This window comes from Clytia hemisphaerica, unplaced genomic scaffold, assembly GCF_902728285.1.
Source record: "Clytia hemisphaerica strain Z4C2 unplaced genomic scaffold, Clytia hemisphaerica genome assembly, whole genome shotgun sequence".
Classification (NCBI taxonomy): Eukaryota; Metazoa; Cnidaria; class Hydrozoa; order Leptothecata; family Clytiidae; genus Clytia; species Clytia hemisphaerica.
The window spans coordinates 1,963,577-2,034,806 of NW_027103551.1; the positions used below are offsets into that span (position 1 = coordinate 1,963,577).

A 71,230-nucleotide genomic window follows, 5' to 3' on the forward strand; every position below is an offset into this window, starting at 1 on the left:
TTCGATTGTTTGATTGGTTTGACAAGTTTGATTGATATTGAGTTTGGCCTATGATGTCACTGAATTCCCAAAAAACTTCAAAATGCAATCCAATATCTCAAGTTTGGAAAGGAGTTAAGAGGACTTTGACCTCGTTGAATCAGAAATTTTGTGGATAATACAATGAGGGGCTATTTATTTGTTAACTTTGAAGAGGCAAATTTTTCACTATCTGATGATGACGTCACCAAAATAGAAAAAATACATATATCTCCACTCGAGTCTTGGGTTGAGACAATTTGTGTTTGATTGTCAACTTTTCTCGCTCTCTTTGCTATGCAAACATAGTGAAGGAAGGAGAGGGTTCTAGAGTGCGCACAGAGCTTCTATTTCTATTTGGGTTGACCCGGGTGAAGGTTCATTGACTTGCCAAGTAAACCGCTGCAATTGGGAAATTAACTTTTATATTGATCCCTTTCTCTAAAAAAGGGTGTCGGAATTAGGACAAATTTGTTTCGATAACTCCACCAAGTTTATCAATCATACTAGCCTGAATATCCAGGCTCAAAATTTTAGAAAAAACAAAATTTACCTCAACATACAAAGTTCTAAAACTAGGTCACAGTGTAACACACTGAGGCGACCGCGGTCAAATCTTATGAAATTTATGTATTTGTATACCATTTACCGTTTAATATGAACAGTACATATAGAAAGGTTGGGTCTCCATGTAAGGCTACATTTAGGCGACCTATATTACATATGTTATATATTACAACTATATTATAGTTGTACTATAGAAAGTTTTGTTGTAACAGTCGGGTCGAAAGACTATGGAGTATATTGTACTTTTTCCTTTAAAACTGTTTTATCTCCGTAATACTTTGCAAATACAGAAATCTAAGGAAGATAATTACATTTTCCGAGCGAGTGTTATTCAGAGACTTCAAAGATAGAGGAACGTGATTCTTGATTTCGTCAGCTTTCCGTGACTTTAGAGAACGGATTACCGCGCGCAAATATGCGAGATTTTTAACCATACAAAACGTCTCTGAATACACCGCTCCGCGGTCGATTATAGAGCTTGGTATCCCTAGAGAATGAAAGTGCAAACCCATGTTTCCAAAACTTTCCTAGCCAACCCAGGGCAGCAAAACATAAACTAATAAAAAGTAGCCTTACAAGATCTAAACCATTTAAAACATCCAAAGATTACACCAGAGTCCATGAACAAGTTTGCATGCATTATCATGACCAACCATGTTTTCTTGGAAAATGAACTTGTCTCTGTTTTCTTCTTTTTCATGTTTTCATGTTACAGAAAGCTCGTATCTTCAATAGCAAGTGGAGGACTATCCTATTTTTGCTTCAGAATTGCTCCCTGTCGTGTAGACTGGTCCTTACGGCTTTAGCCAAGTGAGTGCAAGCAAGCGGACTGCATTCTCATACAGTATAGACTTAAACTTCATAGTTTCTAGAGGGGTCAAGACCTCCCCTTAGGTAAGAGGACCCCCCCCCCTTAAGTGCTAACCCCCCCTTAGGAAATTCATCTAAAATTTCACACCCCCCTTAGAAAATCAGTATAAATGAAACGATTGTACAAGAGTCACAATTCAAGGAAAATCCCCCCTTATCTAAGAAGACCCCCCCTTAGGTAAGAAGACCCCCCTTAACTGGCAACCCCCCTTAGGAAAGTCATACTTTTAACACCCCCCCCTTGCTTTTGGTTCATCAAAACCCAAGACCCCCCCTAAATGTAGGGGGGGTAGAAACTATAAACTTGTATATCAAGATTACGGGATTTCAAGTACGGGCTGATTTTACTTTCGTTTTGAGTGGTTTCATTTACGATTTTAAGCCAACATCTTAGCAATGGGGTGCTCGCCTATAGTTACAGGGGTTTGTGCAAAAAACTAAACATAGAAAATTTTCCAAATCCCCCATTTCAATTAAAGCAATGAAAAATGAAACTTTTCTATGTTTCACCAGGTTTCACTTTTTTGCACCTATTCTTCAAAATGAAAATATTTAAGATTCTAAGTTCTTCATTTTATTCATTGATTTTTTACGGCACTTTGTTGACAATCTAACTCTCGCATCAAATTCCCGCTTTCTTCAGTAAATTGAAGATGAGAAAAAACCTAAGCCACGCATCACGGATTGAAACAAATATGAGAGGTCACGAGTGCCAAAAAGAAGGGCCGTTTGAAATGCGGCAACCTCATTGGTGGAAATTTGATAAACAGCTGCAAAGGAGCGCTGGGAAGCAATCAGTAGAAGAGACCACTTTTGTTCTTGTTGCAGATTTTGATATAAACTTCTCTCAGGGATTAGAGTACCATGCCCAGTTGGCGACCAAAATTTTTTGATTCAAATTTTTCACTTACTTTTTACTTTTTTTAAAATCCTTTTCGACCAAGGGTTAGACAACTTTTAACATACTCTTCGTGTTTGTTTTGATTTTTTATTTGAAGCCTTCTTCTTAGAATAAAAAACTTAGGAAGCGAGCGGTACTAGTGCCCAGTTCCCGACCAACGTACCAGTCGCTCTATTTGCAGGTTAGGTCATATGAATTGATCAGGATGATAAAAAAACTCATAAGCTTTCCTGTATTAAGTTTCTTTGCACTCGTTCTTTTGTTTTAAAATAGCTCACTTACATTTCCCTTTGGCATGTTTTTTCAGAATTTTTCTTCAAGTTGCCATTTTTTTCTAAAGTTTGTTTTTGTTTTGTTTTGAAAGTGGCGGTCTATGGAGAGTCTTCATTTGATAAAAACGCGGGAATTTTTTATGTCTACCTGGAGATTCACTATACCGGTTTCCTTTGTTATTTCAATCCGGAGCTAGAAACTTCGCATTAGAGCTGCCCAGTTGAAGACCGCGGGCATGCCCCTTGAATGTTTTGATCGCAATGTAAAGTCTTCTTTTTTTTCTCTGCGTCTGGAATGTTTTGATCGCAATGTAGAGTCTTCTTTTTCTTACTTTCGATTTTGTTGGTTGCAGACTGGACGTCTAATTTTGAAACTGATAGCATCAACTTTTTTATCAATATTTCAGACAAAGGAATCTGTAATTGAGCTGATTTTTATAGAAATGCTTTCTAACATACTCATTGTTTTGGACAGGTATTTTTTGGAGTGGCAATTAAAGCATTTTTTCTTACAAAGCTTTTTTGTCTACAGGTAGCCATTTTTTATTTTTTTCGAAAAATCCGGTATTTTCATGTGCTTCCGTGCAAAGTTGAATCTTTCGGATTCTACTTGTTTGTTTCTAGAATCTTTTTTACACAGTACGGGAAATAGGTCAAGGCAGATACCTACCAAAAGAAATTTTCCAGAGGTTTGTTATTGTATGACTTTTCTGGGTTCAAAGACGTTCGGTCGCTAACTAGACCTGTCGCCAACTGGGCAGGGGACTCTACTTGTCAATGTACATGTGTTGTGTCAACTTGTCAGCTGTATTGTTGTATAAGGAAAAGATAAAAGAGGTAAGACTAGTCTAGTTTCTAAACCTGATATAGAAGTTTAAGTTCAGCATATAGAAGTTTAAGTTCAGTCAGGGCCTCCTTTCATTTTTTTTTATATTATGCAAACAGCAGTGTGTGCTAAATTATTTTGGTTTTGCTTTCGATTTCAAACAAACGTCGTAGCAACAGGGCGCGCGTACATAGCAACCGGGCTGGATAGAAAAATCTAAACATAGAATTCAAAAAAAATACCGATCATCGTATAGAGCACTAAAAAATACCCCCTTTTTATGTTTAGTTTGTTCTACCTCGAATTATAACTGAAAATATCTTCAAATAACCTGCTATTAGCCAGCGCGGTAATCTTTGCCCGCTTCAATTCCTAGATAATGAATAAGAGAGGTGTGCTTAGCTAAGCTGTGCTCGCGGGCGATAAATTTATGTTTACTTATCTTGTATATTTTAGTGGTATTTATCCAATGAAAAGGATGTTGACAAAATATGCATGGCGCTGACAAAATATGCACGGCATTGATTATGACATCATTAAATATGTCAATGTCAATTCAACGCCTGTTAAAGAAAATAATTTGTAAATAGTTCTTTTTATTGTGAAATTTAGAAATACGAACAAAAAAATAATCAAACTTAATATTTGTTTCCTATCTAGATTATATAAGCGTTAGAATACGGTAAAATTTCACGAAAAATATTTTGCGATGGCGGTACGCCCAATCGCGCCCAGGTCGGGCCTAATTGATAGTTTGGTTCGAATCCTCCGACCGACTCTAAATTTTTGAGAAAAAGTGTTTCACTTTGAGTCAGAAAAATTTTACCTCCTTTTCACATGATAACAACTATCTCTGCGGTTCTTTTTTAACTGACTGCTTTGATTTTTCTATAAACAACATCCACTTCGCACACAGAAAATGTCCCGGTGTAACCTGTACTTAAAAACAAATATTAGTAGTGAGGTTAAGTAAATCGGTAAAATCACGACGACGAACGAAAATTTAACAGGCTAGTGAGTTTCAACCAATCAAATTTCGTATTTCCACTAGCCTATTACATTTTTCGTCCGTCGTCGTGATTATCCCGGTATACTTAACCTCACTATTAAAGCATCTAAAAGCAGAGAGTCACAGCTGTATTACTTTAAGCACACGCCGCGAACGCCTTAATCTCCAACTAGAAGTTATCTTGCAATCGCGGCGCGTGCCTTTATGGATCAGGGCTTTAGGCTATTTCTTTACATTCGCGGTTGGATTCCAAGATTGCGCGATTGCTTGAGGAATTTCAAAAATTGAGGTTTTTGGTGGGGAAATGGAAAAAAGGTTCCAATTTTAGTTACCGACTGACCGACTGACCCATTTTTCAAAGCTTCTAGGACACGAACCAAACAATCAATTGGGCCTGGCCCCACGGGAAAGTTCCAATTTTTAATTATCGGGAAATCGGGGAAACCGGTTCACCACGTGGATAAAAAACATACGGAATGAAACCTGACAGAAGGTTTTCAACCAGATATATTCAGATAAAGCTATAAGAGGTTCATTACTTGTGGATTTTAAAACGTACATAACCAAAAACGAAAGTTGTTAGGAAGGAAAGAGTAAATGCAAGACGGAAGGTTTGGTTGTGTTGATCAGGTATGTTTTTATTCTATCCGAACTAATGTTATAAAAGACCAAGGAGGCCCTGACTGAAGTTTAGACTGTCATATGAGAATGCATAACGCTCTAGGGAGACCAGGCTGTAAACCAGAACATAAAATATCAAAAACTAGACTGTGAAATAGTTATAGACCCCTTTCATGTGATGTCATGTGCCAGACCCGATCAATCGAACTTGTCGAACCAATCGAACAATCGAACTAATAGAACTCCATCGAATGATTGAAGTTCCATTAAAAAAATTAATCGAACCAAATCGAACACTCACAATTTTTGAAGCAATAGCAGTTCGATTAGTTCGGTCAGTAAAAAGTTCGATTAGTTCAATGATATTATTTATTTATTTATTTATTTATTAAAGAATTTACAGTCCAGGCACACTAGGGCCTCTAAACCGGTCTATCTACATAATGATTACAAAAGTGATCTTGAATCGTAACGTAACGGGTGCTTTATCCATGCCTGAGTCAGTTCTTCTTTAAATGCTTTGAATTGAATTGAATTGAATATATTTTCGCTGCAACACAGCAGGATAACCCCTTACAAAAAAAAAATAGATTTCTCTAATACAATGGGGAACCTAGAAGAAACTGAAAAATTATTACAGAACTAAAGAACAAATGAATAAACGATTATCATAATATTAATAGTGACACAAAATAATGAATATAAGAAATATTTTTACTTTTATTTTATGAAAATTTCTTTGAGTAGTTTTATCTATAAAGTTCTTCCTGTTACACGACCCACCCCCTCCCACCCTGGGAAAACACACTAAGCTCATGCACACACAATTACGCACACACACACACACACACACACACAAAGATTATTCGTTTTCAGCTTTGTATTTGTCTAAATAGAATTTTGTAGCTAAAGATTTTAGTTCATCAGTATCAAGGTTGTGAAAATCAGTGTCAGGATGATTTATTAGTAACTCATTCCATTGTTTTGACGAAAGACGAGAGAAAGAGTTAAGTCCAAAATTTGTGGTTTTGACCGTTGAAAGTTTTAGTAGTTTAATAGCTTTGCCCCTGGTGCCAGTTTTGTGATCAATTTCATCAAAATTAAGTGTTGATAGGACATCAGATGGAAGATTACCCTGGAGGTATTTTTGAATAAATAAGATATTCATTACTTTCACCTGATCAAAGATTTTGAGTAATTTAAGTTCAGCAAACAGGGGAGTGGCAGAAGTTCTTGGTTCACTAAAGGTCATGAGTCTTAGTGCAGTGTTTTGAAGAGTAAGAATTCTATGTGTGACAGTATTGTCACACAGTCCCCAGAGTTGACTAGCATAGCGAACATGAGAAGCAAAAATTGCATGATAAATGTTTAGAAGGATGTGAATTGGAACATAGTGACGAAGTTTGGATATTGCCCCATTTGCCCTTCTCAATGTAGCAGCAACAAAAGAAGTATGAACCTTCCAGTTTAGATGATTGTCAAGGTGAACACCCAAATACTTCACACTCTTACTTGGTGATAGAATTTTCCCGCAAAGCTTAATTCTTGGAATACAGTCCATCTGTCTCCAAGGGGAACGAAAAATAACAAACTCAGTTTTGCTAGCATTCAAAGAAATTTTGTTGGCATTAAGCCAGCTGACTAAAACTCTGAGATCAGCATTAACCCTCCCACAAAGACTCCATACAGTTTTTGAAAAATTTAGTAAATGAGTATCATCAGCAAAATGATATGTTTCAGAGGTTCTTATACAGCGGTGAAGATCGTTTATATACAACAAGAATAGCAGAGGACCCAAGACTGAACCCTGAGGAACTCCATGATTAATAGGTTTTAAAAGGGAATTTGAGCCTGAAAGAGAAACATACTGAGAGCGGTTAGTGAGGTAAGATCGGAACCAGTCATTAACAATGCCTCTGACTCCGTAGTGATCGAGTTTTTCAAGTAAGATTTCGTGATCAACTGTGTCGAAAGCCTTTTGTAGATCGACAAATACACCACAGGCAAACCCACCATTGTCAAGATAGTTTCGGATACGTTCGACAATATTAATGAGTGTATGCTCAGTAGAGTGAGCCTTACGAAAACCAAATTGTCGAGAGTAGATTTGATTATGGTTTTCAAGAAAATCAGAAAGACGTGAGTACATCACTTTCTCAAAAATTTTTTCAATGTTAGATAAAAGTGAAATTGGCCTATAATTAGAGACTTCAAGGGGAGAACCTTTGTGTTTGAAGACAGGCACAACTTTGGATATTTTGAGAGTAGAGGGAAAAATACCACTGAGAAAGGAGTAGTTTATCAGCGCCGATATTGGCACAGAAATATCAAGTCTTAAAAGTTTAAGGATTTTTATAGGAATACTATGAGGACCACTTGCTTTATTTATTGAGAAAGAGCCAATCACCTTCGCAATTTCTTGATTAGTGGTTGGTGCTAAGAGGATGGAATGCAGATTTGGATCTTTCATGAAACTGCTGAAGTGATTGTAAGAAGGCGGCATTTTTTCACGAATAGAATCAGCTATAGTAGTGAAAAAATCATTGAAGGAATTGGCTACTTTCTCAGGATCTGATGTCAAAGAGTCACCTGTGATGATTGAAATAGGTGATTCTGAGTTAGCCCTTGTTGAGATTATATCGCGAACACCAGACCAGACTTTTCTAGAGTTTTTAGAATGGAAATCAAAATATCTGATGTAGTGGTTTTTTTTACTACGTCTAGTCAAAGTGACTATCATATTTCGATACCTACGATATAATTCATAGAGTCGATCTTTGGACTTCTTAGTTTTAGCCTTAGCGTGTTTTGTTTGGTAGTGGTCACGTTTTTTGATTGACTTCAAAATTCCTGGCGTTATCCATGGTTTTGTTTTTGATCTAACTTGACGTTTGGTAAGTTTGACTGTGGGTAGATGTCTCTCTACAAGTACTTTCATTCTGTCATTAAAAATATTGAAACTTTGATTGACTTAGCATTAACAACATTTTTTGGGAGCTGGTTCCACGCCGATATGCATCTATAATAAAATGATTTTGTTTGCACACCCCTTAATCCATCATCTGAGAAATTAGGGATCAATTCGTAATCATGTTTACGATGGGGACGAGTTCGGTGAGAAAACTTTTTGACGATGGTATTTTTGTCATAGAAGTGAAGGTGTTTGTATATTTGAACCATGTCGCCAAATTGTCTCCTAAATTCAAGAGATGGTAAGTCCAGTTTTCGCAGGCGCTGCTCGTATGTTAAATTTCGTAGACGACGTACCATTCTTGTTGCACGCCTTTGAACCCCTTCAAGTAGGTTGACGTGCTTACGCAATCTAGGTGACCATACAGATTGAGCATATTCATATTTATATTAAAATCCTCATATCTTCCCTTGCTTGCAAAAACTTTGTCCTGGCACGCGATTGCCAATTTGGACAGTTCCTGGACTTAACAGCTTGATGTTTATTGTACTCGGATATTTGTCTATCCCGAAAAAAGTTCGTAGCCCCTCTGTTGCAATTTCGCGCGCGGCCGAGTGGTGGAATACTACGCCCGCCCCAACAAACCACTTCTTCTGGCGCTAAAAGGATACAGGAAAAGTGTGTAATCCGTTATTGGAAGTAATTTCCCGATTTACATTCCGAATTTGGCTTTGAAAAGAAGCTAATATACAGTGGCGGAGCAGCACAAACTTGTCGAACAAAATTGGTTTATCGAATTGATCGAACTGAAACCCATTGATTGAAATTAATCGAACACTTACAATCTTAGAGTTCGATTAATTTATTTAATCGAACTTTAATCGTTCGATGGAGTTCGATTAGTTCGATTGTTCGATTGGTTCGACAAGTTCGATTGATCGGGTCTGGCATATGTTATATATATACATATTATATACAAATTTGGATGATAGAGGCAATACCGTGAGATTGGATAACTTGCATCAGTGGAGGCTAACATGCATAGCCCTCAAATGAAAGACCTGGCTGGTCATTAAAATACAACTGCGCAGCTCCGCTCGCAGCTCTACTCTACCATTTTTGTTTTGATTTAATTTTGTATTTTAATGACCAGCCAGGTCTTTCATTTGAGGGCTATGCATGTTAGCCTCAACTGATGCAAGTAGGACCCTGCCGACACACCGGACTTAACGAACACCGGACACGCGAAAGTCCGGTGTAAAATGAGAATTTTTTACCACCGGACAATCTCTACACCGGACTTAAGGAAGTCGGATGTCCGGTGTCGGGGAAGGATATTTTTTCCACCGGACAATCAAAACACCGGACATGACCAGTCCGGTGCGTCCGGTGTTTCTTAAATTTTTGTTTCATAAATGTCCGGCGTCCAAAATTCCCTGTATGCAACACCAGACTGACACCGGACTTATTGCGTCTGGTGTAACGAAAGGATACTTTTTGCCACCGGACAAATAAATACCGTGAGAGGTCCTAAAGCCGACAGCCAAACATTCCCTCTCCAAGTTGAACGATAAACTATTGCTAGAACTCTCGAAACAAAACATCTAACAAGATAGCTGTAATGTCAAGATGTCAATTAATGTAATTAAAAAGTGCGAGTTTTAAAAAGAATTACCTTTTATTCTGGATCAGTTGCTCATGTTTAAAAGGATAACAGTTTTGTAATAAAAGTGACTTGTGCAGGAAAAATACGAAACAACTTGGACTGGTTTCCATCAAGAAACAAACGACTAAATTATAAAAATGGCGCAAAGTTGAAAAAAGGGCGGATGCGGTAGCACTAATTTGAATAACAAACATCGAATCAAATGAGGCGGCAACTATCAACGCCCTCTTTACCACCTATAAGTCCGGATGTTTATTTACGGAAGGCCCGCAATCGGACAGCTCTTCATTTAAGTGTATCTTTACTAGAATAGGAGCAAGGTGTCATGTAATACATAATAATTGTAATATACGTCGTCTATTTGTATTCTTATCATGTAATATATAATATAATGTAATATACGTCGTCTATATGTATCCTTACACAAAGTCTTCGCCCCGCAATCAAGCCAAGTGCCAGTGTAAAGTAATAGAAACCAGGCTTGATTACGTAACGTTTCAAAATGAGCACGCTCGTACACAGACCTCTTTTATATTTTCGTGTGCTTTGGAAAATCAAAACATCTCGTTACTTTTTATGATGCTGTTACTACTGTTGTCATTTATGACGTTTGGCATATTGCAATAAAAATGTTTTGTTATAAGAAGCAATTATTGTTATTTGGTTCAATTGGTTCAATGTATCAAATCTCTCAGTTTAGTTGACACGTTGGTATCTTTGTTGCGTCACAGCGAAAGGTTTGTTTTTATTTTAGTTTGTATCTTTGAAAGACCCCATTGTAAATTGGTTGTTACTCACCATTCACAATAGTTGGATATCAACCAACAGGATCACTTCTTTATTTAATTATTCAACTAGAAGAACAATGTTAACAGATTCCGGCCGGACGAATCTTGTATTGATCGACATATTTGTGATCCAGTGTTGTACATCGTGTTGTAACATAACGTAACGAAACATAAGTGTGTGTGTCTTGAATCTGAGACCAAATCAATCTCAAAAGTGTTTCTGCATCAATAACACAATGTCAACAGAAGTTTAATGTTCAATACCAACAATATTTACACTATGTACATTTGGCGGGTCTTCTTATTGACTTGGAAGGCCAGCTTCACCAGCCAAAACCTTCATCAATAAGGAAGCAGATGCTGTAGATTTTGTTAAGCAATCTGCCAGTTGTTTTGAGGCAGGAACCCATTCAATCGTAATGAGTTTGCCTTGAATCATTTCTCGTAAACAGCAAAGGTCAATCATAAGACCTTTATCTTCAACAACTGTAGATGTGTGAGCAGTGTCTCTCAATGATTTACTGTCTGTTATACAAACAGTCGGAAATGTTGATTGTTCTGAATCATAAATCTCACAGAGTAGGGCTTTAATTAATGATGCGTGTTCTACTGCTTCCTGTAGCGCAAGAGTCTCGGCAGCAAGTGGACTTTTCACAACACGTTTTACTTTCTTTGAAGTCCAGACAATAGGCGCAGAGTTTCCATTTTCACCTTTAATCAGGATAATGAAACCTCCTTGAGACTTAAATCCTGGAAGATTGGCGTGTGATGCGTCACTATAAGCATACAACGTTGACTTTTTAACATCACCAATATTAGGTAAGTGGATTTGAGCAGTTGAATTTTGAAGCTTGCGAAGATACTTGTTCGCTAACCGTATGTCATCTGTTGTACCATCTTTAACACGATTACTTAAATCCCACGACGCAAAAGCTAAATCAGGGCGTGTTTGTTTTGACACCCATTGTATCTGTCCAATTAAAGCTTTCAGTTGTAACTTTTCCTCTTGAGTAAGATTACGTTTTGATGTATCTTTCAATTCAATAGGTTGAAGTGTCTTAATGTAGTCATTTTGATGCATTGCTACAAACTCTCCTGTCTGGTTGATGTCCAATCCTAGGTACTGGAAAGTTGAAAACGATTCTTTGCTTAAATCAAATGATTTCTGTACATGTGATACAATTTTCTCATGGAACAGGCGTGTTCCAGCATAGAAGAAATCGTCGACATGACAACATAAAACACCTTGAAGCTTTCCTTTGTTTCTCCAAAAGAATAACGCTTGGTCATATTTGCTTCTTGTGGCACCAGCTTTAACTAGTTCCTCAGCAGCTTTAAGATACCACGAGCGAGGGGCATCATTTAAACCGTAAACAGTACGTTTCAATTTCCAAAGTTTTGAGGTATTCGCTTCTCTTGGCGGTTGAATGAATACTTCGCGATTAATTGGACAACCTTGCAGAAAAGCAGCTTTAATGTCCATAGAGTGTATTTTCCACGAATTGCTCACGGCAATTGTTGATACGAGACGAAGGTTTTCCTTACAGATAGTTGGGGAATCAGTACGAACTTCAGTATTGATTTCCTCAAAACCACGAGCGACTAACCTTGCTTTCACGGTGTTGGTGTCCTTGTCAGATTTCTCGGTAATAACCCATCTAGTCGATACTGTCTCTTGACCTTCATTGTCAACCTCTTCATAGACATTGTACTCGGTCCATTTCTCTAGTTCTTTTTGTTTAGCTGCTAATACTTGAGGGTTGTTACTGGAACTGTAAAGGACTTCTTCTTCAACTGGCTGCCATTGAATATTTTCAAAATCAACGCACTTAATAACACCCGACACTAAATTTTTAACATTAAACCAATGTTTATTCTTGCCATTAGCTTTTCCAGCACGATTAACAGCGATAAACTTTTCTTCCTTATTGGTATCTGGGTCAATGAACAAAATTTGTTGTCCAATACGAGGAAGCTGAATTCGTTGAGAGTTACTTTTATTTCTACGATCAGTCTTTTTCTTATCTCCCACCGGATGCGTCGTTTCAACTGTTTTGATCTCTGGTATCTCTTTGTCAGGTTTAGTAAGCTTAGGTTCTTCGATCGGGTTTTCAACTGGAATCATAACTGTTTCATTACTAACAATATCGATGTCTAATAGCTCTGGAATGGGTACTTGTGGTTGTTCATCTTCATCTGGTACGATAAGTATCTCCTTTGGTAATGATCCCGACTTTTCCTTATTTGCTTTCGTCAAATGGCATGGACTTACTCGTAGAACACTTCCTCCGTGACGCACAACAACAACTTTTCCGTCAATTCCGATAATGGTACCTGGACCATGCCAGTCCTTGTCTGAATTTCGTTTGTAATAGACTGTATCTCCATTATTAAACTCTTTGCTCGTTGTTGTTCGTGTTTGACGTGATAACGCTGTTTTGATTCTTTTACTGGATTCAGCTTGGATAAATGCCCTTCTAGCAGAGTGAAGAGCATTCAAATGTTCAGCAACAAATTCACTTGACGTTTTCGTTCGAAGGGCTGGTAACTGAGATGTTAACGTGGACGGAAGATTTGGGTTACGGCCGAAGACAAGTTGATTAGGACTGTATCCCAAGTTGTTGGACAAAGCATTTTTCGCACTTACAGCCCAAACAAGTGCATTCTGTATGGAGCACTGAGTATCAGCAACAATTTTGTGGATCATGTTTCCTAGAGTGGCATTATGTCTCTCGACTACCCCATTTGACCATGGTGATTCAGCAGCTGTTGAAGCTATCGATACATCTAAAAGTTCTGCTACGTCACGAAGCAGTTCATTGTTAAACTCTCCTCCATTGTCAGCAAAGATTGATTGTGGTGAACCGAAAATAGCAACCCAGTGTTTCAAGATTTCGTCAACTATCACCTCCTTGTGTTTAGATTTGATGACGGACGCCGCAGAGTAGCGAGTAAACAAATCGATCATATGAAAAATAATGTACTTTTTTTCGTTAATTGTGATGAACTTTAAATCCATTGCAAGGCAACCATTAAATTCTTTGGAAAGCGATAACGATACGACAGGTCTGGCTCTGGCTTTTCGGTAACGGGTACAAACATCACATTCCTCTGTAACTTGATCGATAAGTCCCAATAACTCGTCATCTTTGATTTCTGCATCTTTTACGATAGTTTTCAGTTTTGTGGAATCAACAGGATGTCCAAACTGTTTATGCAGCTTAACAGCAATAGACTTTTTCTCCTCTTTCGACTTTGTGTTTAAATCATTTATTGTAAGATATAACTCAATTGGTGCTTCAGGTGCGATATTACGATTGACAAGAATCTGCTTTGGCGAAATAGGAATACAATAATGTCCGCTTGAAGTGTGTTGAAGTTTTATCTCTGTACCGAAAAGAGTTATCGTGTCTTTAACAAAATCAAGTTGTCCACCGGCTTCCTTTATACTATGCTTGGAAAGTAAAAGAGGTACCTCACAGTCGACTACATCTGTAAGGATATGCCCTGGTTTTCCACCGACGTTAATAGGAATGTTTACTTTCTTCAATGATTGATAAACTTGACTAGGACCGAATTGATACGACTTCTTACTTTTTGTTTCTGTTACGTCTTCGCGATTTGGTAACGAATCGAGATAGCAATTTAACCAATTCTTTCCACATACATTTGAAGGGCACCCTGGATCAATAACTGCACAACTTAATGTTTCTGATACCATCTGCTCAAGAAACATAACTCGACTCCACTTTCTTGCGTAAATAACTGGATTTTCAAATGTTGTAATGATAAGTCCTTTTTATCTGCATCCGGACAGTCACGGTAGTAATGATAGATTGAACCACAAATTTTACAACGAGTAGGGTTACCATTTTCATCTGGACAGTTTCTATAACGAGTCGATGACTGTGCTTGAGGAGCGCGACTGTCCTCTTGACGGGATCCTCGATAGTTAGCTCCTCCACGTCCACGATATCGATTAACTCGAAAATTTCGTCCTCGATTAGCAGAATAATTGTTACGAGAATAATATGCTTGTTCATTTTCAACTAAAATATCTGATGTATCTTCAGTCGTTTTATCATCAGTCGTACACGAATCGTAAATAGCTTTAATCTGCCGTTTCATATCATCATACTTCAGTTCTGGAATAGTGGCTCTGGCTAAATCACGTTTACTTTTTGGTAAATTAGCATTTTTCAACAATTGATAAGCTAGTACTGGCGATGGTAACTCAATCTTATAAGTTTTCAGTTTATGATTGAGTTGTTCAAACTGATTGATATATTCTGCGATATTCATACTCGTATCAACATAGTCGCACGCGTTAAAACAATGATTATACTGTTTTATGTAATTCATGTAAAAACCGTTGATATCGTGGATCTAATAAAGAGAACTACGGAAACCATCCAATATAATGGCATTAACCGCTTAGCGGGTAGAAAGATATCCGGTGATTATTTGTTTTCATAGGAAAGGCGGCAAAAGGAAGCTTTGACTTTTACATCATACAGTGCTCTTATACTCTCTCTGTCTCTGGGCATTATATGGCATAACTGTATAATTATTAATTAAGATAAGTATGGAAAATAAAAAAAAAGAACTTGCTGGAGAAGATGAAGTTAACCAGAAAAAAGCAAGTAAGTTTAACTATTGCAGTAATTTATCTTTGGATGTGTGAAAAACATCTTGACATGAATGGCACTTTTGATCCAACTTGCAACTGTCAGACTGCAGCAGGTCTAGTCCAGGAGCTGGAGCTCAACTACTTTTTGCCTTTACTAATTCTGATGGGGGAAAAAGTAGAGCGCCATCATTCAAATCAGAAAGCGAAGATAATATACGGCAGATTTTCTGACACTACTACAGCAGGTCAGGATGTCAGGATTTTTAAAAGACTAAAAAATATTTATACATCGATTTTATGATCCTGACTTTCAATCACTTTGGGGTTGATAATAATTGAACTTATCGAACATGATTAAACCTAAGGCCAGAGCAATGAATGCATCAAAAAATTTCAGAATTTGAATGTTTTGATTTTATAAGGATGTTCTGATTAAATCGGTTGGCAGACGATATCATACTCCAGGATTCAAGTGAAACAATCCGCGACCCTAGACGGGGGTTTGGTTATTATCAGTTAGGGTTAAGGTTGGAGCTCGAGAGTCACAATATAAGGCCGGAGGCCTTCTTAGGGCCATTCGTACCCTGTGAACTTAACTTAGGATCCCGTAGGGATCCTTGTAGGGGCACCGGTAGGGTTGGGAGCTTTCTTAATTAAGGTCTGTAAATTACACGCTATAAGTATTTGTGAATGACATCTCTCTGTTGTGTCTCATTGGGCCATTCCAGAAAATTTTTGTTACCCCCTGTCGGACGACGTGCATTTTTAATTTTTTTCTAGCCTCAGAAATAATTTTTCTCTTCCAGTGGTGGTCGGAAATTCCGATAAAAATCCATGTACTTTTCCAGAATGCATCGGAAATTTTTTTTTGCCTTTTTTAATTCAATTGCCTTGGAAATTCATACATTTTCTTCTCTCGTCTTGGAAATTTCGAATTTTGGTGAAAACTTTTGCCCTCGGAAATCCTGTGTCGTCCGCCCCCTGTTACAGACAAATTCTCGAATGGCCCATTGGCATTGGGTTTGTAAACCAAGGTTTCTTGCATTTGGTGATTCGAGCCGGGGTCGGAGACCTGTTTCACCGGTACGGGCAAATTGCAGAAAAATACTTAGAAAACAGTTAGAAACACTTGAGAAAGATAGAAAATCAGAATAGAAGATAGGAAAGTAGAAAATAGGGGAAAATAAGAGATGATGCATCCTGGAGTATGATATCGTTTGCCAACCGATTAAATCAACTTACAAACGCATCAAAATAAAAAATCTAGTTTGATGAGTGCAACTATTTTGAGCAAAAATTAAATACAACTTTTTGAATTGCACCATTCTGCTCCAAATTATATTTTTTCTCTTATTGCTTTGGTGCTTCATTTGAAATTCTGTGACTGTTTTTGGTTTGGCCTAGCCTGGGAATCCATGCTATGATTTCTTCTTTGATAAACTGATGGCAAAATGTATAGCATGGTACGGCGGGCTGAGAGTTTGAATTTCTCAGATCCTAATAACGGTTGAAAACTTAGCCAATCAAATTTTGTTTTTCTTTTACTGGTCACACTTTCTTAGAGAAAAGCGCAACTTTCGAAATTTGGTTTTTATTTTAGTAAGTGAGGACAGCGCTAAATTCGAATTTCTCACTGTAAAAAATGTGAGTCCAATATTAGACTAACAGCTCGAACCCGTCTTGTGTATATACATCAAATTATAAAAAAACGCACAACGGGTCTCCTGTCTAGGTTTAGCCTGGTAATGTAAATTTTTAAGTCTCCTCCATCATTGTGTTTGACTAAAACTGAATCATGTCAGGCTAACTCATATTAATGCAGTTGGTCAATCAAAAAAGTTTATTATTAAATCAACACAAAATCTTGTGACCATCGAATAGTGATACATTGCACTTCTCTGCCATATTGCATTGTGTATTTTAATACCAAATAAGTGATATGTACATTTTAAAGACAAAAGTGAATTTTTGTTATGTTTTGATTTGTAAGTGAGCACACATTTCAATCTGTAAACATGAGATCTAATGACCGGAATTTTATGAGCAAAACAAAAGAAATAAGGTGAGAAGTATGGCAGGGAAGTGCAATGTATCACTATTCGATGATACATTAGTGAAACAAAACGAAACGTAGAAACAAGATGACAAGAACATGGTAAAATTGAAAAAAGCTCTGAACCAGCTAGCCTGGGTCCACTTAAAGCGTAACTTTCCAGACCACACATTTGAATGGAAAATAATAATATCAAATGCCCCTGAGAAAATTAATTTGAGAAAAACTTAGAAGCCAATTATATGGCCTTTAAAAGACCCACAGACCAATTAGATTTCAATAGACTAATTCTTTTATAGGAATGGCATGATGGAGAGCTTTCTTTTTTTAGGACTACATTTTATAACTTTTACTGTACTCAGAATTTTAATTACCCCCTTTTTAACATAGATATTGTAATAGATATATTTCAACTTTTAACATCATTATTAGCATTGCAGATTATATACAGTTTATACACACCGAAAAGCTTTTGCTTGAAAAATAAAACAACTCTGTTATCTTTTCTTCTATTAATTTCTTGGATGGCAAATTTAAATTCAACATAAACACAAAGTTTCAGTTGGTCAAATGAATAACTATGACATTGAGCAACGAAATCTTTCACACATTCGCCCTTGTTTTGTCTTTTTTTAGGAAAACAGGTCAAATGGACATTAATATTTGACATTTATTTTCAGAAATAATGTAACATTGGGCTAACCTTATTATTTATTGTCCTGTGAATGATTTTGGCTGTACAACCAAGACTATCTAAAATATTTTTCTGAAATTTTAAAGAAGAAAGTAAAGTGTCAAGTTAAATATTAAATATAACTTTTCTTTCTTATTGTTTTCCTTTGAGAATTATTGAAATAAATATATTCTCAATAGAGGTTTTGTTGACATTGGTTCGGAAGGCCTAGCCGGGCTGGAATGGTCGAAGGCACCCTTCTGCTTTGCTCTCAGATCGTTTTCAACGTTACAAGTAGTATAATATGATAAATGTTTTTTTTTTATTTCATTTTGGATGAAATATCTATCATGTCTTGTAGTTACTGTTTGCCTTGCCCTGCTTCTATTATGACATTCATCACAACCGACTTCAAAATATTTGCGACTTTACTAATGATATAGTGCATAAAAATATGAAATGATTACAATGAGTCTTTGAAAAATGTTGTAACCAGTTTTGAATAGCAGTATTCTATGTTCAAAAATGTTAAATAAACAAATAAAATACATTTTACACTTTTTATCCTATTTGACTGTGTTAGTTAAATGTGTTGTTACTGTGTTTAAGTTAGTTAAAGCTTGATTCTTTTTAGTGTTTTTGGGTTCTTTTTAGGCGTTCAACTGATGACAAATATGAAGAAAATTTTGGCTACAAATAGATCCATGAAGGCTAAGGGAAAAGCTAAGAAGTCTTCTGGAATTCAATTTGTCGAGCTTAGAAGATCTGCAGAAACAGGTAAAAATCAGATAAGGTGGTTTTTACAGTATCTTGCTTGCAGATAGTAAAATAAGTATTAAATTTTTTATATTTTGGTATGCCAATGTGATTCACAGAAATATTTTGAATACATTTATTTCAAAATCATTCACAAATAAAAAGTCGGGGATAAAGTAGCAAAACTATTCAAACGACCAACTTTTAAGTAAAATTCCAAATTTAAGTCAAGGAAGGACTCTTCAGAGATTTACAAAAATGATTTAATTGTCGTCTTCTCTCTTTCAGGTAAAAGAATTTACAAGCCAAAAAGACAAAGGTCTCAGAAAAAAAAAGAAAGCAAGAAACGATGCATTGGTATGTTATATTGATTCTAATATTGATTCGTACATATCTATTGCATAACCAGGGATCATTTTGATCTAGCACAGTGCCTAAAAACATGACTTTTTGACATTTCCAACAAGTTTATACAAGTATTTTGGATCCTTCATTTGAAAATATTGAAATTCAAGTAAATTATGGATAAATAGTTTGGTATCATATGACCCCACCAGCATAATTCCAAATAAATCGAAGTCTTGTTTTCGAATTTTAATTATTTTATTTTATTTCCAAAAAAAATCAAATCTAAAAAGATTACTCTTTGGCAATACTCCAATCTGTTAAGTCTTTTATGCTGAAAATAATTGTCTGTTTTGTTATATATTTAGGCTCAGATGACAGTACATCTCAGGTAACCAAACAACATCAACAGCTATTCAATGAAGATCAGGATATGAACTTGGTTGGTGGTAGTGATATGAACTTGGCTGGTGATGATGATATGAATTTGGTTGATGACAATAATACAGGTGAAAGAATACTCAACTACTTTTGTGCAAAAGTTTTATATGGATAGTTTACCATTGATATTGCAAAATTTCCAAAATGTGTGTCTAAGGTCTGCTTTTTGATGAGCTTCACCTAAAATTATTTTTGAAAAAGTTTAAGAGGAAAGGCTACGTTAACTTAGCTAAAGAAGAAAATTAACACTTTCTTAAAGGGTAACAAACATCTTAAAATAATAATAATTGATTATTGAAATTAGCAAACCCTGCTGAGCTAGCTTTCATGTTAAAAGTATGTGTAATTGCCTTCCTTCTTTTTCGTCCTTTATTTTCTTTCCTTTGTTATATTATATATAAAAGACGATATTTAGAGACTTAAGCCTTCTGATTGAATGATTAAAAATCTTTCTCTTCTAGAATCTTGTTTCAATGGCTGGTTCGAGTTGTTAGAGAGATTTGTCAAAAAGAAAAAGAAAAGGAAAACCTGGTTTGAGCGATCACAAGCCTGTCAGGATGACTGGGACTTGTTGAGGCAGCCAATTTGGAAGACTATGGCAGCCAAAGAAGTTTTAAACGAGTTGTGTTGTGTTTGTAGGGAAAGATCGAGTGATTTGCATTGTTTGGATTGTCACGATTCGTTTTGCTTCCTTTGTGACGATGTTTACCACCTGTCAAATCCACTCCATGATAGAATGGCAAATGGTCGATGCCTTGATGTTTGTGAATGTTTGAACGATAATAAAGAAATAACACCTACAGGTAATATTATATAAATTTTTCATTTGTTCGAAATGAAATAAGTGGATTTAACGCATGACCGTTGTAAGATAATGAAGTCGCAAATGTATATTTTTTGTTTTTCGACGTCCGGTCTAAAAGATTCGACAATCAAAATTGTTCTGATTGTATTATCCTATTTTAACTTTAGTTCGCTTCCCACATCTCAAATGTTCTTGCTCTGTCTGTGGTGGTAATAATTTAACAAAGGTTGTTAAAGATGAACTTTGCATTATAGTTACATTAAAAGGTATTGCTATTTTAGTTCTTCTTCAATTATTATGGTTGAGAGTGATTACAATACTTATTACTGGTAATTTTTGTCAATCCAGAACAGAATTTGCCAAGTTTGAAGTGTTTGCCACAACATTTTTGTCTCCAAAATCTAAAAAAAGAATCATTCAATTACATTTGAATTATTTTCCAGGTCGCTATGATGTAAATAAATATTTGTTGGCTTGCAAGGATTGTGAATCAACAACAGATCCTTTTACTGTAGCTGTTATTCTATGCTCTGGTTTCTGGCCTGGTAACCCGAAAAGCTTGAATTATCTCTTCAAAGAAGAAGTGTTTCAATTATGGGACAATTTTAGAAAATTCATGCCTGGGAGTTCAGAACGTGCGTTTTTGAAAACTCTAAATGCTATTTCGGAAGAACACAGCCGGGTAAGCCTTACTTTAAGTCAATGTTTTATTGAAGAGAATCGTTTGAATTTTAAAGAAAAAATGAATTTAAAAAATGGTTCTTTTTTCCGCTTTAGCAGATTTTGATTAATTTTTGGTGTGGTTTACTTACATGCACCTCCTGTGTGACCAATGCCAATCAGTAAACAAGATGAACTTAATTACGACGCTATTAAACATATCACCCCTTACTAAGTATTCCGTTATAAAAATCTCATAGGATTAATGAAAGTCATGAAGAAAATTGCATATATTTATTCTAAGGTAATAATTTTTCACGATGCACTGTTCTTAACCAACAAACTATTTGAATCAAATCGATACTTTTAGAAAGCAACTATCAATCCAAGCAATTTCAGCATGGCTTTCAGAGAGTGGTGTTTGTGGTCTGATCAAAAAGACCAAATTCAGTTAAAAGATTGGTTAGAGTGTCCAGCATGTCATCCTCATCCTCACAGCTATCACGTTGATGGCAATTGTAAACTGTATAGGTACAAACGAGGAAAGTAAGTATATGTGCCTTCTGTAAGCCTTCTTGACAAAGAACTTTGCAAACTTGCATTTTTCTCTTTGCAAACTTGCATTTTTCTCTTTGGAGAGGTAATTGTCTCCAAACGACAAAAATTACACCGTACTCATCCGTATAGACTGTTATCGACAATTTTCATGGAGGGGGGATTTTCTCTAAATCTATTCAATGGTGGTTTTATGCATCGCTCGCTACTCGCAGTGTTTGAGAATTCTTGTGATTCCACAAGACAATCCACAATGTGTAACCGTACATCCTGTGCCCAAGTTCAGGAGTTGCCATAAAACCATTGTGGTAATAACCGAGAGGGCACATTGCTATACATATGGTTTTTTTTAGTCATCCTGCTAAGAAACTTTTGGGGGTTCGCTAACATTCTTTAAAGGATGGAGACCAAATGGGTTGGTTCTGAATCCCTAACGAACTATGAATGATTTAGATTAATTGTATTTTAGCCTCAAAATCATAAAACTGTTAAGTTTAGAATATAGGTAAAATATACTGGTTTATTTTAAATATACCAATTTATATTCGTGCTCCCAAAACCTCGTCTTCTTTGATTCATGTCTTATATATTTACTTTTCGAAATTCTCTAATTAAATAATACCCACTACAAAGAAGCCATGATTTAAATGTGTTCTTCTAATCTCATTATAATTCTAACTAATCTATCAGTAAGTAACAAATGAAAATAGCATTGCTTAAAATATACGAGTATGATAACGAATATGATTTCTTGAAAATAAATTAAAATCTGGGAAGGACTTAATCCCCTGTCTGAAGAACAGCTAATACAGATTCGTCAGAGATCTCGGGCACTGATACCCATGGGATTAGATCTGGCTAGATAATGTTGGTTTGATAATAAACCCAAATGTAATTCTCTGTTTTAGGCGGAAGCGGAAATCTTTTTATGATGGACGTTTCTTTGTTTCGAATGATACCGTCTCTGATTTCATTAATAATTTGTACAGTAAACCAACAAAAAAGGTTTGTAAATTCTTTGTGCTTTTAAAACGTTAAGTTGAAGAGGTGAAATAGTCTTTTTTCTTTACTTTTTAACTTTTTGTCCATTTGTTTCTTCGTGAAAAATAAAGTTTATACTATTTATGACAGGGAAAGCTTTGTGTAAGTGGATGAAAAGTTTTTGTATTCCGATGCAATATTTTCTTTTCCCTGACTCACATTCCCTATCAGGCGTCTCAAAATACTCGCTTTGCTTAAAAATAATGTTTCTGACTTAAAGTATGACTTTTGATAATATGTACATTTTCAATTGTGGGGTAATAGTTTGAACCAACTTTTTCATAGATGGTATAACAAAGAACTTTTGTTTAAAGAAGTGGAAACACTGGTAGGTCTTAAAACAAAAATAAAATTTCTCAGGATTTTTTTTTAGACAAATGACCATGCTATTCGTATAATAAAAGAATTCATGTTAAAATAGGACGCAATTGACTCGATTTGCGGTGGTACCTGGACAGCAGCACAGAATTGCACCAGAAAAATGGCAAAGCTTGACGAGACAGGGTTGGAGGTGGCCACATGTAGGCACGTGACAGCGCAGAAAGCCCTCAATATGTTCAGAGGTGAAGTGTTTGGGTACCCGTACTTCCTGATCAAGAACTTCATGGTACCACGTCGAACTAGCTTTTGCTTCGCCGACGTAATGTGCAAATTGTGGCCATTTATGCGGCGAGATGACCCATCAATGAACGACCAAATTAAACCCGCTTTGTCGATAATGCATGCAAAAGGACACGCTTTGGAGTGCCAGGTAGATCTTTTTTTTGAATTTTTCTAAGCTATATTTCGATGTACAGTGAGAAAGCCAAATTACCACCAACATATTTTTTCAATTTATTCAGGTTGTTTGGAGTGGTGAATGGTTGGATGGTACAGGCCGTTCCACGGGCGAAGAAACAGAACAACTGTTCAGCTACCTTTCCCGTTTTGGAAACAGCACAAAATACCAGTTACCAGAAAGTAATTTATTTTTTCAAAGATCAAATCAAATGAACACTCTGTAACCTGAAAGTAGTATTTTCGGTATATTTTTCAACCTCGTTCCAGGTTTTTTTCGTGTCTTCTGATGTTTTTAATGAGATTGCTAAACAAACCCTTCAATTTGATGGGAACTATTGTACAATGACATGACTTTGTAATTTGACGCTTGATTTAAGCAACACAAACAGATTTACTCCCTATTGACACCGAACAACTTCATCATAGATTACGTAATAAAAAGCAGTCAGTTCTAGGGTATTCTTTGACGAATCATAAATAAAGTTGAATAGCGAAAAGGATCCCTGAAGGAAGTGGTATACTTTCGGATCAACCAACGGTGCTGTGTTTCATCTTCGACTCCCTTTAGATCTTTCTAATTACTTGTTTTCTCTTTAGAAAGAGAAGAAACGCTTACCGAAGTTGTCCTACACTGGAACAAAACAAAGATTAAGAAAATTGTCCCTGATTTAGTAAAAAGATATCACAAGGTTTTTAGATTTTATTTCCTATATAAATACTTTGATTCGTGCCTTAATTCAGAAAGCTGTATTTTAAACTTTATTTTCAGCATGTATTAAACGGTAAATGATTTTTTTTAGAATGAAGATAATTTAAAACAACTCGTTGATTTACAAGATACGAAAACGCATGAAAAAACGATCCAACATTGGAAGGATGAAATTCAAAAAGAAGCTTTGGGTATAATAAATACTACGCTTACTAAGTTTCCTAATTGATGTACCTTACTTTAAAGTTTTTTAAAGGTTAAAAACAAAGTTTTAAGCTCTTTTCTTTAAACTCTAATAATACTACTTTCGTGTTTTTTGCAATTTTTGGTCTTTTTCGCGTTGAAACTTTGTCAAGTTCTGACAAGGGTAATTCGCGAACGTTGAATCTCGTGAAAAATCGTTGAGAAATAAAAATTCTTATATTTGAAACATTAAATGTGAAATTTTGAAAGTAGAACAATCTTATTCCAGTCCATGATGAAGTTATTGAAAATCGACTTTTTATGTTTAGGTTTGAAGAGCCGAGTTGTACGACAGCCTTCGACAGCAGAAAAAGTTCTACTCCTGGTGGAAAACCTGCATCTACCGTTAAATTATCACGAAGTAGTTAGCAAATTAACGTTCCCTAAAATGATCGATTACGGGAAAGTATATCGAATGTTACAGTTCGACAAAAAGGATAAAATGATGGAACTGGATCGGTTGGTTAAAGAAGTGACTCCTTCTGAAGTGCTGGTATGAGAACTTGAATTTACCTACATAAAGCTTCTATCCTTTTCCTAGATCATACTACGGCTTGTATGTGCTAGTTTCGTCTGAACATTTTTAATCTTTTTACCTAAAGGGAATGTTTTATATAATTTTGATTTAAAGAATATGCTTTCTAGATGGCACACAGAACTATATCTGAAGACATTTTCAAACCATTGATGGAAAGAGCAATCGAAAAAAGCAAAATTGAGAAAACTGTGATAAGCGCTCAAGTTGGTGGGGCGGCAGGTAAATCATCACGTTATTAATTTTGTTGAATATTAATACCCGCCCGTTACTAATTTTATTAATCATTACGAAAGTGTAAAACATAATTTTATTTTTCTTTGATTCATTTATATCTTGTTTAGATTCAAGCAAAAGACGCAGAACGATTCGCACAAAACTAGCTGCCGTAAAGAAATCGGAAAACAAGATGTTTTTGGAGTATTTGGAGTTACTGGGCGAAGAAAATAATAAGCAAAAATACCTTCTCCTTGATCAAGGAGTTTTACCGTGGTTAAATGATAGTTCCCAATCGGAAGGTACATTAAATAGTTTTATCAATTTAGTTTTATAGATGTTACACATACAAAATTCCGCATTCTTCTTATCTACCAACCCAACAATACGTTACTTGATTTCGAAGAGCTGTTTAGATTTCGTACAATAAAAAATTATAATTGTATTTATTTAGCTATTAAACGACGAATCATTGTAGAGCGACATGTAAAGAAGAATCGCTACATTGAAGAAAAAGGTATCTTGGTTCAAGAAATGAAAAACGTCCTGAATTTTCTACATGAAAAGGTTACCAGATTAATGCATGAATATCGAGAAGAAAGTAAGATGTATTATTTTCGTTAATTCTAGCTTTTTATTAGAACAAAGTCGCTGCAAGTGTTCACTTAGCTTTATTCTTAAAATTTGTCAATGAAAGATTTTTGGTTTGAAAATATTTTCTTTGACATCAAACTTAGTTTTATATTCTTAAAATTGAAAATAAAAGGATTATCGCTTCAGACTGGATATGCTAAGCGTTATGGAATATAATTATTTTACTATTTTTTAAGCTACTGTGCCTCCCAGCCGGCACACAACGTTTTCAAAACGTTTTTTTTAGGTTTAAATTACGTTGTGAAAAAACGCGTTGCCAAAAAACGTTTTAAAAACGTTTTTTCAACGTTGTAGAGAAAACGCGTTATTTCATAACGTTTATAAAACGTTGTTGAAACGTTATAATCCAAACGTTTTTCAAAGGTTTTGCTAACAACGTTTAATAAACGTTTTTTCTAAACTTGATTTAAACGTGATTTTGATCAACGTTTTTTAAACGTCTATAAAACGTTTTTTTGAGACGAAAGTGTAGTGCCCAAGATTTATATTTGAAATATATAAATATAACCTCATTGACTCTCAGCTTTTATCCTGAGAAAATTTCTGAGACTTTACCTACCTGCTCTGAGATATAAGAAAGATATTCTATATATCTTTTTCTCTATTACTTTATTGACTTCTCTTTAAGCGTTAAATATATTTTAATAAAACGCCCACTCCCTGTTTGAATACCTCGTAAGATCGCCCACCCGTAGATTCTCTCCGTCACGCCCTTTCCAAATTACAAAACCACGCACCCGCTCCCCGTCCCATCCACTCGCCGCCCCCCCCCCCATCGTCCGCCGAATTAACAATGGAATGGCTTCTTTTCTGGACAGCTTTCGAACGTTCGAACGTTCAAACGTTCGAATTCGAAATAACTTGTAGTTCAAACAAAAATTAAACAAAGTAAAGGTTCTGAAAAAGTTGGATGTTTCATGCACGAAGACTGGAAGAAGCTGGTTCTCTTACAAAAATCAACTAGATAATGTAAGTAGTTTACATTAAACTGAAAATGCTTTTGATATTTAAGTTAATTCTTAGAGGCTTTATCGGTGTAGCTTATTTCAGGTTTCAATTTCTGATGATATTTATTTTTGAGAGCAAACCCTGGAAAAATTACATTATCTTCAGTAAACTTTATGTTAAAACTTTTTATTTTAACTTCTTTTCCCTCAGATTCAAGCTGGAGTGTATTATTGGTTTCCTTATTGCGACTATCCTCAGCTGACTTTGTGTGGTCGCCAGCAGAAAGTACCGAAAATATGCTAGTAAAGGTAGGTGAAATGTAATAAGACTTTAATAATATCTTTCCAAAACTATGCTAATTTCTTGCGAATACCCCTGCATCACTGAGTGAGCTTGGTACTTCAAACTACTGAAATTTGACTTGAAAACACCCCTGTCTCAACGACAATAATTTAGCAAAGTCCTTGGTAGAATACATTTCGTGAAACATAAAGTTTGGCCATGAAATTTAAGAAGTTTTTTCTTTATCCTTCTGGAGCATTCTTTTTCCCGTGGAAAGAAAAGATAGTTTTCAACGTCACAACCGCAGCTAAAGAATCTTTAAACATCAAATTTACTATTTGTCTGTTATTTTGTCAGGATCGCAAATGTGTGAAGGAGACCAAAGAAATCGCAATCAAGATATCGTTTTTTAACACTTCGAATAACAATCATACTGGAAACGTTTGGAATGATTATCACAAAGATGCCAGAAAGGAAGGACGGAAGAGAAAGAACATCAAATTTTTGATTTCATTACGTTTAATTTATACTGATTGTAGATTTTCATACCCAGAAAATTGTATAGAAAAGAGCATTCAAAGAAAATTCAAATGTGTGTACGGTCTTTATCATAATAGTGCAATGAATAGGAGTTATTTTGGCAAAGAACGTCTTAGAGACGTGTTCAAACTAATCTAAAATAACTTTTAAAGACGTTTTTAAGTCGTCTCAGAAACGTACCATACCGAAATTAATAAAATTAAGACGTCCCGGAAACGTCCTAGAGACGTCCATAATTCGTTCCAAAAAGACGTCCTTCAAGTAGCTAGAAGAAAACGTTGAAACAACGTTTTTTAAACGTCTTGCAAAAACGTAATCTATAAACGTTTGAAAAACGTTTTTTTGACGTTGTGAAAAAACGTTGTAAAATGCGACAAATACAACCTGAAAAAACCGTTTTCCAAACGTTGTGAAAAACGTTTTTTAAACGTTTTTTAAACGTTTTTTTGCCGGCTGGGCTGAAGCAAACTCAGAACCAGAATCAACGTCTGCAAATACAGAGCTACAGTCTCCAACAACCAAGCCGCGTTACAATCTGGATATCCTAGAAGTAAGCATGATTTGATATTTTCTATTAAATCAGGATTCAATGAAGCAAGTAAACAAATCTTCAACAGAGGGCTCGATAACAAACGTAGAGCAAATTTTTGTTTGTTTTAATTTTCCTTCGACTCTGATAATTCATTTATCTTGGTTCCTTAGTATTATTTATATACTGCTATTTACCAAGTCTTTAAATACATATTATGTACGTGGCACTACTTTTGGAAAAAAAATTCTCTGTTTGAACTATTTCTTAATTTTCAAATTTAGATTCGCGCCAAACAGGGTATCAAATGTTTAAAACAACAAGCGGCTGAGTATTTCCGTCAAGAATTCGAGCTGGGCTTGAAAACGTTCTTGCCAATTCTTGATCCTGACAACGAAAGACTTTTGGACTTCGCTCCTATTAATGAGAATGAGGACGATAATTTCGATAAAGATATCGATTGTGAGGTGGACGAACTTGAAGATGATTGTGAGGTGGACGAACTTGAAGATGATTGTGAGGTGGACGAACTTGAAGATGATTGTGAGGTGGACGAACTTGAAGATGATTGTGAGGTGGACGAACTTGATGACGGCGATTCAGACGAAACAGAAGAAGGTTGACGAATGTTGAATAGTCTTCCGTCGGATTTTACGAATAAATACTCTTCAGTTGATATTATTAGTATGAAATGAGTTCACTACGACCTACAAATCTTTATTTGCGAGGTAACCAAAATCTTTACCAAAGGCCAACCCTAAAAATATCCTCGTTTCCGCGTTACCGGGTGACGAATAAAAACTGATGTTGTTGTTGTTTTTTTTTCTTTCAAAAATTTCGGAAATTCTCACACCCAATTATTTAAGGTTCATTATTCAAAAACAAATTTTCCGACCGGTAACGCGGAAACGAGCTATTTTTAGAGTTGGCCTAAAGAGAATTAATTTTTGTACATTTTTTGTTTCTTGAGCGATTTCTAATAATGTATGCTTTACTTATATTTTGGGTTATTTTTATTGCATATTAGATGATGATGTTTTGTGTCTGCATTTTTCTTCCGATGATGTTCATTTTCATTTTTCATTTTTATTCAACTAATATGTTGTTGAATTTCATAAAACATTTTTTAGCGAACTATCAATTTTCGACTTTCTACAATTTTCGACTTTCTACAATTTTATGACGTTTTTCTTCTTGACGCATTTCTCCACTATTGTGCTGAAGTCTGTTCAATGGTCCGAATAATTTTAGATATCTTTAATTTTGTATCGTCATAAATTTGTTTATTTTATTACTTGCAAAAAAATATTTAGTAAAACAGATAAAAGATAAAAGTATATTGATAAACAGCAACTCATTCAACAAAAATCTGCATTTATTCATAATCAGGGAGGGGAACAATACGACCGTGTAAATCGAATTTGTTCTTCGCATTAACATTAAGTTTAATTACATTAGTCTCATTTTTGACAGTTTTGAGTTGAGACCCCATGTGGTGTTGATCATTGGCTATGCCTGGTCTGGACCCATGCTGATTTTTACCCCTTTCACTGAGCTTGCATGAGTCTGTATGGCCTTTAAGGTCTTATATATCATATATCCCACTGGACTGAGAGCAATTTGAAATAAATGAAGCCTCAGAAAAAAAATGCGGATCGATTCTTCTCAATTAGGCATCTAAGGTCTTAGATATCATATATCCAACTGGAATATGAGCAATTTGGAATAAATGAAGCCTCAGAAAAAAATGCGGATCGATTCTCTCCAATTAGGTATCTACGGTCTTAGATAACTTATACCCCCTATCTATTTGAGGTATTTTGGTACTCAAAACAACAATTTTCAGAATGCGTTTCGATTCTGCCGAAATTGGACGATACAAGCCCTACTATCATACTAACCCCTGTATACATGGCTATTTGAGATATTATGGTACTCAAAACAGAAATTCATAATGCGTTCTCATTCTTTCGAATTGAACGATACAAGCCCTACTATCATACTACCCCCAGTATACGTGGCTATTTGAGATATTTTGGTACTCAAAACAAAAATTCAAAATGCGTTCTCATTCTTTCGAAATTGAACGATACAAGCCCTACTATCATACTACCCCCAGTATACGTGGCTATTTGAGATATTTTGGTACTCAAAACAAAAATTCAAAATGCGTTCTCATTCTGTCGAAATTGGACGATACAAGCCCTACTATCATACTAACCCCTGTATACGTGGCTATTTGAGATATTTTGGTACTCAAAACAGAAAATTCAAAATGCGTTCTCATTCTGCCGAAATTGGACGATACAAGCCCTACTATCATACTAACCCCTGTATACATGGCTATTTGAGATATTTTGGTACTCAAAACAAAAATTCAAAATGCGTTCTCATTCTGCCGAAATTGAACGATACAAGCCCTACTATCATACTACCCCCAGTATACATGGCTATTTGAGATATTTTGGTACTCAAAACAAAAATTCAAAATGCGTTCTCATTCTGTCGAAATTGAACGATACAAGCCTACTATCATACTAACCCAGTATACGTGGCTATTTGAGATATTTTGGTACTCAAAACAAAAATTCAAAATGCGTTCTCATTCTGTCGAAATTGAACGATACAAGCCCTACTATCATACTAACCCCAGTATACGTGGCTATTTGAGATATTTTGGTACTCAAAACAAAAATTCAAAATGCGTTTCGATTCTGCCGAAATTGGACGATACAAGCCCTACTATCATACTAACCCCTGTATACGTGGCTATTTGAGATATTTTGGTACTCAAAACAAAAATTCAAAATGCGTCTCATTCTGTCGAAATTGGACGATACAAGCCCTACTATCATACTAACCCCTGTATACGTGGCTATTTGAGATATTTTGGTACTCAAAACAGAAAATTCAAAATGCGTTCTCATTCTGTCGAAATTGAACGATACAAGCCCTACTATCATACTAACCCCTGTATACGTGGCTATTTGAGATATTTTGGTACTCAAAACAAAATTCAAAATGCGTTTCATTCTGCCGAAATTGGACGATACAAGCCCTACTATCATACTAACCCCTGTATACGTGGCTATTTGAGATATTTTGGTACTCAAAACAAAAATTCAAAATGCGTTCTCATTCTGTCGAAATTGGACGATACAAGCCCTACTATCATACTAACCCCTGTATACGTGGCTATTTGAGATATTTTGGTACTCAAAACAGAAAATCAAATGCGTTCTCATTCTGTCGAAATTGAACGATACAAGCCTACTATCATACTAACCCCTGTATACATGGCTATTTGAGATATTTTGGTACTCAAAACAAAAATTCAAAATGCGTTCTCATTCTGCCGAAATTGGACGATACAAGCCCTACTATCATACTACCCCCAGTATACGTGGCTATTTGAGATATTTTGGTACTCAAAACAAAAATTCAAAATGCGTTTCATTCTGTCGAAATTGGACGATACAAGCCCTACTATCATACTAACCCCTGTATACGTGGCTATTTGAGATATTTTGGTACTCAAAACAAAAATTCAAAATGCGTTCTCATTCTGCGAAATTGGACGATACAAGCCCTACTATCATACTAACCCCTGTATACGTGGCTATTTGAGATATTTTGGTACTCAAAACAGAAAATTCAAAATGCGTTCTCATTCTGTCGAAATTGAACGATACAAGCCCTACTATCATACTAACCCCTGTATACGTGGCTATTTGAGATATTTTGGTACTCAAAACAGAAAATTCAAAATGCGTTCTCATTCTGTCGAAATTGAACGATACAAGCCCTACTATCATACTAACCCCTGTATACGTGGCTATTTGAGATATTTTGGTACTCAAAACAAAAATTCAAAATGCGTTCTCATTCTGTCGAATTGAACGATACAAGCCCTACTTTCATACTAACCCCTGTATACGTGGCTATTGAGATATTTTTGGTACTCAAAACAAAAATTAAAAATGCGTTTTCGATTCTGCCGAAAGGGACGATACAAGCCCTACTATCATACTAACCCCTGTATACGTGGCTATTTGAGATATTGTTGGTACTCAAAACAAAAATTCAAAATGCGTTTCGATTCTTTCGAAATTGAACGATACAAGCCCTACTATCATACTAACCCCTGTATACGTGGCTATTTGAGGTATTTTGGTACTCAAAAACAGAAATTCAAAATGCGTTCTCATTCTGTCGAAATTGAACGATACAAGCCCTACTATCATACTAACCCTGTATACGTGGCATTTTGAGATATTTTGGTACTCAAAACAAAAAGTTAAAAATGCGTTTCGATTCTGCGAAATTGGACGATACAAGCCCTACTATCATACTAACCCCTTGTATACGTGGCTATTTGAGATATTTGGTACTCAAAACAAAAATTCAAATGCGTTTCGATTCTTTCGAAATTGAACGATACAAGCCCTACTATCATACTAACCCCTGTATACGTGGCTATTTGAGGTATTTTGGTACTCAAAACAGAAAATTCAAAATGCGTTCTCATTCTGTCGAAATTGAACGATACAAGCCCTACTATCATACTAACCCCTGTATACGTGGCTATTTGAGATATTTTGGTACTCAAAACAGAAATTCAAAATGCGTTCTCATTCTGCCGAAATTGGACGATACAAGCCCTACTATCATACTACCCCCAGTATACATGGCTATTTGAGATATTTTGGTACTCAAAACAAAAATTCAAAATGCGTTCTCATTCTGCGCCGAAATTGAACGATACAAGCCTACTATCATACTACCCCCAGTATACATGGCTATTTGAGATATTTTGGTACTCAAACAAAAATTCAAAATGCGTTCTCAAAATGCGATCAAGAGAGAACTAATTTTCGGGACGGTACAAGCCCTACTATCATACTACCCCCAGTATACGTGGCTATTTGAGATATTTTGGTACTCAAAACAAAAATTCAAAATACGTTCTCATTCTGTCGAAATTGAACGATACAAGCCTTACTATCATACTAACCCCAGTATACGTGGCTATTTGAGATATTTTGGTACTCAAAACAAAAATTCAAAATGCGTTTCGATTCTTTCGAAATTGAACGATACAAGCCCTACTATCATACTAACCCCTGTATACGTGGCTATTTGAGATATTTTGGTACTCAAACAGAAAATTCAAAATGCGTTCTCATTCTTCGAAATTGAACGATACAAGCCCTACTATCATACTACCCCTGTATACGTGGCTATTTGAGATATTTGGTACTCAAAACAAAAATTCAAAATGCGTTCTCATTCTGCCGAAATTGAACGATACAAGCCCTACTATCATACTAACCCCTGTATACGTGGCTATTTGAGATATTTTGGTACTCAAAACAAAAATTCAAAATGCGTTCTCATTCTGCCGAAATTGGACGATACAAGCCCTACTATCATACTACCCCCAGTATACGTGGCTATTTGAGATATTTTGGTACTCAAAACAAAAATTCAAAATGCGTTCTCATTCTGTCGAAATTGAACGATACAAGCCCTACTATCATACTAACCCCAGTATACGTGGCTATTTGAGATATTTTGGTACTCAAAACAGAAATTCAAAATGCGTTCTCATTCTGTCGAAATTGAACGATACAAGCCTTACTATCATACTAACCCCAGTATACATGGATATTTTGGTACTCAAAACAAAAATTCAAAATGCGTTCTCATTCTGTCGAAATTGAACGATACAAGCCTACTATCATACTAACCCCTGTATACGTGGCTATTTGAGATATTTTGGTACTCAAAACAAAAATTCAAAATGCGTTCTCATTCTGTCGAAATTGGACGATACAAGCCCTACTATCATACTAACCCCTGTATACGTGGCTATTTGAGATATTTTGGTACTCAAAACAGAAATTCAAAATGCGTTCTCATTCTGTCGAAATTGAACGATACAAGCCCTACTATCATACTAACCCCTGTATACGTGGCTATTTGAGATATTTTGGTACTCAAAACAAAAATTCAAAATGCGTTCTCATTCTGCCGAAATTGAACGATACAAGCCCTACTATCATACTAACCCCAGTATACGTGGCTATTTGAGATATTTTGGTACTCAAAAAAAAATTCAAAATGCGTTCTCATTCTGTCGAAATTGAACGATACAAGCCCTACTATCATACTAACCCCTGTATACGTGGCTATTTGAGATATTTTGGTACTCAAAACAAAAATTCAAAATGCGTTCTCATTCTGTCGAAATTGGAACGATACAAGCCCTACTATCATACTAACCCCTGTATACGTGGCTATTTGAGATATTTTGGTACTCAAAACAAAAATTCAAAATGCGTTCTCATTCTGCCGAAATTGGACGATACAAGCCCTACTATCATACTAACCCCTGTATACGTGGCTATTTGAGATATTTTGGTACTCAAAACAAAAATTCAAAATGCGTTTCATTCTTTCGAAATTGGACGATACAAGCCCTACTATCATACTAACCCTGTATACGTGGCTATTTGAGATATTTTGGTACTCAAAACAAAAATTCAAAATGCGTTCTCATTCTGTCGAAATTGGACGATACAAGCCTACTATCATACTAACCCCTGTATACGTGGCTATTTGAGATATTTTGGTACTCAAAACAAAAATTCAAAATGCGTTTCGATTCTGCCGAAATTGGACGATACAAGCCCTACTATCATACTAACCCCTGTATACGTGGCTATTTGAGATATTTTGGTACTCAAAACAAAAATTCAAAATGCGTTTCGATTCTTTCGAAATTGAACGATACAAGCCCTACTATCATACTAACCCCTGTATACGTGGCTATTTGAGGTATTTTGGTACTCAAAACAAAAATTCAAAATGCGTTCTCATTCTGTCGAAATTGAACGATACAAGCCCTACTATCATACTAACCCCTGTATACGTGGCTATTTGAGGTATTTTGGTACTCAAAACAGAAAATTCAAAATGCGTTCTCATTCTGCCGAAATTGGACGATACAAGCCCTACTATCATACTAACCCCTGTATACGTGGCTATTTGAGATATTTGGTACTCAAAACAAAAATTCAAAATGCGTTCTCATTCTGCCGAAATTGGACGATACAAGCCCTACTATCATACTACCCCCAGTATACGTGGCTATTTGAGATATTTTGGTACTCAAAACAAAAATTCAAAATGCGTTCTCATTCTGCCGAAATTGGACGATACAAGCCTTACTATCATACTAACCCCTGTATACGTGGCTATTTGAGATATTTTGGTACTCAAAACAAAAATTTTCACAATGCGTTCTCATTTTGTCGAAATTGAACGATACAAGCCTTACTGTCATACTAACCCCTGTATACGTGGCTATTTGAGATATTTTGGTACTCAAAACAAAAATTTCAAAATGCGTTTCGAATCTACCGAAATTGGACGGTACAAGCCCTATTATCATACTAACCCCTGTATACAGGGCTATATGAGATATTTTGGTACCCAGGACAAAAATCATATTGGGCCCTTCCAGAAAAAAATTGTACATGGGGGGTGGAGGATATTTTGTCCGCGGGGTAGCAAAAAATCATCAAAATTTGCCTCGTCCGGGGGGTCAGCAGATGCTTGTCCGGGGGGTAAAGCCTATTGTCCGGGGGGGGGGGCAAAAGTCACCCTGTTCGGGGGGTAAATCACTAAAAATTGTTTTATCCTCCATCCCCATGTACAATTTTTTTCTGGAAGAGCCCATTGGAGCTAATTTTGGAGGGAGATAAATTTGGTGGTTTTTAAGCCAAACTCCGCCAAATGGAGTTTGAACCCTGCCTTAAAGGTGTTTTTGCTATTTGTAAGTCAAATCAAATTCACGCTAAAATCAGTTATTTCAAGGTATCACATTACGAGGAATAAGTTCTGTTCTGAAACACCCCAAATGTTTGAATGGAAAAGAAAAAATAATAGATTGGAAGTTTTTTTCTTTTCAAGATATTATTGATCGAATCAAATCACCTAAAAAATATATATTCTTCCGGGTTGAATGGTGAAGAAGGAGGGACATCTGAATCCAACACACTCCGTTCGTCTGAATCTAGACTTTCTTTGTCCGAATCCGGATCACTTTGGTTTTCCGAGTCAACCGCTGTCAAGTCCTGATTGTTCGTTTCACTTGGCATACCTATAAAACCATAGTAGAAGGAGTGTATAATTACAATACAAATGAACTAGTTTAAAACTATTTTTCCAGTCAAACGACAAGAATTTTATTTTAAAGAAACTCATTGTTGCAATAGCGAGATTCTTTAAATTTAAATTCACATAGCTAAATTATTGAAAATCACCTGTTATTGAAGCATTCATATTTTCGTTAATAATAACGTCCTTGGCCATGGAAAGTTTTCTAAAAAAAGATAAATTGATTTAACCTTATTCGTTAGGAAAAGACACAAAATATTCTTGGCATAGCATTTTTATTTCAGTAGCTATCAGTCCCACATCATGAACACCCCCTCCCTTAGTACGAATAGAGTAGAGCTAAAGTTTTGCATACATTATAATCATTTTAATTCTTTCGAAATTGTAATACTTGAAAACGCTGAATTTTAGAACTGAAAAGTAGTAGAAGTTAGTAAAACCCAAAAATACCTTTTTTCATTATACTCTTTTCTAGTAAGATCGTGCGAAATTCTTAAGTGTCGGGTAAGATCATTAAAAGGCTTCATAAATTTTTTACAGCCCTCAATTTGGCACGGTTCTGCTACCCTGTACCTCATATAATCTTTACCCTCGTTTTGTTTTATGGCAATACCCAGCAATGACGGAGGCAATTTTTTATGTTCTGCCAACGTCAAACTGTGCGTACGCTCGATATGCCCTTTCAAATTTTTGAGAAACTTGTGATAATATTTACAATCTTTGACACGGCAGGTTCCACTTTGTTTGCTACGATCAATCTGTAAAAACGAACGAAATTGAAGTTAAAACAAAACATTCTAATATAAAGGGCTTACAGGCTTATACAGTTTATTTGCAAGAAGAAGATTTTTGAAATAAGCCCAAATTATGACAGTTATAACACCTTAGATTTTTGAAACAATGTACTTACCACAGGGCCACCAAGCTTGTACTTTCCGGACTTGGGCATTATTTCTTTGGTTGAATTGTTATTATTAATGTAACCTGTATTAATAATAAATGGTGAACACACAGAGCTTTTTTCAATATGAATTATTTTCAAATCCAAAAAAATAAAACATAAATCCGAGTTTCATGCACTTTGTCCAATCGCCCGATAACATCAGAAGACATCTGACGATTGTACAAAGTGCATGAAACTCGGATTTATGTTTAGTTTTTTGCTTTGGATTCGAAAATAAATTCATATTATGACCTGTATTATAAAAGTGATGCGGTGTAACTTTTATTTTAGCCCAGTTCCATGGAAAACGAATTTTTTTTATCAATACATAATATATGTGAAGAAATTCAAAGAATTTCTTTCAGGAGATTTGGGTGGCAGAGCAGCATATATATAGTATGAAAAAATAAAATGTTTTCTCATCTCAGACCTACAAACAACAAAGAGTGGCCGAATTCTTTTTCCTCTTAGAGAGACAATGTTATAATGAAAAGATAATTAGTCCTCTCTGGGTCCCTCTGTCTTTATCCTGGCTTGGGACAGGCTGACTGTCATTTAAGACAGTCAGGCGACATTAACCCAGCGACCTGTACAAGATGTCAACAAACTCCAGGTAGACTGACAGGAGAAGAAAACAGAAAATGAATCAACGAAGGTGTAAACACCTTAGACTCCTTTGGAGCCGACTGCACTAGACACCAGGCAGTAGACATCCTCGCACATCCTGATGTACTAGGCAAATATATATAGTATGAAAAAATTAAATTTTTCTCCTGTCAGCTCTACAAACAACAAAGAGTGGCCGAATTCTTTTTCCTCTTAGAGGGACGATGTTATAATGAAAAGATAATTAGTCCTCTCTGGGTCCCTCTGTCTTTATCCTGGCTTGGGACAGGCTGACTGCCATTTAAGACAGTCACGTATCTCACGTATCGAACAAATTTCATCTAAGACTAAAGAAAAACTTAATCATTACCAATCTCAAAGGACAAACTCAATACAAGTTTGGAAAATGAAATTCCATTACACTTATAAATTCAAATGCCATATACCTAATTAAGGTTTGTAAACATTTTTCATTTTCCTAGGGGATTTTAGCGTAAAACAAAAAAGAAAACCGCGAAATTAGCCCAAAAATTAATTTGTTTTAATATTTAAGAACTGAGTTCCCAGAGATGGTAAATTATAAACGCCGTCTTTATGGGCCATCTCCACCGCGTAAAACGTTTTGTGGGTAGTATTCTTTCGCACAATACAATTCCATGTTAGGCTTTCGGATTGCCCAAGAATATATCCCGTAGACGATTTATCTCTTTCCAAATAGACCCCTTTAATCTTTCGAACTGATACTGCCGACAACAGAAACAACCAGAAGGAGTCGTTTGATGGATGGGCGGGGTTAGCATACACCGGAACAATCATTCCAGCCTTTACTTCTTTCTTTGAAAGTTCTAAAATACAAAGAAAATTTTAATTAGCTGTTTGAAGTATAATGACGGATGTAGCATTTAAGGGAAATAAAAATGTACAAAGTCAAAGGATAAAAATAGCAAAAAAAGATATAGCCTGGAGACACACGGAATTATCTCTTCTTTAATATACCATGGTGAAAATTCAAGATTTGAATCATGATTTGATTGATTCGTATAATAATACTCAAAATGAAAATTCCTCGTTTTGATGTCCAAAACGAACTCGTTGGTTTCATCTTATTCAACATAAAAAAAAGACGACACGTTCTCTTCGCGTTCTCTGCATAGTTTCTAAGGGGGGTCCTCTTACCTAAGGGGGGGTCCTCTTACCTAAGGGGGGGTCCTCTTACCTAAGGGGGTCCCTCTAGAAACTTCTAGAAACCTCTATGTCTCTTGTCTAGCTCGTTTACATTTTTCGAGAAACTTTATTGAAAAGACATTTTAAAGACCTTTATAACATTTCCCAGCAATCGGAATAATAAAAACCTTACCAAGTACACCTTCGACGATTTTTTGGGCCGTAGATGGCCAGGGAAATGGTATCTCTCGTGAACCTGAAGCTGTTAAATTTGAAAGGAAGTTGTTATTTTATATGCACTTCAAACATTTTTCCCTCAGAACATTTTGCATAAAGAGAATGATAGAAATATCAAATTTAATCAAAGTTCAACGAGGTATACCTTGGACTGGTGATTGTGTGACAGCAGCTGACTCTGACTCTGGAGACTTTTTGGAGATAATATTCGAATCTATAAACATTCGAAAAGCTCTCAGAACAACTAGATTACGCAAAGCGTAGCCCTTGTTCTCCATGACCGGTTCTCAATATTAATAATTAGAAAGAATAGTGAATTTAGCAAAGGAAGGCATGTAGATAAAAAAGTAATACTAAGGCTGGGCTTAAAAAATTGTTGGTTTGCCTTCACCAGACCCTAGATTTTGGAGGTGGGTCGGTCGGTCGGAATTTTTTTTTATTTTGGCGATTTATGAAATTTTCGTCCATGGAAGGGTTAACAGTTTGTTTACATTTAGGTAATTTTGAATAAAAAACAGAAGTGCTAGCAGGGAATTTACGATTCTTATGCTTGAGAGAAACAAGATACGAGTTTTGATTTTTTATTATTTGAAGTTGAAGGAAAAAAAATCTTCTTTAAAATGGCAATAAAATTTTTGGGTCGGCAGGTATCGAGGTAGGGTCGGTCGGGTGACGGCAAACCAACAATAATATGTAATGAGTGATGTTGTTACCAAACACGCCTTGAACAGCTTTGGCAGAAGGAGGGGAAACTTTAAGAGAACCAAATGCCTTTTTCGTATTACGAATATTTGTTCCTGTTGGATTCAAAAAGAAGTATTTTCTTAACAAAATAATAAAGTACTGCGTAACAAAAACCTTTAGTCAAAAGATTTGAAATAAAATGATTCACAGTAAACTGTCAAAAATTAAATCAAAGTTTCACGACACATACCTTCAACTGTTGATTCGGGGACAACTGGCTTTAGAGCTTGTAAATTATCTGGTGCCTCGTAATTGTCGGAAAATGATGTTGAACCTACAAAAAAATATAAAACATATAATTATATAGAAAAAAATATTTTTTTAGTTTAGACAGATATTTTTTCCTGAAAAACTTTGATTCATGCAAATTATGTTTAACGAAAACCTAATTCATAAAATGCAGAAGTACTTGAATTTATTTTGAATTTGAATTATTAGTAACAGATCCTGAAAAAGCTTTAAGGAATACCTTCAACTGTTGATTCAACAGTTACTGTTGATTCGGGAGCAGCTGGCTTTGGAGTTTGTAACTTTTCTGGTGCCTCGTAATTTTCGGAAAATGTTGAACCTACAAAAATCATAAAATATTTAAAAAAATGATTTTTTAGTTAAAGACAGAAAAAAAACCTTCATAAATGTAAAAGTTATCATCATTTTAAGTTATTATCAAGTGATGTATCAGATTCTAAAAAAGTTAATAAGGAGTGTACCTTCAACTACTGGTTGACAAAAATTTAGATTTTGCAAGCCAACTGATGCCAATTATATCCTTATTTTTATTTAAAGTTTTCTCATTTCTGAGCTTTGTTTTTTTTATACAATTGACAGTGTAGTTAAAAACTTTGTTAAACTTATTGTGCATAAAAATGTTTTATTGCTTTACCTTCAGGAGGGTCTGCATTTTCTGCTTCCGATTGTTCTTGTTTCTTTAAGAATTCTAAAATAAATGACATCAAAGGTAAATCAAGCATGGTCTAAAGCGGACTCCCCCATTAAAACGATCACTGATCCTAGAAACAGACTGGCCCCAGGTCAAAATCTCACTAGAAGTTCTCTATAAAGCATAAACTAGTAAACTCCTTATCAAAAACCCCAAAGCATATAATAAGTGGATGTAGGGTAAAACTATTTACGTTTATACGCCGTTTTGAATGTGTCCTTGATGACATCTCCAAACTTACTTGACTCCACGCTGAGCCCTGTCATAAAGTCGTGCGCAAAGCCAGGTGTCGCGTAGCTGTCGACAGCCACCCTTTTTGTCCCACTCAAATGGAGAACTACACAATGATAGTTCTCTTTTTTGTTAAGAATATAGCACTAAAGTAAAAAAGTAAAAACTAGTTATATTTAGAAGTTTAAAAATGAACCTATGAACAAACCAAATTTACGTAATGAGTTAGCATTTTGAAATCTTGCGTTCATGAAATCTACATTTTCGTTATTAAATTTGAAATAGCAAGGAAGGAAAATATAGAAAACCTTGAATCACTAAAACAATATTATTCTGTACATAATAAAAAACTTTATAAGGGTGGTAAAAGAAACATTGACCTATATTGATTAAGAAAAAGAATGCATAAGTTATATACATACTCTTTTTCGAATTATGAACTTTTGTTCGCAAGGATCGATTTTTCCTTTAGGGACGTATTGGTCCAGGTCCTCTTCATTCCTTGGCCTTTTCATCCTTTGTTTTGACCCACATGCATTACATGTTTTGCTTGCAATGCTGGGCAAATCAACTTTGCATGTTTGACAACACTAAATTTAAGAAATGGTGCGTATTTTTAAACAAACAGCGTTTTAAGTTTATCATCGTTTAATTTTCTTATATCCATTTATTGAAGCTTATCAAATTATTACATTAACATTAAAAATATTAACGAAAAAGAATCAAAAAGAATTAAAATTTCTTGCCAAATCTAAATTGCCAACTTTTGTTTCCAAAAGTTTACAAAACGATAGAGAGTAAAAAAAAAAATTGGTAGGGTACTCAAGAGCAACTGCTCTGCCATTACATTTCAGACATTGGAAATTTGATGGTTACCTTTTTCAATCTTGGTTTTTTACTTGGTGGTTCATCAAAGTCCTCCGAGCTCAGAAATGCATGGACATCTAAAAAAAAAAAAAACAATTCTATTAATAACATTTTTTTAGATGCCACGGTGAAAACCTTTTGAACAGGTTTAGCCAGATCGCACCTTATGACGAGTCTGGGTTTAACTCTGGACTGCTCTCATAAAGTCAACTTCATAACAATTTGCTGCTACTCCAAATTGAAAAATATAACACTTACGTTTCGATGGGGTAACAAGTATGTATGTTTGTTGTCAAGTCAATCAGTCGATCATCCAGATCATGGTCATCCAAATCATCAGTAGCTTGTTCATGGTTGGTCATAGTCATGAAAATGGTTTAAAGATACAATTTCTTTCAGAATCCCCTTTGTAAAACATTAAGCCTCACAAAGGAAATTGATTGAAAAAAAACCTTCTCTTCTCTAAAGTCAGTCAGTCAGTCAGTCAGTCAGTCAGTCAGTCAGTCAGTCAGTCAGTCAGTCAGTCAGTCAGTCAGTCAGTCAGTCAGTCAGTCAGTCAGTCAGTCAGTCAGTCAGTCAGTCAGTCAGTCAGTCAGTCAGTCAGTCAGTCAGTCAGTCAGTCAGTCCAGTCAGTCAGTCAGTCAGTCAGTCAGTCAGTCAGTCAGTCAGTCAGTCAGTCAGTCAGTCAGTCAGTCAGTCAGTCAGTCAGTCAGTCAGTCAGTCAGTCAGTCAGTCAGTCAGTCAGTCAGTCAGTCAGTCAGTCAGTCAGTCAGTCAGTCAGTCAGTCAGTCAGTCAGTCAGTCAGTCAGTCAGTCAGTCAGTCAGTCAGTCAGTCAGTCAGTCAGTCAGTCAGTCAGTCAGTCAGTCAGTCAGTCAGTCATCAGTCAGTCAGTCAGTCAGTCATCAGTCAGTCGTCAGTCAGTCAGTCAGTCAGTCAGTCAGTCCAGTCAGTCAGTCAGTCAGTCAGTCAGTCAGTCAGTCAGTCAGTCAGTCGTCAGTCAGTCCAGTCAGTCAGTCAGTCAGTCAGTCAGTCAGTCAGTCAGTCAGTCAGTCAGTCAGTCAGTCAGTCAGTCAGTCAGTCAGTCAGTCAGTCAGTCATCAGTCAGTCAGTCAGTCAGTCAGTCAGTCCAGTCAGTCAGTCAGTCAGTCAGTCAGTCCAGTCAGTCAGTCAGTCAGTCAGTCAGTCAGTCAGTCAGTCAGTCAGTCAGTCAGTCAGTCGTCAGTCAGTCAGTCAGTCAGTCAGTCAGTCAGTCAGTCAGTCAGTCCATCAGTCAGTCAGTCAGTCAGTCAGTCAGTCAGTCAGTCAGTCAGTCTCAGTCAGTCAGTCAGTCAGTCAGTCAGTCAGTCAGTCAGTCAGTCAGTCAGTCAGTCAGTCAGTCAGTCAGTCAGTCAGTCAGTCAGTCAGTCAGTCATTAGCTAACCCCAAAAGTCCACACAGAGTAAAGGCTTGGTCAGAGATAATATTTTTTGCATTTAAATGGTAGATTTTTTAATTACCATTTTGGGTAATTTTAAACCCACTTAAAAAAAGTTGTATACCTAATGTACTATCAAGTCATAAAAAAAATTTATCCACACCAGGTAATTAATTACCTTATATTATAAGGTACTAATTTTCGCGCATAAGGAAATGTATACATTGTGCGCTAAATTTAAAAACTCCCCACTAGGTCAAAAAGTCAATGGTGCAACAAGTACGCCTTAAAAAGTTTACTCCTTTGAGACACACTATTACTTATTAGACAATCTACACAATTTAAAAATGCTAATTTTTTATAGAAATTGATGTGACTGGGCAAGGGAAATATTACACTCATTCACTCTTGAAAATTTCAGGAGCAATGTGTCCTGATACAAAAGTATTTTTTTTCCTGTGTGTACCAATGGTCAGATCTGTCCATCCATTTGTCCTTTCCTTCTCATCATGGTGTGTTTATACCAGTAAAGATGTATATAGCCAAGTTTTCAGGACAGTCCGGGGTTGATGGTGTTTCAAGGGATTTAGGTGCATCTGAGGGAATGATGGGATCTTGGGTATCTTGTAATTTCAACCCATGGACAGCCCCATAAATTTCCTGGGCGAACCAGGGGTTGCTATAGGCTAGATCACGTTCCGGGTGATTCGGGGTTATCAAGGGGTAACTGGGGGTTATCAAGGGGTAACTGGGGGGGTTCCAGGAGATCTTCAGTCCAGTCCAGATCAAAAACGTATCATTTTAAGGCCTTGAAATGCATAAAAAAAACTCTACAGAGTGAGATTCATGATGTATGAACAAGCATTAACTAATTTTTTGTTAACAATGGTTAGGAATTTAGAAAAAGGCTTATTATACTGACGCTCTGAAATGAGTATCGTGAAGTCAGGTAACTTGCATCAGTGGAGGCTAACATGCATAGCCCTCAAATGACTGACAAATCAAAGCAGCAAAATGTCAAAACAAAGGAACAACACGCAGCTGCACTCGCAGCTCTACTCTACCATTTTTGTTTTTATTCAACTTTGCATTTTAAGGACCAGTCAGGTCATTCATTTGAGGGCTACCTTATTGGAACTAATTTTCGCGGGAACTAATTTTCGCGGTCGAAAAAAAATATCCGAAAAATTGCATTTCGCGGGTTTAATTTTCGCGGTTTTTTCCATTCTGGAATTCGTGAATTTTCGCGGTTTTTGCCTTTTTTGGACAAATTTCTTTCATTTCCTAGAGATTTTTCAAATTTTTCGATAAAATGGAAAAAATTGTATTTCGCGGGAATTAATTTTCGCGGTTTCGACTCTCAAAATTTTTAACGGGATCAAATTTTCGCGATTTTGACGAAAAACCGCGAAAAACGCTAAAATTAAAACCCGCGAAAATTAGTTCCAATAAGGTATGCATGTTAGCCTCCACTAATGCAAATTACCCTACTTCACGGTAGCATATCACATAATTTGTAACACACAAGTGAAAATTTGCTTCCCAACTATATTCCGGGGAATCCATGTGCCGTTACCATGGTAATTTATCTAAAACAATAGAACCATGGAATTGTACACGATTGCAAAGTTAATTACAACATAAGTAACTTGCACTTCATCTTAGAAGTGAAAATGTATGTTATCACCTTATTAGTGATTTCTGAAGAACCGCAAGCTGGAAATTCTTCATTTTAGAGTTAAAACGTTCAGTGAAAAATTTAACCTCGTGAGTGAAAGAACGATTAAAAACAGCAACGTTGTTTTATCATAAATTGCAACTAAATTTTTGGGTTCAATTGTTCAAAAGCTGTGTAACAAGAGCACTAATGATTTTGAAAGATTTTGTAATAATCAAGTAATAAATCTAGTGTTTTGAGCAGCATTTAAAAATTGACGTTCTCTATTAAAATGATGCGTTTTTGATCTAGTTGACCTGATTGACCTTCTGGGAGCAATCGGAGGTATTCAGGGGCTTCCAGGGTTATCAAAAAATTTCCGGGTTTCTGGGGTTATAAGAGACCAGTATGGAATCCCTGCAAAAGCAACAAACAGATATGTTTTGATGGTGAAAACAGGTGAAACAGATTACACTGATTACACATTCTCACGTCAAATATATTTGGCGAACTATACTGTGTGCACTAATTCCAGACTGGCCCCCAGATCATCCAGATCACCCCATCGTTGCAGGAATATTCCCTACCCTGGCCCTAGAAATTTCCAGAGAATCCATCAGGGAGCTGCTATAACCAGACGATCTCAATCGAACGCAATCGACCGATTGAAATTTGATTGTCGAACGCAATCAAATTTCAATTGAATATTACAGTACCGCAAATTTCAGATTCGATTGATATTCGATCGCGTTCGATTAGGATTCGACTGCATTCGATTGTGTTTGAGTGCGTTGGATTGGGTTTGTATATGTTTATTTGGCAACCACCGATGTAAAATTTTTTTTCCAAACATAAAAAATAAATACAAAATAAAAAATAAGTAAATACAAAATTAATCAAAATTAAAATGGTAGAGTAGACCAGACGATCTCAATCGAACGGAATCGACGATCAAACCAGTCGTACCAAATCGAACCCAATCGACTGATTGAAATTGGATTGCAATCGAATATCAATTGAATCTGAAAATTGCGGCAATATTCGATTGGGATTTGGTTCAACCGTCGATTCCGTTTAATTGAGATTGTCTAATTGAGACCCAATCTCACAATTGAGATTGTCTAATTGAGACCCAATCTCACGGTACTCGTTAAAGCTCTAGTCTGATTCGTGGACCTATTCAAAACCAAAACACAGGCTGTATGGTTCTTTGTATTTTAAGGAAGACAATCGAATGCAGTAACACAATCGAACCAGTACCAGTCGAACAACAATCGAACCAATCGAATATTATCCAGAACACCCAGATGATCTCAATCGAACGGAAGCGACGATCGAACCAGTCGAACCAGTCAAACCAAATCGAACGCAATCGACCGATTGAACTTCGATTGTCGAACGCAATCGAACGTCAAAATTCTGGGTAATATTCGATTGGTTCGATTGTTGTTCGACTGGTTCGATCGTTGATTCCGTTCGATTGAGATTGTCTGGCTCTATTCTTGCAGCTTTCCAACATCCAAGCTCTCAAACATCACCAGACGATCTCAATCGAACGGAATCGACGATCGAACCAGTCGAACCAAATCGAATACAATCGACCGATTGAAATTCAATTGTCAAACGCAATCGAATCGCAATCGAATGTCAAAATTCTGGGTAATATCCAGACGATCTCAATCGAACGAAATCGACGATCGAATCAGTCGAACCAAATCGAATGCAATCGACGGATTGAAATTCGATTGTCGAACGCAATCGAATCTCAATCGAATGTCAAAATTCTGGGTAATATCCAGACGATCTCAATCGAACGAAATCGACGATAACCAGTCGAACGCAATCGAATCCCAATCGAACATTACCGCAATTTTCAGATTCGATTGATATTCGATTGCGTTCGATTGATGTTCGATTGCGCTCAATTGCGTTCGATCGTCGATTCATTGACCCCCCGGATTGTTCATTGTATGATTTCTTTGGGAAATCGAAAGTAATCTCATTTGGCTTGTGATATTTGAAAGCTTGGATGTTGGGAAGCTGCAAGAATAAAGCCAGACGATCTCAATCAAACGGAATCGACGATCAAATTTCAATCGGTCGATTGCGTTCGATTTGGTTCGACTGGGTTCGATCGTCGATTGAGATCGTCTGGCTATAATAAGTCAGATCCCATTCAATGGATTTGGGGCTGTCCAGACACATGGTTTCCGGCCATTATTCGAGGCGGGGGTGATATTTTCTGGGGTTGTTTCGATTTAGTTCGACTGGTTCGATCGTCGATCCCATTTGATTGAGATTGTCTGATGGTTATGGTCAATAGGTTAAGTTTGTCACCCCCCCTCCCCCAGTTCACCCCGAAATTTCTGGGGAGTTCTACTGGGTTGTCAAGGGTCATGATTACAATGCAGGCAGCAGTGTAGTACAGAAGTGGTGAGAATGGAAAAGGGCAGCAGTAGAGGTTTCTGAAATAAGTATATAAAGTATAGCGTTATAACAAAATCCTGGCCTGGCTGAGAAATTGTTGTTCCATATAACCTTCTCTACCCTTGTACATACCTTCTTCTTGGTTAATTATTCCATTGTATGACATATAATGATACGTAATTAGCAGAAGCAAGCAGAAAGGGAACATCAAAAGTGTACCAACAGCAAAACCCCCGGAACAATTAAAATGTCGGAATGAGCAATAGACAAGAGTTTTTTCCAACAGTATTCAGAAAGCTATACGCTAGAACCACCGCCGCAAAAACTGAGATAATCATTGTTTTAGCGGTTTTGCACAAAACAGGGTAATCGTTGTTTTAACGGGTGAGAATAGGTTGCTCTGTAGGCCTAAAAACCGGTTTTCTGGCAAAACTACTGTTCCCAGCCGGTTCTAAACCCTCTAAATCGCTTCAGCACCATGAAAACATGCTAATTAGAGCCTTTGGAAGTAGCTCACTCGCTTATAAGGTCGCGTTTTTACGTTTTTTGCTTAAAAAAACCTTAAAACAGCTAAAATAGAGCTTTTTAAGCGTTTTAAAGCTATTTTAGTGAAAATTCGTCGGTTCTGCCCCCTTCGCTGGACTTCAATGGGTCTAATCCATTGCAAGGGAGTGTCCCATGAGGTTTAGGACCATTGGGAACCAGCTCAGCTTTTTATGGAGCTCAGAATAAGCTTAACTAAGGCTCCAGTAAAGCGCTGTAAGCTTACAGCGTAAGCCCAGGCGGCTCTGTAGGCCTAAAAACAGGTTTTCTGGCAAAACTACTGTTCCCAGCCGGTTGTAAACCCTCTAAATCGCTTCAGCAGCATGAAAACATGCTATATAGAGCCTTTGGAAGTAGCTCACTCGCTTATAAGGTCGCGTTTTTACGTTTTTTGCTTAAAAAAGCCTTAAAACAGCTAAAATAGAGCTTTTTAAGCGTTTTAAAGCTATTTTAGTGAAAATTCGTCGGTTCTGCACCCTTTGCTGGACTTCAATGGGTCTAATCCATTGCAAGGGAGTGTCCCACGAGGTTTAGGACCATTGGGAACCAGCTCAGTCTTGTATGGAGCTCAGAATAAGCTTAACTAAGGCTCCAGTAAAGCGTTGTAACCTTACAGCGTAAGCCCAGGTGGCTCTGTAGGCCTAAAAACCGGTTTTCTGGCAAAACTACTGTTCCCAGCCGGTTCTAAACCCTCTAAATCGCTTCAGCAGCATGAAAACATGCTAATTAGAGCCTTTGGAAGTAGCTCACTCGCTTATAAGGTCGCGTTTTTACGTTTTTTGCTTAAAAAAGCCTTAAAATCGCTTAAATAGAGCTTTTTAAGCGTTTTAAAGCTATTTTAGTGAAAATTCGTCGGTTCTGCCCCCTTCGCTGGACTTCAATGGGTATAATCCATTGCAAGGGAGTGTCCCACGAGGTTTAGGAACATTGGGAACCAGCTCAGCCCTGTATGGAGCTCAGAATAAGCTTAACTAAGGCTCCAGTAAAACGCTGTAAGCTTACAGCGTAAGCCCAGGCGGCTCTATAGGCCTAAAAACCAGTTTTCTGGCAAAACTACTGTTCCCAGCCGGTTGTAAACCCTCTAAATCGCTTCAGCAGCATGAAAACATGCTAATTAGAGTCTTTGGAAGTAGCTCACTCGCTTATAAGGTCGCGTTTTTACGTTTTTTGCTTAAAAAAACCTTAAACAGCTTAAATAGAGCTTTTTAAGCGTTTTAAAGCTATTTTAGTGAAAATTCGTCGGTTCTGCCCCCTTCGCTGGACTTCAATGGGTCTAATCCATTGCAAGGGAGTGTCCCACGAGGTTTAGGACCATTGGGAACCAGCTCAGTCTTGTATGGAGCTCAGAATAAGCTTAATTAAGGCTCCAGTAAAGCGCTGTAAGCTTACAGCGTAAGCCCAGGCGGCTCTGTAGGCCTAAAAACAGGTTTTCTGGCAAAACTACTGTTCCAGCCGGTTCTAAACCCTCTAAATCGCTTCAGCAGCATGAAAACATGCTAATTAGAGCCTTTGGAAGTAGCTCACTCGCTTATAAGGTCGCGTTTTTACGTTTTTTGCTTAAAAAAGCCTTAAAATCGCTTAAATAGAGCTTTTTAAGCGTTTTAAAGCTATTTTAGTGAAAATTCGTCGGTTCTGCCCCTTCGCTGGACTTCAATGGGTCTAATCCATTGCAAGGGAGTGTCCCACGAGGTTTAGGACCATTGGGAACCAGCTCAGCCCTGTATGGAGCTCAGAATAAGCTTAACTAAGGCTCCAGTAAAGCGCTGTAAGCTTACAGCGTAAGCCCAGGCGGCTCTGTAGGCCTAAAAACCGGTTTTCTGGCAAAACTACTGTTCCCAGCCGGTTCTAAACCCTCTAAATCGCTTCAGCAGCATGAAAACATGCTAATTAGAGCCTTTGGAAGTAGCTCACTCGCTTATAAGGTCGCGTTTTTACGTTTTTTGCTTAAAAAAGCCTTAAAATCGCTTAAATAGAGCTTTTTAAGCGTTTTAAAGCTATTTTAGTGAAAATTCGTCGGTTCTGCCCCCTTCGCTGGACTTCAATGGGTCTAATCCATTGCAAGGGAGTGTCCCACGAGGTTTAGGACCATTGGGAACCAGCTCAGCCCTGTATGGAGCTCAGAATAAGCTTAACTAAGGCTCCAGTAAAGCGCTGTAAGCTTACAGCGTAAGCCCAGGCGGCTCTGTAGGCCTAAAAACCGGTTTTCTGGCAAAACTACTGTTCCCAGCCGGTTCTAAACCCTCTAAATCGCTTCAGCAGCATGAAAACATGCTAATTAGAGCCTTTGGAAGTAGCTCACTCGCTTATAAGGTCGCGTTTTTACGTTTTTTGCTTAAAAAAGCCTTAAAATCGCTTAAATAGAGCTTTTTAAGCGTTTTAAAGCTATTTTAGTGAAAATTCGTCGGTTCTGCCCCCTTCGCTGGACTTCAATGGGTCTAATCCATTGCAAGGGAGTGTCCCACGAGGTTTAGGACCATTGGGAACCAGCTCAGCCCTGTATGGAGCTCAGAATAAGCTTAACTAAGGCTCCAGTAAAGCGCTGTAAGCTTACAGCGTAAGCCCAGGCGGCTCTGTAGGCCTAAAAACCGGTTTTCTGGCAAAACTACTGTTCCCAGCCGGTTCTAAACCCTCTAAATCGCTTCAGCAGCATGAAAACATGCTAATTAGAGCCTTTGGAAGTAGCTCACTCGCTTATAAGGTCGCGTTTTTACGTTTTTTGCTTAAAAAAGCCTTAAAATCGCTTAAATAGAGCTTTTTAAGCGTTTTAAAGCTATTTTAGTGAAAATTCGTCGGTTCTGCCCCTTCGCTGGACTTCAATGGGTCTAATCCATTGCAAGGGAGTGTCCCACGAGGTTTAGGACCATTGGGAACCAGCTCAGCCCTGTATGGAGCTCAGAATAAGCTTAACTAAGGCTCCAGTAAAGCGCTGTAAGCTTACAGCGTAAGCCCAGGCGGCTCTGTAGGCCTAAAAACCGGTTTTCTGGCAAAACTACTGTTCCCAGCCGGTTCTAAACCCTCTAAATCGCTTCAGCAGCATGAAAACATGCTAATTAGAGCCTTTGGAAGTAGCTCACTCGCTTATAAGGTCGCGTTTTTACGTTTTTTGCTTAAAAAAGCCTTAAAATCGCTTAAATAGAGCTTTTTAAGCGTTTTAAAGCTATTTTAGTGAAAATTCGTCGGTTCTGCCCCTTCGCTGGACTTCAATGGGTCTAATCCATTGCAAGGGAGTGTCCCACGAGGTTTAGGACCATTGGGAACCAGCTCAGCCCTGTATGGAGCTCAGAATAAGCTTAACTAAGGCTCCAGTAAAGCGCTGTAAGCTTACAGCGTAAGCCCAGGCGGCTCTGTAGGCCTAAAAACCGGTTTTCTGGCAAAACTACTGTTCCCAGCCGGTTCTAAACCCTCTAAATCGCTTCAGCAGCATGAAAACATGCTAATTAGAGCCTTTGGAAGTAGCTCACTCGCTTATAAGGTCGCGTTTTTACGTTTTTTGCTTAAAAAAGCCTTAAAATCGCTTAAATAGAGCTTTTTAAGCGTTTTAAAGCTATTTTAGTGAAAATTCGTCGGTTCTGCCCCCTTCGCTGGACTTCAATGGGTCTAATCCATTGCAAGGGAGTGTCCCACGAGGTTTAGGACCATTGGGAACCAGCTCAGCCCTGTATGGAGCTCAGAATAAGCTTAACTAAGGCTCCAGTAAAGCGCTGTAAGCTTACAGCGTAAGCCCAGGCGGCTCTGTAGGCCTAAAAACCGGTTTTCTGGCAAAACTACTGTTCCCAGCCGGTTCTAAACCCTCTAAATCGCTTCAGCAGCATGAAAACATGCTAATTAGAGCCTTTGGAAGTAGCTCACTCGCTTATAAGGTCGCGTTTTTACGTTTTTTGCTTAAAAAAGCCTTAAAATCGCTTAAATAGAGCTTTTTAAGCGTTTTAAAGCTATTTTAGTGAAAATTCGTCGGTTCTGCCCCCTTCGCTGGACTTCAATGGGTCTAATCCATTGCAAGGGAGTGTCCCACGAGGTTTAGGACCATTGGGAACCAGCTCAGCCCTGTATGGAGCTCAGAATAAGCTTAACTAAGGCTCCAGTAAAGCGCTGTAAGCTTACAGCGTAAGCCCAGGCGGCTCTGTAGGCCTAAAAACCGGTTTTCTGGCAAAACTACTGTTCCCAGCCGGTTCTAAACCCTCTAAATCGCTTCAGCAGCATGAAAACATGCTAATTAGAGCCTTTGGAAGTAGCTCACTCGCTTATAAGGTCGCGTTTTTACGTTTTTTGCTTAAAAAAGCCTTAAAATCGCTTAAATAGAGCTTTTTAAGCGTTTTAAAGCTATTTTAGTGAAAATTCGTCGGTTCTGCCCCCTTCGCTGGACTTCAATGGGTCTAATCCATTGCAAGGGAGTGTCCCACGAGGTTTAGGACCATTGGGAACCAGCTCAGCCCTGTATGGAGCTCAGAATAAGCTTAACTAAGGCTCCAGTAAAGCGCTGTAAGCTTACAGCGTAAGCCCAGGCGGCTCTGTAGGCCTAAAAACCGGTTTTCTGGCAAAACTACTGTTCCCAGCCGGTTCTAAACCCTCTAAATCGCTTCAGCAGCATGAAAACATGCTAATTAGAGCCTTTGGAAGTAGCTCACTCGCTTATAAGGTCGCGTTTTTACGTTTTTTGCTTAAAAAAGCCTTAAAATCGCTTAAATAGAGCTTTTTAAGCGTTTTAAAGCTATTTTAGTGAAAATTCGTCGGTTCTGCCCCCTTCGCTGGACTTCAATGGGTCTAATCCATTGCAAGGGAGTGTCCCACGAGGTTTAGGACCATTGGGAACCAGCTCAGCCCTGTATGGAGCTCAGAATAAGCTTAACTAAGGCTCCAGTAAAGCGCTGTAAGCTTACAGCGTAAGCCCAGGCGGCTCTGTAGGCCTAAAAACCGGTTTTCTGGCAAAACTACTGTTCCCAGCCGGTTCTAAACCCTCTAAATCGCTTCAGCAGCATGAAAACATGCTAATTAGAGCCTTTGGAAGTAGCTCACTCGCTTATAAGGTCGCGTTTTTACGTTTTTTGCTTAAAAAAGCCTTAAAATCGCTTAAATAGAGCTTTTTAAGCGTTTTAAAGCTATTTTAGTGAAAATTCGTCGGTTCTGCCCCCTTCGCTGGACTTCAATGGGTCTAATCCATTGCAAGGGAGTGTCCCACGAGGTTTAGGACCATTGGGAACCAGCTCAGCCCTGTATGGAGCTCAGAATAAGCTTAACTAAGGCTCCAGTAAAGCGCTGTAAGCTTACAGCGTAAGCCCAGGCGGCTCTGTAGGCCTAAAAACCGGTTTTCTGGCAAAACTACTGTTCCCAGCCGGTTCTAAACCCTCTAAATCGCTTCAGCAGCATGAAAACATGCTAATTAGAGCCTTTGGAAGTAGCTCACTCGCTTATAAGGTCGCGTTTTTACGTTTTTTGCTTAAAAAAGCCTTAAAATCGCTTAAATAGAGCTTTTTAAGCGTTTTAAAGCTATTTTAGTGAAAATTCGTCGGTTCTGCCCCCTTCGCTGGACTTCAATGGGTCTAATCCATTGCAAGGGAGTGTCCCACGAGGTTTAGGACCATTGGGAACCAGCTCAGCCCTGTATGGAGCTCAGAATAAGCTTAACTAAGGCTCCAGTAAAGCGCTGTAAGCTTACAGCGTAAGCCCAGGCGGCTCTGTAGGCCTAAAAACCGGTTTTCTGGCAAAACTACTGTTCCCAGCCGGTTCTAAACCCTCTAAATCGCTTCAGCAGCATGAAAACATGCTAATTAGAGCCTTTGGAAGTAGCTCACTCGCTTATAAGGTCGCGTTTTTACGTTTTTTGCTTAAAAAAGCCTTAAAATCGCTTAAATAGAGCTTTTTAAGCGTTTTAAAGCTATTTTAGTGAAAATTCGTCGGTTCTGCCCCCTTCGCTGGACTTCAATGGGTCTAATCCATTGCAAGGGAGTGTCCCACGAGGTTTAGGACCATTGGGAACCAGCTCAGCCCTGTATGGAGCTCAGAATAAGCTTAACTAAGGCTCCAGTAAAGCGCTGTAAGCTTACAGCGTAAGCCCAGGCGGCTCTGTAGGCCTAAAAACCGGTTTTCTGGCAAAACTACTGTTCCCAGCCGGTTCTAAACCCTCTAAATCGCTTCAGCAGCATGAAAACATGCTAATTAGAGCCTTTGGAAGTAGCTCACTCGCTTATAAGGTCGCGTTTTTACGTTTTTTGCTTAAAAAAGCCTTAAAATCGCTTAAATAGAGCTTTTTAAGCGTTTTAAAGCTATTTTAGTGAAAATTCGTCGGTTCTGCCCCCTTCGCTGGACTTCAATGGGTCTAATCCATTGCAAGGGAGTGTCCCACGAGGTTTAGGACCATTGGGAACCAGCTCAGCCCTGTATGGAGCTCAGAATAAGCTTAACTAAGGCTCCAGTAAAGCGCTGTAAGCTTACAGCGTAAGCCCAGGCGGCTCTGTAGGCCTAAAAACCGGTTTTCTGGCAAAACTACTGTTCCCAGCCGGTTCTAAACCCTCTAAATCGCTTCAGCAGCATGAAAACATGCTAATTAGAGCCTTTGGAAGTAGCTCACTCGCTTATAAGGTCGCGTTTTTACGTTTTTTGCTTAAAAAAGCCTTAAAATCGCTTAAATAGAGCTTTTTAAGCGTTTTAAAGCTATTTTAGTGAAAATTCGTCGGTTCTGCCCCCTTCGCTGGACTTCAATGGGTCTAATCCATTGCAAGGGAGTGTCCCACGAGGTTTAGGACCATTGGGAACCAGCTCAGCCCTGTATGGAGCTCAGAATAAGCTTAACTAAGGCTCCAGTAAAGCGCTGTAAGCTTACAGCGTAAGCCCAGGCGGCTCTGTAGGCCTAAAAACCGGTTTTCTGGCAAAACTACTGTTCCCAGCCGGTTCTAAACCCTCTAAATCGCTTCAGCAGCATGAAAACATGCTAATTAGAGCCTTTGGAAGTAGCTCACTCGCTTATAAGGTCGCGTTTTTACGTTTTTTGCTTAAAAAAGCCTTAAAATCGCTTAAATAGAGCTTTTTAAGCGTTTTAAAGCTATTTTAGTGAAAATTCGTCGGTTCTGCCCCCTTCGCTGGACTTCAATGGGTCTAATCCATTGCAAGGGAGTGTCCCACGAGGTTTAGGACCATTGGGAACCAGCTCAGCCCTGTATGGAGCTCAGAATAAGCTTAACTAAGGCTCCAGTAAAGCGCTGTAAGCTTACAGCGTAAGCCCAGGCGGCTCTGTAGGCCTAAAAACCGGTTTTCTGGCAAAACTACTGTTCCCAGCCGGTTCTAAACCCTCTAAATCGCTTCAGCAGCATGAAAACATGCTAATTAGAGCCTTTGGAAGTAGCTCACTCGCTTATAAGGTCGCGTTTTTACGTTTTTTGCTTAAAAAAGCCTTAAAATCGCTTAAATAGAGCTTTTTAAGCGTTTTAAAGCTATTTTAGTGAAAATTCGTCGGTTCTGCCCCCTTCGCTGGACTTCAATGGGTCTAATCCATTGCAAGGGAGTGTCCCACGAGGTTTAGGACCATTGGGAACCAGCTCAGCCCTGTATGGAGCTCAGAATAAGCTTAACTAAGGCTCCAGTAAAGCGCTGTAAGCTTACAGCGTAAGCCCAGGCGGCTCTGTAGGCCTAAAAACCGGTTTTCTGGCAAAACTACTGTTCCCAGCCGGTTCTAAACCCTCTAAATCGCTTCAGCAGCATGAAAACATGCTAATTAGAGCCTTTGGAAGTAGCTCACTCGCTTATAAGGTCGCGTTTTTACGTTTTTTGCTTAAAAAAGCCTTAAAATCGCTTAAATAGAGCTTTTTAAGCGTTTTAAAGCTATTTTAGTGAAAATTCGTCGGTTCTGCCCCCTTCGCTGGACTTCAATGGGTCTAATCCATTGCAAGGGAGTGTCCCACGAGGTTTAGGACCATTGGGAACCAGCTCAGCCCTGTATGGAGCTCAGAATAAGCTTAACTAAGGCTCCAGTAAAGCGCTGTAAGCTTACAGCGTAAGCCCAGGCGGCTCTGTAGGCCTAAAAACCGGTTTTCTGGCAAAACTACTGTTCCCAGCCGGTTCTAAACCCTCTAAATCGCTTCAGCAGCATGAAAACATGCTAATTAGAGCCTTTGGAAGTAGCTCACTCGCTTATAAGGTCGCGTTTTTACGTTTTTTGCTTAAAAAAGCCTTAAAATCGCTTAAATAGAGCTTTTTAAGCGTTTTAAAGCTATTTTAGTGAAAATTCGTCGGTTCTGCCCCCTTCGCTGGACTTCAATGGGTCTAATCCATTGCAAGGGAGTGTCCCACGAGGTTTAGGACCATTGGGAACCAGCTCAGCCCTGTATGGAGCTCAGAATAAGCTTAACTAAGGCTCCAGTAAAGCGCTGTAAGCTTACAGCGTAAGCCCAGGCGGCTCTGTAGGCCTAAAAACCGGTTTTCTGGCAAAACTACTGTTCCCAGCCGGTTCTAAACCCTCTAAATCGCTTCAGCAGCATGAAAACATGCTAATTAGAGCCTTTGGAAGTAGCTCACTCGCTTATAAGGTCGCGTTTTTACGTTTTTTGCTTAAAAAAGCCTTAAAATCGCTTAAATAGAGCTTTTTAAGCGTTTTAAAGCTATTTTAGTGAAAATTCGTCGGTTCTGCCCCTTCGCTGGACTTCAATGGGTCTAATCCATTGCAAGGGAGTGTCCCACGAGGTTTAGGACCATTGGGAACCAGCTCAGCCCTGTATGGAGCTCAGAATAAGCTTAACTAAGGCTCCAGTAAAGCGCTGTAAGCTTACAGCGTAAGCCCAGGCGGCTCTGTAGGCCTAAAAACCGGTTTTCTGGCAAAACTACTGTTCCCAGCCGGTTCTAAACCCTCTAAATCGCTTCAGCAGCATGAAAACATGCTAATTAGAGCCTTTGGAAGTAGCTCACTCGCTTATAAGGTCGCGTTTTTACGTTTTTTGCTTAAAAAAGCCTTAAAATCGCTTAAATAGAGCTTTTTAAGCGTTTTAAAGCTATTTTAGTGAAAATTCGTCGGTTCTGCCCCCTTCGCTGGACTTCAATGGGTCTAATCCATTGCAAGGGAGTGTCCCACGAGGTTTAGGACCATTGGGAACCAGCTCAGCCCTGTATGGAGCTCAGAATAAGCTTAACTAAGGCTCCAGTAAAGCGCTGTAAGCTTACAGCGTAAGCCCAGGCGGCTCTGTAGGCCTAAAAACCGGTTTTCTGGCAAAACTACTGTTCCCAGCCGGTTCTAAACCCTCTAAATCGCTTCAGCAGCATGAAAACATGCTAATTAGAGCCTTTGGAAGTAGCTCACTCGCTTATAAGGTCGCGTTTTTACGTTTTTTGCTTAAAAAAGCCTTAAAATCGCTTAAATAGAGCTTTTTAAGCGTTTTAAAGCTATTTTAGTGAAAATTCGTCGGTTCTGCCCCCTTCGCTGGACTTCAATGGGTCTAATCCATTGCAAGGGAGTGTCCCACGAGGTTTAGGACCATTGGGAACCAGCTCAGCCCTGTATGGAGCTCAGAATAAGCTTAACTAAGGCTCCAGTAAAGCGCTGTAAGCTTACAGCGTAAGCCCAGGCGGCTCTGTAGGCCTAAAAACCGGTTTTCTGGCAAAACTACTGTTCCCAGCCGGTTCTAAACCCTCTAAATCGCTTCAGCAGCATGAAAACATGCTAATTAGAGCCTTTGGAAGTAGCTCACTCGCTTATAAGGTCGCGTTTTTACGTTTTTTGCTTAAAAAAGCCTTAAAATCGCTTAAATAGAGCTTTTTAAGCGTTTTAAAGCTATTTTAGTGAAAATTCGTCGGTTCTGCCCCCTTCGCTGGACTTCAATGGGTCTAATCCATTGCAAGGGAGTGTCCCACGAGGTTTAGGACCATTGGGAACCAGCTCAGCCCTGTATGGAGCTCAGAATAAGCTTAACTAAGGCTCCAGTAAAGCGCTGTAAGCTTACAGCGTAAGCCCAGGCGGCTCTGTAGGCCTAAAAACCGGTTTTCTGGCAAAACTACTGTTCCCAGCCGGTTCTAAACCCTCTAAATCGCTTCAGCAGCATGAAAACATGCTAATTAGAGCCTTTGGAAGTAGCTCACTCGCTTATAAGGTCGCGTTTTTACGTTTTTTGCTTAAAAAAGCCTTAAAATCGCTTAAATAGAGCTTTTTAAGCGTTTTAAAGCTATTTTAGTGAAAATTCGTCGGTTCTGCCCCTTCGCTGGACTTCAATGGGTCTAATCCATTGCAAGGGAGTGTCCCACGAGGTTTAGGACCATTGGGAACCAGCTCAGCCCTGTATGGAGCTCAGAATAAGCTTAACTAAGGCTCCAGTAAAGCGCTGTAAGCTTACAGCGTAAGCCCAGGCGGCTCTGTAGGCCTAAAAACCGGTTTTCTGGCAAAACTACTGTTCCCAGCCGGTTCTAAACCCTCTAAATCGCTTCAGCAGCATGAAAACATGCTAATTAGAGCCTTTGGAAGTAGCTCACTCGCTTATAAGGTCGCGTTTTTACGTTTTTTGCTTAAAAAAGCCTTAAAATCGCTTAAATAGAGCTTTTTAAGCGTTTTAAAGCTATTTTAGTGAAAATTCGTCGGTTCTGCCCCCTTCGCTGGACTTCAATGGGTCTAATCCATTGCAAGGGAGTGTCCCACGAGGTTTAGGACCATTGGGAACCAGCTCAGCCCTGTATGGAGCTCAGAATAAGCTTAACTAAGGCTCCAGTAAAGCGCTGTAAGCTTACAGCGTAAGCCCAGGCGGCTCTGTAGGCCTAAAAACCGGTTTTCTGGCAAAACTACTGTTCCCAGCCGGTTCTAAACCCTCTAAATCGCTTCAGCAGCATGAAAACATGCTAATTAGAGCCTTTGGAAGTAGCTCACTCGCTTATAAGGTCGCGTTTTTACGTTTTTTGCTTAAAAAAGCCTTAAAATCGCTTAAATAGAGCTTTTTAAGCGTTTTAAAGCTATTTTAGTGAAAATTCGTCGGTTCTGCCCCCTTCGCTGGACTTCAATGGGTCTAATCCATTGCAAGGGAGTGTCCCACGAGGTTTAGGACCATTGGGAACCAGCTCAGCCCTGTATGGAGCTCAGAATAAGCTTAACTAAGGCTCCAGTAAAGCGCTGTAAGCTTACAGCGTAAGCCCAGGCGGCTCTGTAGGCCTAAAAACCGGTTTTCTGGCAAAACTACTGTTCCCAGCCGGTTCTAAACCCTCTAAATCGCTTCAGCAGCATGAAAACATGCTAATTAGAGCCTTTGGAAGTAGCTCACTCGCTTATAAGGTCGCGTTTTTACGTTTTTTGCTTAAAAAAGCCTTAAAATCGCTTAAATAGAGCTTTTTAAGCGTTTTAAAGCTATTTTAGTGAAAATTCGTCGGTTCTGCCCCCTTCGCTGGACTTCAATGGGTCTAATCCATTGCAAGGGAGTGTCCCACGAGGTTTAGGACCATTGGGAACCAGCTCAGCCCTGTATGGAGCTCAGAATAAGCTTAACTAAGGCTCCAGTAAAGCGCTGTAAGCTTACAGCGTAAGCCCAGGCGGCTCTGTAGGCCTAAAAACCGGTTTTCTGGCAAAACTACTGTTCCCAGCCGGTTCTAAACCCTCTAAATCGCTTCAGCAGCATGAAAACATGCTAATTAGAGCCTTTGGAAGTAGCTCACTCGCTTATAAGGTCGCGTTTTTACGTTTTTTGCTTAAAAAAGCCTTAAAATCGCTTAAATAGAGCTTTTTAAGCGTTTTAAAGCTATTTTAGTGAAAATTCGTCGGTTCTGCCCCCTTCGCTGGACTTCAATGGGTCTAATCCATTGCAAGGGAGTGTCCCACGAGGTTTAGGACCATTGGGAACCAGCTCAGCCCTGTATGGAGCTCAGAATAAGCTTAACTAAGGCTCCAGTAAAGCGCTGTAAGCTTACAGCGTAAGCCCAGGCGGCTCTGTAGGCCTAAAAACCGGTTTTCTGGCAAAACTACTGTTCCCAGCCGGTTCTAAACCCTCTAAATCGCTTCAGCAGCATGAAAACATGCTAATTAGAGCCTTTGGAAGTAGCTCACTCGCTTATAAGGTCGCGTTTTTACGTTTTTTGCTTAAAAAAGCCTTAAAATCGCTTAATTAGAGCTTTTGATATTTTATTGGTACCAAAGTGATTTGGGGTTTTAGTGGTACCGGCTAAAACAATGAATTCTTTGATTTTCAAGGTAAGTTTAGTGTTAAGGAAGCATTTCATGTTAATCTTAGCTCAGTTTCATACTATAGGACGTTAGCTTTGGTAAGGTCCCAATAAAGTTCCGAAATTTTGAATTCTGAAAAATACTTTGATTCCTTATTGGGGCCAGAGTATAAGGTTGATTCGTACCCGTCAAAATAATGTATTCCCTATTTTTGAGGTAAATTACATGTATTATATGTAACACGTGACAATTATTTTCTCAACTTACCGTTTCTTGAGCCACATTTGTCATCGGTCCCAACAAAGCTCCAAGATCTTGAAGTTTTTAGATTCTTTTTCCTTGTTTGTGTCAGTAATTTTTGTCAGCTAGTGGAACTATATGTGAAAATGACTTTACTCTCGGGTGCCTAATAAACGTACAGACCAAAATATCGTACAGGGGAGATAATAAAATTGGAATTAATAAACGTACAGGCTGAAATAAACGTACAGGCGAGAAATCAGAGCTACAATAAATAAACGTACAGGCTGAAATAAACGTACAGGGAATAATCTACCAATTTTTCAAAAGTAGAACATCTAGATCGAAACGACTGACTTAAGTACATGTATCTTATAGATCAATGACAAGTACTAAATAAGCAAAACGTTCGAATTAACTCGCGTAACACTCGAAATCTCCCACGATACGTTCGAATGTAATTAACCGCCTTTCAACATATCTTATTACTTGAACAAAAAATAACTAATTTTTGCAGTATGAATTGGGCGATATTGGGTGAAAGTAAATAAACGTACAGGAGGGAATAAACGTACAGGCGGGAAAATTCTTCAGAATAAATAAACGTACAGTTCCTAATAAGGTGCGTACAGGCGGGAAATTTGATACGAAAAAAATAAACGTACATGTACGTTTATTAGGCACCCGAGAGTAAGTATTTAATACACGAAAAACAGTCAATTCATGGGCCACAATTGGGGAACATCTGTATGGGAATGAACCGTTAATTTGAAGCTTGTTTCTAATTTTTTGTAAAATTTGGAAATTACTCAACCCTCAGCCAAAGTTTATTATTCTTATAAAAAAAGTGTGTCGGTAAATTCTGCGAATTTTGAAACTTCTAAAAGGGACTCATTTTACCTAATTTGACCAATTTTCGATATTTCAAGAAGCAAAAAAGTCAAAATTTTCTCATTTGTACAACCCTTGTTGGGCTGAGATATTTAATTTACTGATTTTTCAAGCCCTTACAGGGGTTTCAAGGTAAAAAATAATTCTTTAGGGCGGCACATACCCAATTCTCTCAAAAGTTTTAAACTGAGATCAAAAGACTGTTGGGACGAGACTAGCCGGTACCAAACCCCCGCAGCGGGGCGATTTTTCAATTTAAAAAAAAATCTTTCCGAGTGAGGGTTTGTAATGGTTTGTAACACAATGTAAACATTGCACTTCATCGTGTAGCTTTTTTACAAATGACATTGGACAAGAAATCCTTCTCGACGTAACAAACCCTACTATCGTCAGGTACATCAAAATCAAAATTGGTGGGTTTGGTACAGGCTAGGATAACACACGAACAAGAAAATTGAAAAACAAATTTTTTCGACGTTCCCATGGACAGGACGATTTTTCATGTTTCAATAAACAAGTAGAAATGTAAAAGTAAAGCATAACTATTATAAATAAATGTTCCCTTTTAAAACTTTTTCGAAGAAACTGTACAAGTAAAATAAAATGTAAGATACTATGCAAGCATACAACAAATAGATAACAAGATAGATAACTATTGACATGGTCAGAGAGAAACTGAAAAGTTTGAATCCTAATAAATCATTAGGAGCTGGCCAGAAAAATTAATCATATATCACCTTTTTAGTACTTCATAGCTCGGCTTGATTATCGCACACTTACTCAATCTCAGAGCAATAGAGCAATAGAGCAGATTTAGTAAATAGGTAAAAGTAGGAGTATAACCATTAAAAAATTACCGTGACTAATCTCAGAAGTAAAATCAAATGTGTGCTAACAAAATTTAGGTTTTTGGATCTCTATTAAGAGCCCTAACTTTGTCTTGAATTACTTTGAACCCTCGCTCGTTTAGCAAGGGACATTTCTTTTGTGCCGTTAAGACTTCGTATTGCAACGGCGCTCTATTTGCCATCATTGGGATTTTGAACCACTTTCTTATCAAAGCTTCTTCTTCGGCCGTCCATTTTTTGTAATTAATCCGTGTTCGTTTTCGTTTGTTCTATTAAAGAAAATCAAAGAGATGTCCCACTAAGGCTAAATGAATTCAAAATTCAGGGTGTCTTCACACTGGATATATTTACTAATCGGTATACTTTTTCATGACAAAAGTGTTTTTCAGTTCAATAATGAATATTTTTAAAAATCATCCTAGTTAACATAATTCCTACAAGTTTTTATCAGCCTCAGTCTTAAAAACTGTAAATGAGTAATATTAAAAGCATGTAACACGGAAAGAGAAGATAAGATTTATAGGGTCTCTGTTTATGTATATATTATTTAGGAATGGTTTTCCCCAAAAAATTGATCTTGAAGAAAAAATAAGAAGGCATAATTCTTAGTGTCATTCTTCTTTTGGCCAATTTCAAAATCACTCTTAAACCCGTTTTAATTTAAAAGGTTAATATAGATGGAATATTTAAAGTGGTAATAAAAAGTTTTCGCTAAAATACCTTTTCAAGTGAGACTGAGGGACCGTCATTTTGTGCTTCGGCGTTCTCGTTCTCAACTGAGACTGAGGGACCGTCATTCCGTGCTTCGGCCTTTTCAACTGAGACTGAGGGACCGTCATTCCGTGCTTCGACTTTCCGTTTTTTACCTGCATAAAAAACAAGCATTTTCATTTCTTCAATCTATAAAAATTAAATCAAAAACTTTTGCTTGATCCTTTACATTGTTTTATTGCATTTTTACGACGATGAAATGTTCTTCTAATACGTATCAAAGAACTTTTACTTTTTATAAAGTTCTACGCTGATAATTCGAATAGAAGTTGAAACATCTACAATACCTCTCTTTTGCTTGATCCGGGTTTCTTTAGGTTCTTCTGAATCATGTTCTGTTCCTAGGTCATCTATGCGCATATTCTTTAAATTGTCTCCTCTATCAACTGCATACAACACTTTGGCTACCTTTGTTAATTCCAAGGTGGCATCTTCCTTGCGGTNNTAATTAGGGACACCCTGTAGTAAGTCCTTAGAGGCTACTGATTTACAAAATGTCAATCCCTTAGAGGAAAAACAAGTAAAAGGCAATTTAAAAAGACACATTAAAAAATGGTTAGAAGTCGGAGCTTCTAATTTTATTATTACACAATTTAAAAATGGCTACAAGCTTCCATTTATAAACACACCAAAGCCAAAGTCTTTTCAAAACAACCACAGCAATTTCAGCTTCGGATTTTGTCTCGAGCACAATCGATGATTTATTAATTTGTCTGGGATGATCCGAGAAGTTAAAACACAAGCCCTATATCGTGAGCCCTTTATCGGTTGCTACCAACTCGTGGGAAGAAGCGATTCATTTAAGACTTGTGCGTTATGTAAACGATCATTTGCATAAAGAGTTCGTATCTTTCGACGACTTGAGGGATTTTCAGCATTACGTAAAACCGAACGGTTTTCTTTTCAAATTCGATCTCCACCACGGTACTATCACGTTGACATCTTTGAAAATCATCAAGAATCTTTGGGATTCTGTTGGTCTGGAAATAAAGAAAAGAATATTATGTTTTCACAGTCTTACCTTTGGCTTGTCTACAGCCCCCTGTCTTTTCACAAAGCTTTTGAGAGTACTTGTAAGAGGGTGGCACAAACAGGGTCGTCTTTCTCGACGACGGCTGTGGGACAGCCCAAACTTTTGAGGAGTCGGAGGAAAGTTCACTTGCCGTGAAAAGTCTACTAGTCGAATGTGGTTTCATCATAAGCATAGAAAAATCCCTATGGGCGCCTACGAAAGTTTTAACCTGGTTGGGCATAGTGATAGATCTCAACAAAATTTCTTACCATGTTTCGAGCAAGCGAATCCAATCTCTTCTTGATCAATGTGAAAAAGTCTTATCATGTCAATACACAACAGCAAGATCTTTTTCACGTCTTGCAGGAAAAGTCGTTTCAACAAAATTTGTTTTTTCTGACATTGTACGCTTAAACAAGATTTCTATACAAACTAATTGAAGCCAATACTCTTGGGACTCGTTCTTAAAAATCTCAGATCATGAAGAAGTTGTAAAAGAAGTCATTTTCTGGAGAGACAATAGCAAAAGACTGAATAAGAAACCTATTTCATCAGAAAGAATCGTCAATACTTTTGTTTTTTTCGGATGCCAGTGATCATGCGATTGGTTCTATTATAGCAAACAATAATTTTATTTGTCACAAGAATTTTAGTTAAAAATTCGTGTATTGAATGGAAAACAGACAATGGCTGCGTTTAGAGCAGCCTGGCATTTGTAATTGCTTGCAGTATTCTTTTGAATTCTATTGTTCCGCGCAATTGTTCGGTTTGTCAAATGCCTAATGATGCCAGCGTGGTGGCATTTCGTTGGCATTTGAAATGCCATTTTGAGCAAAGGAAACCCTTTTCTGGCATTTCAAATAAAACAAAGGAACCAAAACAAAGAGAAAAAATGACATTTTTGATTTTTTAGTATTTGCACGTTTTTTATTCAGTTCTTTCTATAGATTGTAAAATTTGCAAGATTTGCCATAGCCTAGCCCTACGGAGCAGAACCGGGAGTGTCCATAGAGGTTTAAGACCATTGGGAACCAGCTCAGCCCTGTATGGAGCTCAGAATAAGCTTAACTAAGGCTCCAGTAAAGCGCTGTAAGCTTACAGCGTAAGCCCTGGCGGCTCTGTAGGCCTAAAAACCGGTTTTCTGGCAAAACTACTGTTCCCAGCCGGTTCTAAACCCTCTAAATCGCTTTAGCAGCATGAAAACATGCTAATTAGAGCCTTTGGAAGTAGCTCACTCGCTTATAAGGTTGCGTTTTTACGTTTTTTGCTTAAAAAAGCCTTAAAATCGCTTAAATAGAGCTTCCCGTACAAGTTTGGAGTATTGTGCTTATTATGTGAAGTTTTTTTCGATTTTTAATGACAAGGCTATTATATTTCAGAAGCAGCCGGCAGAGAGATTTTTTAGAAATATGTGTTCTTATCTTCTAGGAGACCAAATGTTATGACCTTTCAATTTTTTATACAAGTGATGTGTTCTAATTTCTAGGAAACCTTTATCGCACTATTTGTTTCCCTAAACTTATATGGATTTATTTTGAGCGTTCCGCAAAATAGCTTTAGATAGATTGTTCCGCAATATATGAGTGTTTTGAGCGTTCCGCAAAATAGTCTTCAGCGTTTCGCTGAATAGCCTCTTACACGTGTTACTTATTCGGCTGTCTGAATTCAGTCTTCACAAGTCGTTAGTTGGCTTCGAGCAAGGTGGCAATATGGCTGCAGTAAAAGATCTCAAGAAATACTTCGACAAGAGATTACCTGGCTTGGAAAAGCATTTTTCAAGTGGATCAACCAAAAGAAAACGTGAGAAAGATTTTAAATATAAATCGAATGAGACACAATTCAAGTTTAATAAAGATATTATTGACACTTTAGAAGATGTAATTGTGTTGTTAAATGATGGAGCTATAAATCGTCCCATCAAAAAATTGAAATACGTAAGCGAAGATTTAAGCACAAGAAACAAGCTCATCAGAATTGCTGACAAATCACCTGGAGGTTGGAAGACAGTGAAAGAATACGAGAGTGATAGCGTGGCATCAGACTCTGCCGATGAGCGTAAGATCAGAGAAGCAGAAAGGAGAGCAATGGCTAAAAAGAGGAAGCTTCAACCCTCATCGACCATCACAAGACCGAAAGAGACGGATTCGGGGAGGCACGGCGATAGGGGATACGAGCGAACAACGAGACAACCAAAGCCCACAGATATATGTCTACAATGTGGAGGAAAAGACCATTGGAAAAGATCATGCACAAAACAACCAAAAGAAGAAGACGACAACTAAAGATAAGTGTTTTTTTCATCAACGACTGAGCTGTTCGAGACAAAATCAAGTCAACAAAAATTTATTTGATTCCTTAGAGGAAGAAGAAAGGTTTGAAACTCAAAATTCCTTAGAGGTAGAAACACAAAACTTTGAAAATACAGGGTGTCCCTAATTAAAGTATCGAGTTTGAACATGCGATTGAGTAGAAAGGTTTGTGTGTGTTATCGCTAAAATATAAGAACGTTCTCCATCACACAGGCTTATTATAAAAGGTAGTTACAACGTATAAATTAATCGTAATGACAAAGAAAAAAGAGGGAGAGCTTAAAATACAATTTTGTGAACACGCACATAAAACTTTCTACTCATAGTTGTGTTTCGACTCGATACTTTAATTAGGGACACCCTGTAGTAAGTCCTTAGAGGCTACTGATTTACAAAATGTCAATCCCTTAGAGGGAAACAAAGTAAAAGGCAATTTAAAAAGACACATTAAAAAATGGTTAGAAGTCGGAGCTTCTAATTTTATTATTAACACAATTAAAAATGGCTACAAGCTTCCATTTATAAACACACCAAAGCCAAAGTCTTTTCAAAACAACCAATCAGCAATTTCAGCTTCGGATTTTGTCTCGAGCACAATCGATGATTTAATTTTGTCTGGGATGATCCGAGAAGTTAAAACACAAGCCCTATATCGTGAGCCCTTTATCGGTTGCTACCAACTCTGTGGGGAAGAAGCGATTCATTCTAGACTTGCGTTATGTAAACGATCATTTGCATAAAGAGTTTCGTATCTTCGACGACTTGAGGGATTTTCAGCATTACGTAAAACCGAACGGTTTTCTTTTCAAATTCGATCTCCACCAACGGTACTATCACGTTGACATCTTTGAAAATCATCAAGAATCTTTGGGATTCTGTTGGTCTGGAAATAAAGAAAAGAAATATTATGTTTTCACAGTCTTTTACCTTTTGCTTGTCTACAGCCCCCTGTCTTTTCACAAAAGCTTTTGAGAGTACTTGTAAGAGGGTGGCACAAACAGGGTCGTCTTTCTCGACGACGGCTGTGGGACAGCCCAAACTTTTGAGGAGTCGGAGGAAAGTTCACTTGCCGTGAAAAGTCTACTAGTCGAATGTGGTTTCATCATAAGCATAGAAAAATCCCTATGGGCGCCTACGAAAGTTTTAACCTGGTTGGGCATAGTGTGATCTCAACAAAAATTTCTTACCATGTTTCGAGCAAGCGAATCCAATCTCTTCTTGATCAATGTGAAAAAGTCTTATCATGTCAATACACAACAGCAAGATCTTTTTCACGTCTTGCAGGAAAAGTCGTTTCAACAAAATTTGTTTTTTCTGACATTGTACGCTTAAAGACAAGATTTCTATACAAACTAATTGATAGCCAATACTCTTGGGACTCGTTCTTAAAATCTCAGATCATGAAGAAGTTTGTAAAAGAAAGTCATTTTCTGGAGAGACAATAGCAAAAGACTGAATAAGAAACCTATTTCATCAGAAAGAATCGTCAATACTTTTGTTTTTTTCGGATGCCAGTGATCATGCGATTGGTTCTATTATAGCAAACAATAATTTTATTTGTCACAATAATTTTAGTTAAAAATTCGTGTATTGAATGGAAAACAGACAATGGCTGCGTTTAGAGCAGCCTGGCATTTGTAATTGCTTGCAGTATTCTTTTGAATTCTATTGTTCCGCGCAATTCTTCGGTTTGTCAAATATGCCTAATGATGCCAGCGTATTGGCATTTCGTTGGCATTTGAAATGCCATTTTGAGCAAAGGAATCCCCTTTTCTGGCATTTCAAATAAAACAAAGGAACCAAAACAAAGAGAAAAAATGACATTTTGATTTGTTAGTATTTGCACGTTTTTATCAGTTTCTTTCTATAGATTTGTAAAATTTGCAAGATTTGCCATAGCCTAGCCCTACGGCAAAAAGTTTCAGTCTTAATGACTGCAGTTTTTGAGAAATTCCATGCTTTTCATTGTTTGATCTGTCAAAGTTGAACTTGAGGGAATCACCTTTTCAGTAAAGACGATTCCTTAAATGCAATGACAGAAAATACAATGGAAAAGCTATTAAAATCGAATCCCTCATGAGGAAATGCCAAATTACAAATGCCATTTGGTCTAAACGCAGCCAATAACGTTGCATCTTTGATAGTCAAATCGGGCAGTAAAAAATCTGAATTACATGACTTAGCATTTGAAATCTACGAAATATCTAGATTTAACAACATCGATTTCCAATACAAGTCCAATGGATCCCAAGAAAAGAGAACGAAGTAGCAGATTACATCTCTAAAATAATTGACGTCGATGATTGGCAATTATCAAATGACTTTTTCGACTATCTTAACAGCCTTTGGGGACCGTTTTCAATCGATAGATTTACAAACCACTATGGTCGTGTTCAGACCTGAAAGTTTAAGTTTAAGGTTTAAATAGTACTTTGTTGATATGGGAATTCAATTATAATCACTTTTCTTTTGTCATCATCGATTGGCGATCTCGAGAATCTCCTTTCCTAACTTGAAATCATGTCATCTTCTCTCTTGAGATACTTTGAAACAAAAAAGATTTCAGGGAATCCCTCTGCAAAACGCTAATTCGTGTCTGTTGAAGCCATTACTGCTAGAGACGCTCCGAGCGTCTCTAAGTCATAAATTTCACGTTCTTTTTTCTTCATTACAAAAGGAGCATGCTTTCACTTGCAATTCTGATTTCGTCTATTCAGAAAACTGTAACGAAATCGTAAAACTTTTTTTTAAACCAGAGGGTGATTCCTTTTAAACTTTGGTTTAACTAATGAGAAGCGTGCCGTTAAATACAAAAGGAATATAAAAGAAACATGTAGACCTAATTGCTTTAAACCTTGGTCTGAACACGACTATAACACTAAGCTTGAGCGCTTTAATTCCAAATTTTATGTTCCAAACACAGAACTGTTGACGCACGTTTACAAAACTGGAGCGGTGAAAACAACTTACTTGTCCCACCCCGTGAATGATATCTCGAGAGTTTTGAAAAATTAGAGCAGTCTGAGAATATTGTTGGTACATTAATTATCCCACACTGGACTTCTAAGGATTTTGGGCTGTCATTCAAAAGGACGGAGCTTTTGCAAATTTATCACTGATTCTTTATTTATCGATGATTTGTTTCAAGTCCTAAGGCATGGATGTTTAAGTCGGCCTTACTAGGGTCGAAGGACTTTCATGTTGGCCTATGGGGCCCTTAAGATCAATACATGTGTATAATTTGTCTTCATTAAATTTTACTGCCACAGTTGGTGGAGACACAAGAGCAAGGTGGTTGCTGTTGAGATGCATAGCAGTTGCGATGGGTAGACAACAGTTGGTGTCCGGCTGGCTTAGCGGTTGCAGTCCTAAATGCAAACACTCTATTTAAAAGAAAATTTGCATGCCAAACCAATTAATGGGGCATAATCTTTGCTTACTTCTACTGCTTGTCAACAGCAGCAAAACATCTGTGAAAACGTTAACGACAGCGACTGAAAGATCTCGCAGCAAAAAACTCCAAACATCCTGATTCGATCAAGAGCAAACTCGACTTTGCAGAATACGACACCTACTTCAGTCAATGGAATCCTGGGCAGTCAACTTCAACGAGATAACTCCTTTTCCTGGCAGAATCATATACGTGTCACTTTATCTCACAGTCTAATTCAAGAAAAACAAGTCGTACTCCGTAATCGAAAGTACACTATTCGCATCAAGCATTATCAGTGTTGCCGGTGCGCTCGACCCTACGTGTAACAGCTTGGTAGAGGCAGCAAAAAGAATGAACAATAGACAAACCAAGAAAAAGGAACCTCTTCTATTCGAACATCTTACAAAATTTTCGAAAACGTTGGTAAGAAAGAATCCACTCTGGCGCTGTTTTTTTTAATTGGTAACCATCAACGTCAATTTTTAAAATCAAGATAATGCAAGTAATTTCCGAGCTAAAGTCGTTCCTTAACACCTAATTTGTTTGATGTCTACAAAAGATTGCTTAAAATTTTTATTTTTTTCAGTATTCTATCAACGATTTGAACAAGGAGATCATTGAAATCTGTCTGTCGGACGCACAAACATTTTATGCAATAATGCCCCCTGCAGGGTTAAAAAAGTCGTTTCAATTGCAGAAACTATGCAACTTCATATGAGGTTTTGATAAAAGAGCAAAATAAGCTTATTAAGATCGCAATAGCTACTTTTGCCAACTTCATAAACTTTATTTTGTGCGTCCGACAGATTTATGATAGCATTTTTCTTTTTTAGAAAAACACTGTATAGACTATATGACGATAGCCTGTAAACTATCGACTTTTGGGAGTCTTATCGTAAACCGATAAAATTATGAGCTCTTGCTCCCGAGATGAAGTACTAGCTCTATCCATTTTAGCTGTGCGTCCGACAGATAAGTTCAATATAATAGAGACAAGAGGAAAAATTAAATTTAACCAATATTTGGATCCCCAAATTTTGTTTACGGCTTTAGGTACTTTCTACTATTAATTTTAAACTATTATAAATCTTCAGGAAAATGACTTTTTTTTTTTTGCGAATCTGAAAAGATATTTTGTGCGTCCGACAGATAAGTCAATTAACAACAAAATACACTCAAAACTTGGTTCAGATCTTTGAGTATGTGTTCAAGTGTAGACGTTGTGATTCAAACATTCGAATTGTCAGTGAAAACAAACGATCACTCACGCATTGCATCATTCAACTTGCATTTCAAAGGTCATCGATTGTGTCGAGGAACGGCTGCCACTTCGATACACTTTGGAAGAAGGGGTGTTTGTGGAGTGTGGGTGTTCGTCGCAATTCGCTCGCGGTTCACATTCGCACTGCTACCTAAACTGCATCCTGATAAGCTGATAGAGTGGCACTACAACGAGGCCTCTCATGCAAAGCCCTATGGATGAGTTGGTGGAACGAATAAAAAATAAAGTCTTTCGAGAGGTCAAATCGTTACGAATTGTTGTCAACTCGCCACGAGACTTCGCCGATCATGCAAATCGCCTCTGTGAGTCGGTGATACAGTGTACCTGCCAAAAAGTGATTTTTTTGAAGAGCCCAGGAAATCGAAGAAGCACCATACATAAACGGGACTCTAACGATCCACAAGACCATCCGTAAAGTAAATCCTCAAGGGATCGCATTCTGGAATTTTATCGTCTATCGTCCCGACAAACAACCATTTTTTACCAATACTACAGGAAGGCCACGATCCCGTAGTCTGTGGTCATAAAAC

General features: G+C 37.6%; 4 protein-coding genes and 1 long non-coding RNA gene across 8 annotated transcripts; 2 read left to right on the forward strand and 3 right to left on the reverse strand.

Annotated features, from left to right (window-relative positions):
* Window positions 1-14,760: 14,760 nt before the first annotated feature.
* LOC136800104 (uncharacterized) lies at window positions 14,761-26,080 on the forward strand. The gene is made up of 19 exons (XM_067056715.1): window positions 14,761-15,092; window positions 18,460-18,582; window positions 18,850-18,918; window positions 19,275-19,415; window positions 19,809-20,150; window positions 20,320-20,418; window positions 20,596-20,834; window positions 21,183-21,358; window positions 22,276-22,372; window positions 22,830-23,159; window positions 23,251-23,368; window positions 23,786-23,877; window positions 23,989-24,088; window positions 24,410-24,633; window positions 24,786-24,897; window positions 25,020-25,193; window positions 25,346-25,492; window positions 25,722-25,726; window positions 26,069-26,080. The coding sequence occupies exons 1-19, from the start codon at window positions 15,035-15,037 to the stop codon at window positions 26,078-26,080; spliced, it is 2,658 nt and encodes an 885-aa protein (XP_066912816.1). The 5' UTR covers window positions 14,761-15,034.
* A 369-nt stretch (window positions 26,081-26,449) lies between these two features.
* On the forward strand, window positions 26,450-27,401 carry LOC136800250 (uncharacterized). The gene is made up of 3 exons (XR_010845685.1): window positions 26,450-26,514; window positions 26,704-26,801; window positions 27,133-27,401. It is a non-coding gene; the product is annotated as an uncharacterized lncRNA (long non-coding RNA).
* Window positions 27,402-35,805: 8,404 nt separating this feature from the next.
* Window positions 35,806-37,286, reverse strand: LOC136800251 (uncharacterized). 4 transcript variants are annotated; one of them, XR_010845687.1, is made up of 4 exons: window positions 36,939-37,286; window positions 36,744-36,786; window positions 36,175-36,233; window positions 35,806-36,011 (listed from the first exon to the last, which is right to left on the reverse strand). XR_010845687.1 is itself a non-coding variant. In XM_067056873.1 (4 exons), exons 1-4 carry the CDS (start codon window positions 36,975-36,977, stop codon window positions 35,842-35,844), a joined length of 453 nt encoding a protein of 150 aa, XP_066912974.1. In that variant the 5' UTR covers window positions 36,978-37,286; the 3' UTR covers window positions 35,806-35,841. The 4 variants fall into 4 exon arrangements, 2 of the variants coding, with proteins under 2 accessions (XP_066912974.1, XP_066912973.1); XR_010845686.1 differs by having other exon boundaries at window positions 36,618-36,786; XM_067056873.1 differs by having other exon boundaries at window positions 36,602-36,786.
* Window positions 37,287-38,096: 810 nt separating this feature from the next.
* Window positions 38,097-47,425, reverse strand: LOC136800106 (uncharacterized). Its single transcript, XM_067056716.1, has 10 exons — window positions 47,392-47,425; window positions 41,770-41,837; window positions 41,316-41,483; window positions 40,856-41,039; window positions 40,606-40,659; window positions 40,192-40,290; window positions 39,913-39,996; window positions 39,124-39,192; window positions 38,935-39,003; window positions 38,097-38,422 (listed from the first exon to the last, which is right to left on the reverse strand). Exons 1-10 carry the CDS (start codon window positions 47,423-47,425, stop codon window positions 38,109-38,111), a joined length of 1,143 nt encoding a protein of 380 aa, XP_066912817.1. The 3' UTR covers window positions 38,097-38,108.
* Window positions 47,426-61,517: 14,092 nt separating this feature from the next.
* LOC136800107 (uncharacterized) lies at window positions 61,518-63,917 on the reverse strand. Its single transcript, XM_067056717.1, has 5 exons — window positions 63,906-63,917; window positions 63,546-63,644; window positions 62,952-63,168; window positions 62,614-62,759; window positions 61,518-62,162 (listed from the first exon to the last, which is right to left on the reverse strand). The coding sequence occupies exons 1-5, from the start codon at window positions 63,915-63,917 to the stop codon at window positions 61,947-61,949; spliced, it is 690 nt and encodes a 229-aa protein (XP_066912818.1). The 3' UTR covers window positions 61,518-61,946.
* Window positions 63,918-71,230: the final 7,313 nt, after the last annotated feature.

Bases quoted from the DNA above. Each gene is read 5' to 3' on its own strand.
- LOC136800251 (XM_067056872.1), bottom strand. From the start codon at position 36,977: ATGCCCAAGTCCGGAAAGTACAAGCTTGGTGGCCCTGTG. The intron at 36,787-36,938 runs GTAAGTACATTG...TCGTTTTTACAG, and splicing joins ACAAGCTTGGTGGCCCTGTG to ATTGATCGTAGCAAACAAAG. The intron at 36,234-36,478 runs GTATTTTTGGGT...ATCTTTTTTTAG, and splicing joins AAAGAGTATAATGAAAAAAG to AAAACTTTCCATGGCCAAGG.
- LOC136800106 (XM_067056716.1), bottom strand. From the start codon at position 47,425: ATGTCATACAATGGAATAATTAACCAAGAAGAAG. The intron at 41,040-41,315 runs GTATGTATATAA...TTTTTACTTTAG, and splicing joins AGTTCATAATTCGAAAAAGA to TGCTATATTCTTAACAAAAA. The intron at 39,193-39,912 runs GTATGTGTCGTG...GAATGTTTATAG, and splicing joins CCCCGAATCAACAGTTGAAG to ATTCGAATATTATCTCCAAA.
- LOC136800104 (XM_067056715.1), top strand. From the start codon at position 15,035: ATGGAAAATAAAAAAAAAGAACTTGCTGGAGAAGATGAAGTTAACCAG. The intron at 19,416-19,808 runs GTGAAAGAATAC...TTTCTCTTCTAG, and splicing joins GGTTGATGACAATAATACAG to AATCTTGTTTCAATGGCTGG. The intron at 23,369-23,785 runs GTAATTTATTTT...TTTTCTCTTTAG, and splicing joins AAAATACCAGTTACCAGAAA to AAAGAGAAGAAACGCTTACC.